This window comes from Sprattus sprattus (assembly GCF_963457725.1).
Source record: "Sprattus sprattus genome assembly, chromosome: 2".
Taxonomy (NCBI): domain Eukaryota; kingdom Metazoa; phylum Chordata; class Actinopteri; order Clupeiformes; family Clupeidae; genus Sprattus; species Sprattus sprattus.
The window spans coordinates 70,726,308-70,798,396 of record NC_137921.1 but is presented as its reverse complement, the minus strand read 5'-3'; the positions used below and the strand labels follow the sequence as shown (position 1 = coordinate 70,798,396).

At 40.5% G+C, this 72,089-nt stretch overlaps 3 protein-coding genes across 3 annotated transcripts; 1 reads left to right on the top strand and 2 right to left on the bottom strand.

Moving 5' to 3' along the window:
* Positions 1-20,038: 20,038 nt before the first annotated feature.
* Positions 20,039-22,096, bottom strand: vrtn (vertebrae development associated; the record flags this gene model as incomplete). The annotated part of the gene is made up of 1 exon (XM_080833414.1): positions 20,039-22,096. The coding sequence occupies one exon, from the start codon at positions 22,094-22,096 to the stop codon at positions 20,039-20,041; it is 2,058 nt and encodes a 685-aa protein (XP_080689540.1).
* Positions 22,097-32,535: 10,439 nt separating this feature from the next.
* Positions 32,536-41,863, top strand: LOC308382871 (cholesterol 24-hydroxylase-like; the record flags this gene model as incomplete). The annotated part of the gene is made up of 15 exons (XM_080860392.1): positions 32,536-32,684; positions 32,839-32,919; positions 33,391-33,472; positions 33,571-33,644; positions 36,243-36,329; positions 36,539-36,677; positions 38,844-38,957; positions 39,409-39,565; positions 40,193-40,258; positions 40,357-40,429; positions 40,582-40,666; positions 40,804-40,914; positions 41,270-41,358; positions 41,477-41,543; positions 41,717-41,863. 15 exons carry the CDS (start codon positions 32,536-32,538, stop codon positions 41,861-41,863), a joined length of 1,521 nt encoding a protein of 506 aa, XP_080716518.1.
* A 14,080-nt stretch (positions 41,864-55,943) lies between these two features.
* LOC308382870 (cholesterol 24-hydroxylase-like) lies at positions 55,944-63,765 on the bottom strand (the record flags this gene model as incomplete). The annotated part of the gene is made up of 14 exons (XM_080860391.1): positions 55,944-56,090; positions 56,300-56,366; positions 56,493-56,581; positions 56,938-57,048; positions 57,186-57,270; positions 57,489-57,561; positions 57,660-57,725; positions 58,258-58,414; positions 58,871-58,984; positions 59,370-59,508; positions 59,718-59,804; positions 62,990-63,063; positions 63,162-63,243; positions 63,701-63,765. 14 exons carry the CDS (start codon positions 63,763-63,765, stop codon positions 55,944-55,946), a joined length of 1,356 nt encoding a protein of 451 aa, XP_080716517.1.
* Between the last annotated feature and the right edge of the window lie 8,324 nt (positions 63,766-72,089).

Sequence of the window (72,089 nt, the reverse complement as noted above, 5' to 3'; positions counted from 1 at the left end):
TTGGATTGTCTTTACTTTATTTAAGTATTTATATCACTTTACAGTAACCCCACTCACACAAGCACAGGACTCTTTGCACTATCCACACATGCATATGAGCACTCTTGCACTACTTTCCACTACTTGCAGCTCTGTCACAAGCAATGCACAATGTTATATGTATATGTTATATGTAAACACCCCACCCCCTGTGTACATGTTCTCCCTATGTGTATTGTTTTTGTATTTATTGTGATTTTTGTATTTATTGTGATTCATGTTTTTTTGTAGGTGTAAGCTACTGGATGACCTTAATTTCCCTCGGGATCAATAAAGTATGCAACTATCTATCTATCTATCTATCTATCTAAGTCCAGCCAGTCTAGTTGCTGGCCATAATAGACTACTAAGTCGGTTGCAAACATTGAAACTAATGTTAAATTCACATTCTGCTGTCAATGTCAATTGAATTGAAATAACATTGAACTCTGATGTTGATTCATCAACAGTTTTGTATAAATATTGAAGCAACATTGAAATCATCACTAAATATCAACAGGACTTCAGCCCAGCGTCCACCCCACTCACCACCCATTTTATGGAAATAAAAGGAGAATCCCTGCTAATTTGTGACACCACAGTATAACACAGTAACATCAGATGCCCAGAAGATACCATGATGTGGACCTAAATGCCTAAACAATGTGCCTCTTAGATGTTTAGAGCTGAAGAGCAAGACGTTCTTCCTACCTGGCCATAATTACACATTAATCTAAGACTAAGTGGAGGAGACAGGCAAAATCTCTGTCTTGAGAGGAACTGTGAAAATACTAATAACTAATGGAAGTATCACTTTTGCTTAAGGCGCACGCACAAGCGCGAACCACATGACTGAAGAAGGTTTAAATCGACTTTTCATTATTTGACAGGCAGCTGGTCAGGTAGTCACTGACTTACATGAATCCTCAGCTGAAGTGCTAGACTATCTGTTCAGTCAAACTGCAGACTGAGACAAAATGATAACAAATTGAGCTGAGACAGAGCCAGCAGCATCCACTCCATGGGGACCTGGCAGTCCAATTAGCCTGGGTTCACAGGAAGTTTATCATCAGCTCAGCTCATTCAGACCGGTCGAACAGCAGAGATGATTTTCATTACATTCCTATGATCAAGAGCGTCCGTCTATGTGTCCATGTCCGCCTGTCTGTCTGTCTATGTCAGTTCAGGAGTTTCTATAACTGGATTGCTTGTTGGATTTCTGCCCTTTTCTATTGCCAGTTTTATTTTTCTTATTTTTATTTATTTCTATGAGATGATTGTAATTCGAACAACCTGTTTGTGAAGTGACCTTGGGTGTCATGAAAGGCGCTTTAAATAAAATGTATTATTATTATTTATTATTTTAAGTTCCACCAGAATGGTATGTATAACATAGTCAGCTGTTGGCCACATCCATTCATCCATTCATCGTTTCCATTGGATCCTACAGTAGCCTAAGATATTGTTATGGTTGAATATTATAAGATAGTACACTACAGTTGTCACTGAAGTACTTCTATCCAATATGTTGCTCAATAAGAAATTAATTACATTATGCATCTGACATTTGTAAAGCCGAACAGACAAGATATCACCAAATATGGTCTCTGAGGTGTTAGAAATAGGCACTTGAATTGTTTTTTTCTTCTCTCAGTCACTGAACAGACTGAAATATGTTCGAATACATAATATCATATGTTACTTGACTGAAATCATTATGATCGACCAATATAACGTTCCTGACGACATCAAAGGTTGGTGCAGAGACATCTTTAGATGCATTATTATCCTGAAATACACAAAGGGGAAGCTTGACTGACATCTTTGCTTTTAAGTCTTCTGAGAAAAGAGGGGACCTAAAGTACTGAGTGTTATTGAGAGTAGAGATGTAGCCATCTCTACTCACTACTTCATAGTGTGTAGTTATTTTATGTGCCAGGTTTAATTGCCTATTATTTCACAGAGGATCATCTATTGATCAGCTATTGAGAGGAGTCTTTCAGAACGTACAAGCAACTGTCTCATTTATATAAACATTCTTATTTGTATTCTCTGGCTTGCAGCCTCTCATATTGTCTTTTGTGCTCCCTTTTGCTCTGGGATATATATATATTTTAAAGCAGCTTTATTATAAGGTCTGCTAGACAAATAGTATCCAACCAATGATTGCAAGCTTATTTAAAATGCATGTTGAGTAATTGTGGCTAAATCCAGGATTACTGGTCTTCTTCCAGACACTTGGGTTGTTTATTAAAGACGAAGCCAAAGCTCTGGGGACAATTACCACCACACTATCATTAACGCATAATTATAGCGGAAATAAATTATGATTAACTGCTGACAGCTGGTATCCTCAGAGGCCCCTAAAACTTCACAGGATGCACAGTGCATTCGGGGGTCCAACACGCCTGCCGACTGCATCATAATGGAGATGGAGAACAGGAAAAGTCAGCCTAGTGCTTGTCGTCAACAGGAAGCATGTTAGCGTGTTAGCATGTAGCAGACCTACACACACTAAGTGAGGATATAGTACTAGTCCTGTCACTGACTGAATGAACCAAAAATACTTGATGGACTTTTTAGGCTTGGTTGATCTGTGCCTGACAACTGGACAGCTGGATTGCATTAATGGTGATATTAAATTAATATGATGTGACAGCGACAATGCATTTTTTTTCTCTCCTTTTCAGAGGGCTCCACTCCTCAGTCCACATTCACAAGTGGGGGAGCTCTTGCAGCTTTTGCAGCTCGCCCTGTGGTGAGGAAGTATAAAGCTTCAGAGTTTGAAATGAAGACATGGACTGCAATCTGCTTTCCAGCAGGAGAGTCAAGCTATGTTATCCCTCCGCCTCTCTATTGATCTCTCTTGGCTGCTGTTCCAAAGCTCACCCAGTCTGGCTGCAGGAGGAAGAGAGCTGCTGTGTCAGAAGAGAATCAGAGACTGAAAAGAAGTAAAAAAAAATAAATAAAAAAAATTCACAACAGGATCGTTCATCCTCCCTTTGTCCTCCTCTCTCCTCCACAGTGCCAAACACAGAGAGCGATAGATTAAGCAGCCTACCTCTCTGTCAAGCGGGCGAGATGACGGTTATAATCCTCAGATCAGACATGTATACCGCCCCTGTAGGACAACATGCCACCAGGAAAAACATCTTCAGACAGAGCGAAGCCATGTCCTCAGCAGCACCCACTCACCCTCCCACCAATGGCCTGCAGTTACTGCACTCAAGGCCAGAGCAAATCTAAAATGGTACTTCTGCCAAATGGAATTAGTTAGTCTCTAGTTTTGCAACATTCCCCATTTACTGGGGTGTGTGGGGGGGGGGGGGGGGGGGGTGGGAGTCTTTTCTTCCAAAGTTGCAGAAAATAACTACTGACAGAACATCTGAGGATATTTAGTAGGAACATATTTTACATGGATATAGCATTCGTTTAGGCCTTTAAACATCTGTCCCTTCTTACATACCGAACCATATTTGATTAGTGGAAAAAAGTGTCATCATTACTGCACTGAGCACTGAATTCTAATTTAATTTGTGTGGCTGTAGCAATGATTCAATGGCTTTAGCTCACTGACTAATTACACCTGACTGCTAATTCATTTGGCAGAGGTAGGGCTGACCTTGCTGGATGCAAAAACATTTCTGCACTTTGAATTTTTATCAGCACAGGTGCAGTAAGTGTAGTTCTGTTTTAGTCATCCCGTAACTCTAAAAAAAATAACTCTTGTTTTGTGTTACTGTGCTGCGTAACCTGTTCTGGCTTAAGTCCACCAGTTGGAGAGACAGGATCTTTGAAATTGAAAATATTACATACAACAAGTACCCACAGGGTGCCATTATTAGCTGAATGCACAGCTTGTTTACCATCTAGGGTTAGGGTTAGGGTTAGGGTTAGCCATCTAGCAAAAGGCTGTTGGACACGTTATTGTTTTGTTCATGAGTCTAAAAAAGCACAGCAGGGACAAACCCCATTTCCTTTACGTGGTTGATTTAATGACCCAACTACAGCTCATTGTAGACGCTGAGCCTCAGCCTCTAGAAACATGTTTTTGGCCCCAATATGACAGCAAAATACAGCACATCTTTACATCAGTAATGATGACTCATCCAAGAGGGCTGCGAGTCCAGCATACCACAGTGACAGCCCATTAACTACATAACCAAATCAGGAGCTGTTTAATTAAGAGCACTGGTTGGGACAAGTTAATCTAAAGGTAACACATTAAGCGTTTTGAGTAAACTAAACGTGGTCCTTACCTCCTTTTATATCAGCAGAGCCACAGGATTGCACGATTCACAGGTCTGGCCTAAAGAACATTTCATACGCAAAACACAGGGACGTCTCAATGTGTAACTTTGCAAACATGGCAAAGCAAAGAGCCAGTTGGCATGGGTCACATTAGAGACGGATTATACTTCTTCATCACTGCATGGCATTCAGTGGTCTGTTGCTTGCCAACAATTGTGATGAGGGGTTTGGGGTCATCAAGATGTTAAAGGAAGTGTACCACAGTATTTATTTTTCCTTGCTCTTACAACACTTTTTTACCGTATACTATTTTGTTCTCCTATTTTGCCTCGAGGAAAGCTGTCATTGATTAACTGAATACCATGATGAAGCCACAAATTCAGAGGTAAAACACACGAAATGGATATGATGCCCACACAGTCACAGTAGGTGACTGACTGGATTTCCATGTAGGGACAAGATAAGCTCGACCATGTCAGAAAATGAAAGGAAAAGTGCTCAATATGTGTGCTGTTGAAACACCCCACACGCAACCTTCCACATCTGTTTGAATTTGTGTTGTGTGTGTCAGAACACGCCACCACCAATCAAACGACACACCAATGAATCAAACATGCCCATCTCCATGCTCCATTTACGGATATTAATTTCCGCCGTGCAAATGACTAGATTGACATCTATTGGCACAAACCTTGGCTTTCTATTTGACATCTGCCAATAACACAGGGCCAATTACATCGACATGAGTTGCTTGCCCAACTGCTCATCTACATAAAGAGACTGTGACTAATTGCTAGGCGAATGCAGGGTCACATTTTCACACTACCCATCCCTGTGTAGCACTGTACCAGCAGTGAAGAGGCAGCATCCCAGCAACATTCACTCCTCATCCTGTTTGTTTAGGAGCTGCCTTATTTACTTATGTATGCATTCATGTATGCACGGATGGTTGTGTGCTTTAATGTACAGTGCCACTTTAAAGTATGTGAACCCCTTGACCACTTAGGAGTTTTCTGTTGTTTTACCATGATTTTTCATTTTTTTCATCACCAATTTTCCATAGAAGGAATGTCAGGTTTATGTTTATCATTTGCATGTACTTTTTTTGGAGGGAATTGTTTGAGTAGCCAAAAGACTACATGAAACATGGAATTAGTCCATTTCAAAAGTAAGTGAACCCCCAGCTGAATTGGTAAAGTCAAGCAGGTAACAGATTCAGTGAAACTTATTTGGGTGCTTAATTAGTCAATTAAGCAAACCGATCATCTGAGACATCCTTAGGGAAAGGTTTGGGCAACACAGATTAAAAGAGAGAGGAAACCACCCAAACTACTGTAGTGCCAAGGTGTACCCACACAGATCAACAATGTCGAAAGGAAACGAGATATCTGAGAACTTCAGGAAAAAGGTTCTGACAGCCCATCAGTCTTGGGAAAGCTATAAGACCATCTCCAAAAGATTCCAGCTCCATCCATCCATCCAAGACAAATCATTTAGAAATGGAGGGCATTCAACATGACCGCATCGCTGCCTAGAAGTGGACGCCCATCAAGACCATCACCAAGAAGCACCAGAAGAAGAATAAATCAGGTAAAAGTCAACCCACACATCACCTCTAAAGAGTTTCGGACCTCTCTGGCAGCATCTGGGGTAAATGTACATGGGTCTACAATCAGACGAAAATTGAATAGACATGATATTCATGATCGGGTTGCTAGAAGGAAGCCTCTGCTCTCAAGAAAGAACAAAACTGCCCGTTTCAACTTTGCCCGAGAGCACTTGGATAAAACAAAGGCCTTCTGGAAGTCCCTTCTTTAAACAGATGAGTCCGAGATAGAATTATTTTGTCACGATAAAAAACAACAATTTTCGTCTGATTGTAGACCCATGTACATTTACCCCAGATGCTGCCAGAGAGGTCCGAAACTCTTTAGAGGTGATGTGTGGGTTGACTTTTACCTGATTTATTCTTCTTCTGGTGCTTCTTGGTGATGGTCTTGATGGGCGTCCACTTCTAGGCAGAGATGCGGTCATGTTGAATGCCCTCCATTTCTAAATTATTTGTCTTGGATGGATGGATGGAGCTGGAATCTTTTGGAGATGGTCTTATAGCTTTCCCAAGACTGATGGGCTGTCAGAACCTTCTTCCTGAAGTTCTCGGATATCTCGTTTCCTTTCGGCATTGTTGATCTGTGTGGGTACACCTTGGCACTACAGTAGTTTGGTTGGTTTCCTCTCTCTTTTAATCTGTGTTGCCCAAACCTTTCCCTAAGGATGTCTCAGATGATCGGTTTGCTCAATTGACTAATTAATCACCCAAATAAGTTTCACTGAATCTGTTACCTGCTTGACTTTATCAATTCAGCTGGGGGTTCACTTACTTTTGAAATGGACTAATTCCATGTTTCATGTAGTTTTTCGGCTACTCAAACAATTTCCTCTAAACAAGTACATGCAAATGATAGACATAAACCTGACATTTCATCTATGGAAAATTGGTGATAAAAAAATTAAAAATCATGGTAAAACAACAGAAAACGCTTAAGTGCTCAAGGGGTTCACATACTTTCAAGTGGCACTGTATATATAAGCAAGTTTTTCTTCCGGGACAACGTTGTACTTTGCCTGGCTGAGGTTTGTAAAAGACCATAAGGATTGAAAAAGCGGACTGGAGGTTCTTCTAAGTTCGTCTTCTCTGATGAGTCCGATTTCACAGTAGGTGCAAGACTCTCTGGCTTGTAGGCCTCTCCAGGTCTCCGTCTAACCATCAGACGACCATGTGTTGGGCAAAGCTGAAAATTGGACTCATCAGAGAAGACGAACTAGAAGACTCTCCAGTCCGCTTTTTTCAATCCATATGGTCTTTTACAAACCTCAGCCAGGCAAAGTACAACGTTGTCCCTCTGACAATGTTCCCCAACTCTGAGAAATGTTTTTTCCAGCAGGGCAATGCTCCATGCCACACAGCCAGGCCAGTAAAGGTGTGGATGGAGTACCACCAGATCAGGACCCTGTCATGGCCAGCCCAATTTCGAGACCTGAATCCCATAAAACAAACTCTGAAATGTGATCAAGAGGAAGATGGATGGTCACAAGCCATGAAAAGAAGCCGAGCTGCTTGAATTCTTGCGCCAGGAGTAGCATAAAGTCACCCAACGGCAATGTGAAAGACCCGTGGAGAGCATGCCAAGACACATGAAAGTTGTGATTTTAAATCAAGGTTATTCCACCAAATATTGATTTCTGAACTCTTCCTAAGTGTAAGCATTAGTATTGTGTAGTTTAAAAATGAATATGAGCTTGTTTTCTTTGCATTATTCGAGATCTGAAGACACTGCATCTTTTTTGCTATTTTGACCAATTGTCATTTTTCTGCAAATAAATGATCTAAATGACAATATTTTTATTTGAAATTTGGTAGGAATGTTGCCAGTAGGTTATAGAATAAAACAAAAATGTACATTTTACTTTAACACATACCAATAAATAGTAAAACCAGAGAAACTGATCATTTTGAAGTGGTCTCTTAATTTTTTCCGCGGCTGTATATATATATGCACTGGTCTACATAATTAAAGGGCCCAGAACTAAGGGTGTTCAGGGCCCCTGCTTCCTTCACGGTCTTGCACTGCTATTACTGTTGTTGTTTTTCCCATCGTATGTATGAGCCATCAGCTAATTCCTTGCCAACCCTCATCCCATGCAGTGGGTCAGCATTTGGGTCAGGTACCGGCGCTGGAGCCCGCGAGCTTGCAGTCTCCACCGAACCTCCACAGTCATGGCAGTCTCTGTTGCTGGCGCCATGGGAACGTGCTGATGGACTGGACTCATTTGCAGCCGCTTTCCAGCAGCTTGCCTCTGCTGCATACAAACCAGGGAGCTCCCGTGTCTGAGGTGTCAGCCTGGGCCGCATGGGGACAGGCCTCTCTCTCTTCCTCTCTCTCTCTCTCTCTCTCTCTCTCTCTCTCTCTCTCTCTCTCTCTCTCTCTCTCTCCCTCTCTCTCTTTCTTGCTCTACTTCTTTCCACTGCTCTTTTCCGGCTCAAACTCTCTGCAGTTTCTTTCTCTAGGTCTTTCTTTTTACTTTTCTTTCAGTCTCTCCCATTCCCTCTCTTCCTCTTCTCTTTCCTCTCTCTCGCTCTCCCTCTCTGACGCCTACTCCATGTCTCTGGTAATGTAAGAATCCAAAGATACTCTCTCGGCCTCCACTGAAGCAGCAAATGCCAGCAGCGAAGCACGACTGACTGTGAAATTGTAACAATACGCAGCGCTGTTGATCTGCCCGTCAGGAGGGACCTGAAAACAAGCATGGAGCTGTGGTTCTGAAAAACAGAAGGGGAAAAAACCCTTTTCTTGCCATCCACTCTCTTTTCTTGCCACTTCTTGCTCATTCTTACAATTGCACCTTCGCTCTTTTTTTGCCCCATCCTCCACTCTTGTCTCCCTTGCTTTTCCTGACATTTTGGAGGGCCATGCTTTAATGTCATTGGATGATGCTGTGGTGCCAGCTCATGTACAGGCTTTGAAGTTGTCACGCTCCACCTCCAACTGCACTGCTCTCATTCATCTGAATTAATAATCCAACTCCTTTGCAATCCTCATACGGTCTAGTTGTTTTTCATTCAGCCAGAAACCTACTGTTCGTAATGGGACTAATGGTGTTTCCCAGGGTAAACAGAAGCTGTGTGTCCATCTGAGTTTCAAGTGTAAATGGAACATAACGAGGCTTAACATGCATTTCTGTTGAGTTGAATGTGTTTGTCGAACGAATGGCCATCTTTTGCTTTTGTTCAGTACATTTTACCTTTATGCTCACACCATTAACAACATTGATGTGATAAAAAACGGCCAGATTGCACTGTGTAATATTACTTAATGTGATAATATGTTTGCAGAGGTGAAATGCCAGTGAAATGTGTTTTATTTTCATAACTAAGGTAATGAACAGACAAACACCTAATTTGCCTAATTTTATTTGTATTCACAGATAGATTGAAGCATGTGACAGTCAGGACACACTAGGGTGACGTCCAGATGAACACAGTGAAAACAGAGTTTTGATGAACACTGAGAAGTTTTGTTGCTTTGTGGCCTTTCGTCCACGCAAGGCCTGAAAACGCAAAGACCTGAAAATGTTTTTTGTATATTTTTGATTCTGTGAGATCACAATAATGGGTTATGAGAGAAATCTGATTTTAAAACGACCTAGCCAGCAACAGTGTTTACATTCATGTTTGCATTTCTGTTTGGACATAGATCAATCATTGTCATGTGTAGGCAAACCTTGCTAAACGCAGAGGGAAAACACAATTTTCAAATCACTCTGTTGTCATGTGGACGCATCTAATATTCAGCGTCTCAGCTTCCTTAAATGTACAAGCATGCATGAATACATACAAACGAGAACATGCTGACCTCTTATACATCGCAGCATTCTACCTGTCTGGCCTTTTTTTATTGCAAATGCACACACGCAATTAAAAGGTCAAATAATAGGGAGACCCCCTACAATATATTTTTCCATCTTTATGATTGTTCTGTGTTATTGATACAAGAGAAATGATTGCTCTGGAACAGAAAGGCCCAAGGTGAGACGCTTCATCTCAGTCCTGTAGCCCGGAGCCATGGGCGAGGAGATAGAAGGAGCAATGGAAGTTGATTAAAATGCTGCAAACCCGCGGAGAGTCGTGCAGCTGTGCTTTGACCCTTGAGCTGCAATACGGCAAATTGAAAGCCGATAACCCAAAGCACCACTGGCCCCCACTCCCCTCCTCTCAGTGGCCGCCAGCGACCGCAGGGCGAGGGGGAGAAGGAGATGCAGCATGGGGTGGAATTAACTCAGAGACCATGGGGCATACTCTAGCACCATACACAGGAGATAGCTGTCGCACTTCACTTCACTCGCTGCACTTCATTTCATAGGCAACCCATGATCTCTGATGAGGTCAGGCAGTTTCAGCTTTTGAGAGAAGAGAAAGAAAGAGAGAGCAAGACATAGTGACCATCATAGTAATGCAAGTCGGCATGTTTTGTGATATCAGATGCCCCTCTGTCCGAAAGCAATCCCCCTCCGATAAGCTATATTCTGATTGAAAAATGCTAAAAGCCTTTACTTTGTGGGAAATATCTAAATATGTCTGCATTCCACGCAGCCTGGAAGAGATAAGAGTGAGTCATGGTCAGCAAACCCAACAAACTCATTGCAGAAACCACAGGCAGAGGTTGTGTCTGCAGTCGGATTTATGCAGTCATCCATGGCAGTGTTACAGGCTGTTACCTAACTCAGACCTGTGAGTACAGGTACACACACATCAGACCTGTGAGTACAGGTACACACACTTACTCAGACCTGTGAGTACAGGTACACACACTAACTCAGACCTGTGAGTACAGGTACACACACTTACTCAGACCTGTGAGTACAGGTACACACACTTACTCAGACCTGTGAGTACAGGTACACACACTAACTCAGACCTGTGAGTACAGGTACACACACTAACTCAGACCTGTGAGTACAGGTACACACACACTTGACAATACTCTAGAGGAAAAGTGGCATACAGAAAGCAAACAAAAAGTGCATGAAGAGTGTCTCTCAGTTTGTCACTGTTTTGCATCCATAAAAACATTAGGACATTTTGGAAAAGAAGATAAAAAGAGAACCCTTCAATATTTTGTGGTATAATGAGATTACTTCCATTGATTCAAACGTTATAAAAGTAATATGAAAGGTTTTTTTCAAATAATAAGATTGTTGTAGTGACAGACAAGATATCCATGCATAGAACAGCGACCAGTATCGAACCTCACACTTGTGTCACCCTTCAACACACCATACATACAGTACCTCAAACATAATATGTCAACAAAGGATTGCCAGGTTGCTGTCATTTCTTTCCAGGAAGTACACAATGGCTGCTTGACTTAACGTCTTTGTGTTGTCACAACAGAACACCAAGGCTTTGATGCCACTCAATATATCAGTCTATCCACAACCTGCCGTCCCAGAGGCAGTCAATGGCTCAACAAGAACACTTTGTCAAGGCGCTAGCTGAATCTCAATACCTATACACTGTACTCTCTGCAAAGCAAAGCACACCGAGAGAAGATGAAGGTTAAAAATGAATCATCATGGAAAAGGTGCAACTGCATTATACAGGTTTTATGTGAACCACAGTAGGCTTCCATTTTGACCAACCACAGAGCTCAAATGATCAGCAATAGTCTGCACCCTAATTACCACAGGCACTCAGCCTCCCTCAGTTTAAAGCAGGTGGTGCCAATTATATTCAACACATAGTTCATCAGATTCCCAAAGTCGAATCAAGGCTTACATGAACTAAGTGCTTACACAGCCAGGACATTTTGGTTACACTCCAAAAACACATTTATCAATGTTTATGTATATTAAATAAACATAATGCATCAAAGAGACTGACATAAACCTAAATAAATATTCATTAGTAACCATGACTGCACTCATTAAGCTTCATAGTATAGTATAAGTGTTGTAGTATAAGCCCTACACAACTATTATTATGAAAGCTTGTATGGGATCACACACGGCTCCATAAGATCATTCTGATACGTCAAGCCCTAAGGGCTTATACTATAACATTGTAAGGCTTATGAGTGCAGACATTACTATAAGTAGTTATATAGACTTATGTCATTCATTTTGAGACATTGAACACTTACAGTAATAACTCTTTATGAAAGTCTGGTAATGCTTTTTGGATACGGGGTCTAAGTAAAGTGTTACCGACTATTTTCTTCAAAATGTTTCTTAAAAAGAATGGGTTGCATGAAAACTTAATTTACTTCTACATGTCAGGTTTGATCTTTTGTATTGATCATATTGGCATGAAGTGACATTTGATCAAATGTGTTTGTTGAATGAATCTAGTGTTTTTTTTTAAAAACATTTTTTACTTCAGGTGAGTTACAAGTGCTTTTCAGAACAAACAGCATGGACGTTTGTGTGCAGTCACACAAACCTTTGCTGCTGATATCAATGTCTTTGAGACGCTTCAAAGAAGAAAAGCAGAGTGAAAGTTCAACCTAAAGTCTTCAGACACCAAGGAGAGGACGTAGCACACCGTGTCAGAGAGAGCTTTCCGAACACAAAGCATGCCAATTGTTTCTACCTCAGAAGAGGGATTTCAGCGGCAGCCGCATGTGGAGAAAAATATGACAGGCTGAATTGGAAGTGACAGGCACATAATTCAGCATGGACACAGGGGCGATCCCTCGCACCCACACACGACACGTGCTGCATGCTGCAGGAACACTCCCAAGGGGACAATGTGAAATAAGCCGTTACTGCCCTAACCGCAGAGCCATAGTCAGCCGCGTGGCCAGTATGAGGAGGACATAAATAGCGGCTTCAGAGATGTTTTGTAAGACATATTGTATGTAAACATTTTAACCCTAACCCTAGACATACTGTATGTAAACATGTTAACCCTAACCCTAGACATACTGTATGTAAACATTTTAACCCTAACCCTAGACATACTGTATGTAAACATTTTAACCCTAACCCTAGACATACTGTATGTAAACATTTTGTATTGGCAAAGCAGTCATTATTGTGCAACTATGGTTGCAATTGTTGTCAGTCGGATGACTTGAAAAGAGAACATGACTCTCAGTCCAGGGCCTGTCAGGTCAAACAGCCATGGGTCCAATCTCAGGAAATGACCCAAACACATTCCCACTCTCTTGCTACAAGGGCTATTGTGTAGCTACACTGGACAAGACCCTTAGAAGGCTGCATCTTTATTAAAAGCAGAGCACAATGAATGATTCTGCATGTGGCCTCCTCAGGTAATTCAACTTCCTGGGCTGTAGGGAGCACAGAAGTGGTTGTGTACCTATAGGGTGTGGGGACTTTCCATCCTATGCTTCAGAATGCCACTTAGTACCGTGTGTGGCGGAGCGTGGAATCGATAGTCTGGAGGAAACGGACATCAATCAGAGGGGTGGCTCACTCGAGCAAAGCTCCCCGAGAGAGGGTGGAAGTGAGGTTCTTTTTCTCGGCTGAAAGGAAAGCCCAATCTTGGTTAAAGCCATTCATTTAAAGGCGAGTAGGCAACAAGTCCCTCAGCTGCTTTACACAAGGCAGCCTGCTTCCAGGAGAAAGCCTTGAACCGCAGGTCATCTTTCTATTTAAAAGCGTTGAAGCAGCTGCTTGTGTATCATCCCATTAAAATCTGCCTATTGAGGGTCTAATGTGTTATTTGCCCCTTTATCTCCTGGGAAAACATCCCAAAGAAGATTCGTAATCGAGCCGCATCAAACAGTTTACACCCATTTGGTAGGAAGACATTAGGCACACATTTTATAACATTGTGTTGTTGCCCAAATGTGGCTGCAGCCATGACCTCCTGTCCAGTCAAATGCTATAGTGCTACCGTGGTCAGATTAATCACCAATGTAAATCAAACAAAGAGGGGGTTAGGCAGAAAGGTACAATTTCACCCCTCTAATCACTGCTGTTATTTAAGTAATGTTGGAATGAAGGAATCCAGGTCTATTTAGAGCCAAGCTGAGGTGTAGGCTGGATGTTATCCTGCCTGTGCTCTATATAGGTCACCTCTTCTGCTGTTCAGTAGCTGGTTGGATGCAGTGTCTGACAAGGAAGGTTTCCCAAGGACAACAGATGAGAAAAGCTGTGCTAGTCAGTTGACAAAAATGACATGTCTCATTATCTGCATCGTTAGCTGTGAAGTGTTTTTTAGCAGCCAAATACCAGTGGCCATTTTCTTCCCCTTTGTTGGTGGTTTTCTCTTTTTCAGAGACTCTCATTAAGGAATTAATTTGGTATATAGCGCCAAAGGTACCTAGTCATTTCCGAGGAAAAAAGAGACATTAGCCCAAAATGTGAGCTAGTAATGAAACACCATTAAAAAGGTTTCATAGAAATGATTACCAGAAACAGGCCACCATGATGTGTGTGTTAGCTTCTTCTTCTTCTTCCTTTCTCCTCTACTCCCCTACAGTGCAGCTCCGTGACATGCACTGAAACCAAATCCACCAATTAGCCTTTATCCTCTCCCTGCCATGGACAATAGCTGACTAGGAATGAGTTCATGGTTTGTGGTGCCCCTACGTCTAATCACAAACTGGAGCTACACATTCAGGATTGAGACAGAAGAATAAAGTCCCACAGTAATTTGGTCATTATCGGATATGAGGTTCAATTGGAAAGGTGGAGTTGTTAATAAGGTCTCTCTGATTAGGGGCCAGGCTAAAGTGGGTCATTATCATGCGGGAGAATAGTGAACGTGTCTGTTACTGGATTGAGCTCGATCCCCAGGCTCTGGCTCTGGCTCCATAGCCCAATGTGGTGTGCACTCAGCTGTGCATCACTGGTCAAACTCTCTGAGGGATCCTATTGTTTTTAATAGATGAGAAGGCTTTGAATGAAAACAGGCAATATTTACACACTGTGACTCCGTCCAGGGAGGTTTGTAATTAATGCGAGACAATGGGGAGAGCTCTGTGAAATTGTGTAACAAAATGCCCGTGTGAGAGAGCTCTTTCGACTGCAAGCACCAGTGCTGTGTTGTGTTGGTACTTACACAGGAAGCCACAGAATTACAGCGCCATCTTGCTGTTGGCTGGTGATATAGCGGCAGTCCCTCAACAGGGAAGTGTCTGCTTTAAATGTTGAAGATTGTGGTCTAGATGTTTCTCTAACTGTGTTGGAATGATGAAGAATCTTGATAAAGATAATGACATTCCTTTTTGTGGCGCAATGGCTAGCCATCTTTTAAATTTTTACTCAAGATCATTTTTTCAAAGGTTTGTGTTTCAAAACAACATTGCCTATCATTTACTTCTCATTTTGATACTTCTCTCTCTCTCTCTCTCTTTCTCTCTCTCTCTCTCTATCTCTCTCTCTCTCTCTCTCTTTCTCTCTCTCTCTCTTGGATACGCAAGATATGTGATTTGGAGTAGAAAATAAGATTTTGCAGCGCTGGTATCTGAAAACCTTTACAAACAACACCAGGCTATTACAGGACACTTTTGTGCCTCAGATAAAAAAAAATCACCTCATGGAAGGCATTACTATGACACTCGAATAAACAACCTTCCGCAATTATCTGGTTCAGGTCAGGGAGATAACAACTCCCTCTCACAAACTGTATCTGTGCTCTTCAATGTCAGCCAAATCATCCATACACAAACTAGGACCACCTTAAACCTCTGTTTGTTTTGAATGAAGAAACCTTTCAGACCAGTTTCAAAATAGTAAAATGTTAGACATCACTGAGTCCCAGATTATCCCCACTACTGCATCAGTTCATGCAACTCCTTCACTGCATTTACCATCAAGCACCGGGATTAGAAGGAGGGTGGTTTCATCAGTGCGAGCAAAGAACTTGAGTGTTGCAGGCTGAGCGATGAGAAAACGGTCTTCGCTGCGTCATTGATCTGGCAATCATGGCACTTGCTAGCATGGGCTCTCAATCTATCAAGCGGACAAAAGCAAGACAAGGGGAGTCATCTGGCTGAAAATGAAGTGCTTTTGGCCCAAGGCTGTGGAGTGGGAAATGTCTCTATCGATAGATGTCCATGGAAGAGAGGTGGGACAAGCAGAGTGTTTATTGCTGGACTCAGAACACAAAGGCCAAGACATTAAACAAAAGAGCACTATTATATTGGTATGTGTTTCAGTAAAAAAAACATATATGCATATTTTATTTTAAAAACAGTTTAACCAAATAGAAATATTGTCATTTAGAGCACTTACTTGCCAAAAAATGACAACTGGTCAAAATAACAAAAAAGATGCAGCGTTTTCAGATCTCGAAAAAATGAAAAAGAAAACAAGTTCATTTTCATTTTTTAACAACACAATACTAATATTTTATCTTAGAAAGAGTTCAGAAATCAATATTTGGTGGAATAACCTTTATTTACAATCACAGCTTTCATGTGTCTTGGCATGCTCGCCACCAGTCTTTCACATTGTCGTTGGGTGACTTTAAGCCTCTCCTGGCGCACAAATTCAAGCAGCTCATCTTTGTTTGATGGCTTGACCATCCATCTTGTTCTTGATCACATTCCAACGGTTTTTAATAGGATTCAGGTCTGGAAATTGGGCTGGCCATGACAGGGTCCTGATCTGGTGGTCCTTCATCCACACCTTCAGTGACCTGGCTGTGTGGCATGGAACATTGCCCTGCTGTAAAACCACTTCTCAGAGTTGGGGAACATTGTCAGAGCAAAAGGAAGTAAGTTTTCCTCTAGTGTCTTTTATTCCTCAAACACATACCAATAAATAGTAAAACCAACTGATCATTTTTAAGTGATCTCTTACTTTTTTTCCGGAGCTGTATATACACACACACACACACAAACACACACACACACAGACAGACAGACACACACACACACACACACACACACGCACACACACACACACACACACACACACACACTAAATTCAATTCAATTCAATTCAAATGTATTTGTATAGTGCCATAACAATACAATTGCCTCTAGGCGCTTACATACACACACACACACACACAACCCCCCTAACCCCCACCCCCCCCCCCCCCCCCACACACACACACACACACATACTCAGGAGCACTAAGGGGGAAGAGTATCTCTTCAAAGGAGATTTCCACTGCACCAGCCTATTTGCATAACCCACTGCCTGAACAGTCAGCTTCAGTCTGCTGAAAACGTTCTCATTGTAACTTTTTATGACATTTCAGAGCATTTCATCATATGTGGTGCACCTCGCAGGTACAGGGTGGATGCAGTGCCTCAGGATTGATTGAAGATGATAACAAATGAGACATTTTAGTGTTTGTGTTTTAACAGTGTTTTAAAAGTCTGTATATTTGGGTCACTCGCCTCCTCATTTCATTTAGTTACAAAGTGACAACTAATGACTGAGGCTGATAGCTAAATTGTGGATTATACACTTTCTGAGGCCGCCCAGAATTAAAGCAGTGGTATGGCGTTGTACCATAACTTGCACTGTAAAAGAAAAAGCTTATTGGTGCCATCTAGTGTTCACAATTTACACTACATCAAGTTAGAATTTGACAGGGACATTGCTCTAGCATCAGGTTACATCAGAACTGGGCCCAGCTGAAACAAAGATAATGGTGTGAGGTCATGCAGGTAAGAACTGTTTTGTTCTAGAAGAATGTAATACTGTAGGAACACTGCCTGCCATCTCACTGAATTTGTCTCACTCAAAAGGACCTGCAAGTAGGGCAGTCAGGGGTGGGTGTTGGGGCAGAATGTGTGGGTGATTCAGGGGTCCATGGACATGCAAATCACCTTTTTAAGGTGAAAACATTTCGTCAGACGGCCCAGGGGTTTGCTTCAGCTCAAAATCTGTTAACATTCGTTTACTCAAGAAATTATAAGAATTGAATTGATAGGAGAGAGGTACTGAAGCAACTTCTACTTTACCTCTCATCATTTCTGGAAAGAATGCAAGCCTCACTAGATGTTACTCAACATTCAAAACTGCCCATCATTTCAGAGCAATCCATTTTTAAAATAAAAATAAAAACCCAGAAACAATTTCCCCCAATGCATCTTTGTTTACAGAATAGTACGGCATCCTGAAAGCTCTGCTGTGCTTAACTGCTCTTCTTGCCGTCTCATGACTGCAGAGTGATAATCCTACCAGGCTTTACTCCCCACCTGCCACCGCTCATTATTTTCATGCTATTTTTGGGATAAACAGCATCCAGTATGAAGGATGCTTGGTAGTCGCGAGCTCTGACTGCCTATATGGAGAAAGTAAAGGTAATGTAAATTACTGACTAAACAGACAGTTAAGGGAGCATTTCCCCTGGCTGCCATTATGTCAATGTCCATTACATTTCTAGGGCAAGACACCCTGGACACTTTTTTACCATCTCAGCTGATTAACATTTCCAATAATCCATGGGGCTACCTGTGTCATTGCAGTTCATTAAAATGAGTATAAATTCATAGTATTCTGCACATATTGAGGTTCTTATATCCTCTGGGGTTAATGGTAGATACTGTAGATGAATTCATGGTTATTCCAGGGCCTCAATCAGTGACAGAGAAAGTATTATAACGTTTAGGGACTGCATCAGCGAACTGGATCACTTTTCAGCAATATAATTATGGAAATACGCAATATGTTAACAAATAGAAATATGCAATATGTTAACAAATAGAAATATTAAGATACAGGTAAAGCTATGGATTGCTTTCGTCTTCACACCATTGCATTTAGTCCACCAAAGGAAAAACATTGGGCTGAACCACAACTCCTCTTCATTTTCTTTAGAACAAGGCAATTTCATGCCTATGTGTCATCCTTGTAGGTGCAATTGATCTGAAAATGACAAGCCAAACAGGACTGGGTTTTCGTTGAAAATAAGACAATTGCATGCCTCTGTGGATTTAAACAAGATGTTATGAGTGCAAAAGTGCAAACATTAATGATGAGCCACTTGGAAGTGTGACAAGTAGTGATAGACATGACAAGCATTCAGGCACAACAAAACATTTTGAGGATTGTTTATTGATTTCTTGCTTCAGAGCAAATATTGCTGTGCGAGTTACTACATGCACAATCCCACACAGTCCACTGACCTATGAAGATCCAGAGCACATCATCTGAAACAGCCGCTACTTGAGATGGCGTTAAACAGTCTACACAAATCTTAGAATTTTACTACACCACAATGGTGACATCATAAATTTATATTTTGAACATTACAAATTAACAAAAGTAGGAAAAAGGAATATATTTGTGAGGCATTATGGTCCCGACCTTGAGGTCAAAAGACAAAAAAAAAAAAGTTAGGTAGTTTAAACAAAAAGGTGAAGCAAAACAGATTTACATCTCAAACAGCAACAAATCAAAAAACATGGACATCAGTAAACTTTTCACAAGACATTTTCAAAATAATGTGTGCAAAATAAAATATAGACCCTGATATTCCTTTCATAAAATGTTGCATTGTAAACATTTACACTGAGCATTCTACAACATTTCATTGCTTAATTTAGTAAATTTACAGCCTGAACAAAACAAAAATAACCTCTATCTAAATTTAAGAGTGGCAAAAACAAATAAGTGGTGCCACAGTAATTTCATTTCTAGAAACAGATAACATTCAGTCGTCGATACAAAAATATATATTTGTGAATTAAAAAATGAAACGGAAAATGGTCAAACAAAGAAATGTACAATGCTTTCATTTCTCATCATCACAATTCTAAAATATATATGGTAACCATGGGAAACTACAGATGCTAGGTCATGTCGACTTACCAAATTAAAAGAAACTTTGAAAGCGTGAGCACAACTAAAATAAAATAGGAAAATAAAGGGCCACCCAGCCACAATGGTTCAAGGCGATTAAGAGACACTCAAACAAAGAGCCATTTGAAGCCTCACTATCTCTGGCTTTGAACTACCCTTTTGCCCAAGGGCCATCAAGGCTTAAGTGGTGCACAGCTTAAGGATAGTCTCATTTCACACACATGCTAATGTCCTGGACCTGAGATGAGAGCAGAGTGAAGTAAGGAAAAGGAAAGAGGGACATTTTCAAGTTGCAATTTAGAGATCTTGATGATTAGCCTTTTTAGCTGCCAATTTTTTTAAAAAAAACCTTAATGCGAGAGGATTTTCTTCCCATGAGTCCAAGCTGATGGAAAACCACATAGCCTTCACGATTGGTGTGATGTTAAAGCTTTGAACACAGAGAGCTGTGGGGGCATTCAGGAAATGGCAGTCATCAACCGTGAACTAATGGAACACCATGATGCAAAGCTCTTTTCCACATATAGTAAGTGGAACGTGGCGTGAGGGGAAAATAGGATCTAAACTCCTTGAAAGTGGGGAAAGACTTTTCCTCAAAGCGTTGCTGCAGGAATAACTTTGCCTTAGCCTTAAAGTTGGCCAGCGCCACCACATCCATGACAAACACGTGGTCCTCTGGGCTTTTGTTGAGGGCAGGGAATGCAGGCAGAGTGACTTGATAAGGGGAAACAGTCTCACCATTCAATAGCTTGGTGTCACCATCCAAAGGAGACACTGTAGGACTGGTAATCTCTTCTTTTATGTCGTCATCTCTTATAAAACTCATGCTCATTTCTGCTTCTTCTACCTGCGGGTTGTCCACAATTTCTGCTAGTCGGTGGCTTCTCTTCCTCCAGAACCAGTAGAAGCTAGTGGAAATGGAGGGGAACATGACTTTGAACTTGGAGTGTGGCATTCTGGTCTTCTGGGCGCAGGACTTCGCCTGCTCTCTGAGCTTCTTGTTGCGGAGGTGCACCACCTGGACACTCTTGGCCTTGCGCCTGCAGATCTTGGCTCTTGGGGCGGCTTGCCTTTGGCTCGCTGGCTGACTGGGGAACAGCTCGCCATTTAGACTCTGAGACTTGTCACCATCTGAGCTGTCCTCACTGCTTCCTGTGGCGTCTTTGTAGCCTGGATTGAACAGCATGGCTTCTCTCCTCCAGTTGTAGTATGTTGACCTTGATATGCCTGGGAAGGTCCTTTTGAAGATTCTGTATGGCCATGAAGTGTTCATCGCGATGCAGTTCTGAAGGCACTTCTTGGCCTCTTGCATCATGGTCAGATTGTGGGTGCGCTCTCCCTCGAGCTTGTCAGCGTTGAACGTGAAGTAGTTTGTGATGTCCTGATGATCGCTGTGCCTCCCCTCTGGTGAGGACCAGGACTCTGGTTCCGTGCTCTCTCCTGGACTCACCTCTCCTGTGGATCCCCCAGAGAGGTTCCCTCCAGATGACAGCAGCTCATGTTTCCAGGCGTAGTAGGTTGACCGGGAAATCTCAGGGAAGAACTCCTTGAACTGGTGGAGAGGTATGAGTTTACCCTCCAAGTAGCAAGCCTGAAAAAAGTGTTTGGCCTCGTACCTGGCAGCCGACTTCTGGCGGTGCTCCTGGGTTTGCCTTCTCCAGCGGTAGAAGGTGCTCTTTGTGATGTTGAACTTATCTTTGAGGTTAGAGTAGGACAGCTGTGAGTCCTGATTCAGCAGTTCAAGTGTCTTAAGTGGTAGAGGTCTTTGTTCGCTGTTGGGGGTGCCTATGTTCAGATCGCAGGCTTTCACAAGGGCAATGAAGTTGTGAGGCTTAAAAACAGAGGCATTCTCCAACTCCCCGGACCACATGATGTGGAGGGTCGGTAACCCTGTCTCCTTCGGCCAAACCCTGGGTCGTATGAGCCGGTTGAAGTAGGGACGGATCTTCAGGTTGTACATGGGGTAGACGGAGTATATATTGCACCGTAGCACAGAGGACAGGGCATAGACGTGCCACATGTTGGCAAACGAGCCAGGGAAACAGGACGCCTTGACGTCGGCATCAAAGATGGCCTCCAGCACAGCCATGGGTAGGTTGAGCATGTCCTCGGACTCCTCCGCGGAGAGGGAGAACCTGGCAGCCTGCAGCATCACCTTGGAGTCGATCATGCCAGACAGGTAGTACCGCTTCCACAGGAGCATCTCCACCACGGTCCTCACCTGGAGCTCCAGGCTGAGGCTGGTGCTGCCCACCAACAGCATGCTGGCCGCATCGAATAGCAGGTTCCCCTCCCCCTTGCAGGCCAGAGGCAGAAGGCCAACGGGTGCGTCTGCAGGGTAAAGAGTGTGGGCCACGCTGTCGATACCCGTCCAAGACATGAGCTCCTTGCAGGTCTCCGCGGGGAGGAGGAAGGGGAACAGGATTCGCTCCACCTCCATGGCCACTTTGGAGAGGGCCTCCAAGCCTGTGCACTCTGTGGCATCCTGGAGCTTGCCCAGGACAGAGAGCACAACCTCTTCCCTCTGAATCATTCCTGCTGGAAAGAAAAGTAAGCCAAATTCAGGAAAGGTGTGGGGGAACATTTTGTTTTACTACTGCCTAAATGTAAACATGAACTCTAATGCTTACCTGGAGGCAACATGTACACGCATTGTATTTATAACAGCAATTCATATTTCATGAAGCAATAGTAATTAAAGCTTTCTTTATCAAATAGTTAAATTTCTGGTAACTTCTACAAAACATTTATCATTATTATACTTCTTGCTGTAGTATTCATGGTACACAATTTTACTATTCAACACTTTTGTACCAGTGTTTCCTAAAAATCGGAAACATTGAACATAAAGGGAAGCATATAGGCCTACTGGGCGAATTTAAACTTACTAGGACAGTCAGCTTGGATGTATGCGAGGGCTGAAGAGCCTGTTGCTTTCCGATAATTAGCTAGAAGACAATGCGTCTCAAAAAAACATTCCGTACCATGTTAAATATTGGGATACGCTCGTTTACCTAAATTTCCCTTGGGATTTATAAAGTATCCCTCTATGCATTTCTCGTTGTGTCAACATTGATTATCCTCAGGCAGTATTCGTCTTTACATGGTAGGCCTATTAGGTGGGTTCGTTACTTAGTTACATAAACTCAGTTGGGTCAATTTAAAAATCTCAATTAGCTAGTTTGGTTACGCTGGTTAGTTACGCTCGTAAAACAATCATAAACAGGAAGGGAATATTTACCTTAGGTCAGTTACAATAACTGTATCTCAAATAACCGTCCGTCCTTAGCAGCAGAGAGTGTGTGTTGAATTGCTGTTGTTCTACGCTCCCAGATTAGTCCATTGTGAGTTTACTGACGAGTGTGCTCTGCGCTTGTAGTTGGCTTCTTTGAGGCCAACCTGAGTCCAAGGCAATTTGGAGATTCGAAACGATAAGGAGTACCTCCCTCCAGGAAATTGTCAATCACAAGATTGTGTTTTGTTCTAGGCATGAAAACACACCCTCTAACGCAGCGCCGTCGTCAATTTCAATGTGAAGTGTTAACAAAAGCCTCCGTGTCAAGAGGCTATTTAGTTTGATGAGCGTAGGTATCGATACGTTTGGCACATGTGATACCTGTCTGAGTCGAACAGCTATTTTAGATTTATAAGTCTGCTAAAATGTCCACTCCAAACCGCAGACTGATGGCTTTAAGAAAATACGTTTAATTCGTTTGAAAAAGGATTTTCTTGACCAGAAAAAACGTATGACTTCTTAAACATTCCAAGGCATTCTGGAGCCTTATCAATTTCTAATGTAATAGTAGGATGTTTTTGTTCTCTTATTTTTACTCATGGTAATGACAACAATTGTCGAATCTGAGTCAGTGCCCACAGTCGAATTAAAATAAGGTTGACACAATGTCAAATGTTTGCCACATTTAAACGATTTTATATGTACATGTTTTACAGGCTTGAGTTGTTTTATTCATACTCCAGAGAGATAGCAGGTCAGACAAGGCAGTGCTTGAAAGGTAGCTACATGGGGTGGAGGAAGTTTCCATTTCCATTTCTCCAGGTGAATGCTTCAGTGGACCAACAGTACTGACCAGGCATTTCACCAAAGTTAGTTTGAATTAAGTAATTTAGATAGGATACAGGCATGTACGGATATTTTAGGTTGCCTTTAATGGGATGTGCCTCCAAAAGGCCTACATGCCTTTAAGTCAGTTAGGCATTAACATGTGTTAACAGTGGTTAAATATAACAGGCGTACGCATTGCAGTGATTTTATATTAACAGGATGGCTTATACTTAACAGTAATAGCTGAGGTTTCTTACCTAAAGATACAAAAATACGTCTTGTTTATTAGGTTCATGCACAGCAGACACACTGTGTGTGTGTGTGTGTGTGCCTGTGTGTGTGTGTGTGTGTGTGTGTGTGTGTGTGTGTGTGTGTGTGTGTGTGTGTGTGTGTGTGTGTGTGTGTATGTGTGTGTGTGTGTGTGTATGCCTGTTTGTGTCTGTGTGTGTGTGTGTGTGTGTGTGTATACACGTCTGCCAAAAGACACACCCCTGGTGTCCATAGCTGCTCGTTTGTGTCAGGTATCGCTTTTAACACTTCTCCCTGTCTGCCTTTTGCAAAGCATTCAGGATCTGTGGCCTTTTGTCCCACAGCCACCCTTGCCTCCACCTACTAACGCAGCCACACCTCTCCCTTGCTTGGTCTATGCATGGCCCTCCACTGTGCACTCTTCAGGGGGCTTGCCAGACTACTTGGTGCCAATGCAGCTGTTTTGCAAAGAGGTATTTGGGGAGGGGAGAGCTTACCCACCTCCACAGAAAGGTAGCCTAATGTTGAGATGCACCTTTCTTCCTAATACACTGAGATGGGAGACCGTAGATACATCAGATGAATGTCTGGATGTTGATGAGTCTCTGTACAGTAGGAAAGATCACTGTCTTCTGTCAGGAAACTGGACTCAATATCGTGTTAATAAAACATTAAAGCGTTAAATTGTTTTAATGGTATATTTTGAAATTATATTAAAACATGTGTACCCATTGTATATAATGTAATGGAACAAGTTAATGTTAGAGCCCTTATGTACATGAACGAAGCCTCCTGACAGACATGCAAGATAATAAACCAAAGACCATTGCTTCTCGTGTCATATTTAGTTCAAGGGATATTTCTGGATTTCATTGGTTTATGTTGTGATACAACGGGATAGGTGCTATTGTAGTTTGCATTGTAAAAAACTTATTTAGTTTTCCTTGTGAACTGATGTACACTGAAATGATTTAGGATTGCCACTGTCAACATTACTATAACTATTAGGGGAAAGTGCATTAGAGAGTGAAGTCTGTCACATTCCACGGGTAGACTGACTGAGGTTTATACTACACATATATACCCAGTCTTCTGAAAGGATTCCTTTGCTACTACGTATTTGAATCAGACGCCATGTTAACATTTAACCAGATGTGGAACAGTGGAGTTCAAACTCTCAGATGAAATGGTTTTATGTAGGGATAGTTGTCTTATAGTCACCAGAGAAACTTTGTGTGTGTGTGTATTTTTTTAAGTTGACCTCCGTGAAATTTCAGGCCTTGGCTCACTTTTTTTGTCCTTTGTTTTTCTGCTAATAAGACCAGATACTGTATAACTTTGTGCTGAGATAAACAGCAAAAACTGTGTTTTAGTGTCACACATGGATTTTGCTCTACTTTTCTCTTAGGTACTTTTATCTTCTTTCATCTAAAACCATCACCACCTTTAGAGTCAAGGATTGTGACCTACATGGTGCATTGACTGATCTTCTTGTTTAGGTTCCCTCTTTTTATTTTTCATGAGTTATATGCCGACTGGTCAGTCCCCCTTTCCTCTGCTTAATCCCTCTCTGGCCTCAAGTGTGCAGTCAACTACACTACCTATAGTCTATTGAGGCAAAGCAAGTCCAGGCTGTTTAAAATGCTAATGACAAACATTGGTGTCGGCTCCGGTAGTCTGACACACACTGTGTTTGTGTGTGTGTGTGTGTGTGTGTGTGTGCAAGTGAGACATCAGGTGAGGAGGACTGGGGGTTGGGGTTGTCTTCAAAGGAGCACAGTACAACCAGAGAAGAGAGCAAGGGAGAAGGGGGGATGGGAAGAATGGTCTCAACATTTTGTTCTTGAGCTTGACCGTTCAGAGGCACACTGTCAAGAGCAAGGCACTCAACACCTATTGCATCCTCACTGCAGGGGGTCTGCGCTGGCCAAAAGCCCTGACTCCTTGTGTGCTGTTCTACACCACGTTATCTCCTCTGCCACCCCCCTCCCCCCCCCCCCATCTCACCCCATCTCACCCCTGTCAAAGCCAACACAAAGCACAAAATAGAATTCAGATTTATTTTCTTAAACCCGATATTAGGTCATAAAATAAATGAATACCGTTTAGTTTTGATTTAGATAGTTATGTCCATAGATGGATAGATGCATACATCAAAAGTCGAAAGGCAAAGTTTAATCATATGGCCACCAATGCCCTTAAACAAGGCTGACTTCAGTCAAACAAACAAGGCTGACTTCAGTCAGTTTCTTTCTTGAGTTATTTCTTGAAATGTACTTTATAAAACTTGTGGAATAAAAGTATTGCCACACATACTACTTCATGTCACAAATTCAGGATGCATGGATGCATTTTACAGATTAAGTCATTTCATCACTGGTTAACATTTTTATGTGATCGCAAAAGTGTGGGAGAAAAAAACACATTTCCCCACTGAATCTAGTTAGATTGTCTGGCACTCTTACGAACAGAACTGAATTCTGAGCAACAGGCTGAACCAAATGACCTTCTGAACAAATCAATGAGGTTTTCATTTCAGAGACAAGTCAAAGCTTCAAAATGGAAAAATTCCCCTCACAACAAAACTGATATTCCTCATAGACTTGCAGACCTATTGCTGTCAGCAGGTCTATAAAATAGGCCGCTCATCTTCTGAGTGCATTAGGGCCAACACTCGTCTTAATAGCATCAATAAAACAGTTAACACACGGCACCTCTTACAGTTTTACAGACAGGGATGTAATGGCCAAGAGGACCCACCAAGAAGCCACATATACACCAAGATTCTTCAGAGAGAGTCTGGACATGAATGATAAGTAATATGACAGAGAGAAATGTAATACATTTCCACTACTAATTGCAGTTTGGGGTGGTGTGTTCAGCACATAGTCTTGATGCTGGCAAACTTAGTTTCCTGATGGGCCGTCGGTTTGTCAGGGATTCTCTTTGTGTTTGCTGTGATGTTAATTTATCGGCTGCACAGGCGACTCCCTAGTCTGCCTTTGAGTCCAAAACCCTTAAGTCAGTATATCCTCCATTAAAGTTAGTCTGCTATGTTAACATGCATGTTCAGAGGCCGTATTGGACGATTGGGAATTTTTAGGTTCAGCATGTAAAGTTCTGCTCTCCTAGTCATCTGAACCATATAATTTGACTCGTTGTCTCCATCTTGTGGTTAAACAGGAGTGCTAATTAGATTTCAACTTCATAATCTAACATAGAAGTTTATTTTATGCAGTTAAATTTGATTTGAACATTTGACGTGAATATAATATGAGGCAACATTGTGTATATAAGCACTAGATATTAACACCATGTATTAATGAACACAGGGACACAGATTTCCATGCAGATCTCTCACATACTCGTACACACACACTCGCACACACATAATCAAATGTATATATAAAGGTTTAGTTCTGGATTTTCAGTTTGCTCTGGAAATTCTTTTTTTACTTTTCATTTTCACAGTTTTGTCTAACAATCATGGATACATGTCAAAGGACTGAGGGAAACTCTAGTGAAAAAAAACAGTTTTGATTGTTTTCTACTCTTTCCTTTGTTTCATGTGTCACTACTGATACCATTCTTGTATTGGTCACAGTCACATGTAAAGGTTCTCAGTGCAGTAGAAGTTCTCAGTGCTGTCAGACTACAGCTAGGAGCGCGAGAACAATGAATGACGTGTAATGCCAGGGTATTGATGACGTGTAATGCCAGGGTATTGATGACGTGTAATGCCAGGGTATTGTCACTGTGGGTGGGAAGACCACTAGCAGGCTACTTCTGATTTTTGCTGACCTTCCTCCAAGGCACTGAACAGCTTCACCCTCCTTTTCATCCTTCAAGCTGTTCAGCTGCAAAATTCTCACATTGTGCCTCAGGTCATTTTCCACATGTGCCGTCTAATGGTCTTTAGAGGTTTGTATATTTATATGTGCGTAGATTATCTGTGACAAGAGCAATTTTCAAAATTTGACGAAAAATGTATAGGTTTAATATAATGAACCTTTAAATCACACACTGGCAGAAACACTGAGAGAATAGGGACACTATCTGCAAACAGCAACTTCCAACGACTTGGTCCACAACATCAAAAACACTGCAATAGAGATTACACAGAGCCAGAACTTTACAAGAATATCACTCTGAAGCGTACAGCACACATACAGATGTACACACAGCAAAAACTAAAAGTGAAAGTGTTGGCCCTAATGCACTCAGAAGATGAGCTGCCTATTTTATAGACCTGCTGACAGCAATAGGTCTATGCAAGTCTATGAGGAATATCAGTTTTGTTGTGAGGGGAATTTTTCCATTTTGAAACTTTGACTTGTCTCTGAAATGAAAACCTCATTGATTTGTTCAGAAGGTCATTTGGTTCAGCCTGTTGCTCAGAATTCAGTTCTGTTCGTAAGAGTGCCAGACAATCTAACTAGATTCAGTGGGGAAATGTGTTTTTTTCCCCCACACTTTTGCGATCACATACAAATGTTAACCAGTGATGAAATGACTTACAGTTTTTCACTATTGTTAAGAAGTATAAAGCGAAAATTCGGCACAATCTGCACAACCTTCACGTCATGTATCAATCGCTCTCCCCAAGTGGGAAATACTTAAGATTCCCTTATCTACATTAGAGTCCGATTTTCCTTGTGAACACACTGATGTCAATTACACATCACGTTGTTGTCAAAACAGTGTACACAAAGTTCTGTTGTTGCACACAATTTTCAAGTAAAATCTCAAAGCATCAACCTGCAAGCCACAAATAGTCAAATCTCTAAACTTTCAGGTCTTTTGACCAATTTGCAGTGAGGACTGCACCATAAAAGTGTCTTGAGCCTCTGTTTTGTTGGATAAACTATTGAAAACTTTGAAAGATCGACAACCGAAGAAGGAGAGGGGTAAGAGTGAGAGGAGGAGGAAGAGGAGGACAAGAGGAGGAGGAGTAGGAGGTTGAAGAGTAGGAGGACAGAGATAAGGGAGAGGAGGACAAGGAGGAGGAAGAGAATGAGGACAAGGTTAAGAAGGAGGAGGATCAGGAGAAAGAAGAAGGAGAATGGTCATCTCTAATGAGATTTGGGCCGCTGTGGTAGACCATGTTTTCATGGTTTTTCATTAGAACCTTCAGGATGGAGAACAAGTACGAAATCTGTTTTCCTTGTGTACTGTAATACTGCATATCAATATAATATACGTAGTGTGCTCACAGTATTTGTATTTTGCAGGACTGAAAGAGAACCACACTGTGGAGGAAGAAAACACACTTTCAATATTTTTTGAAAGCAAAGTAGCATTTTCCAGGAGATATAAAGGGTTTTGCATTTTCAGTTAGTTGCTTTGGGATTTGTGTTTAGAGTTTTGAGAACGAGGCATGCTTTCAAAAAATGTTTGTAAGCAATTGAGAAAAACTATAAGCATTTTGTTTACAATTTTATGTCAATACAATCTGGTGGAACAGGAGACTGAAATTGTAAATATTTTGTGAGAACAACGGTATTGCTGTTTTATGTTTGACTATGAAAAATGTAGGCCTACACTGATACATTTTACAAAAGGAGAAAGGGCTCAATGAGTCATTGTCATTCATATGGTGTGTTTCGATGATTGTGTTTTCAATTTTGCACTTCTGTGTGCTGTAAATGCTTGGTAGTGTGCAGCTAATGCTTAGTTGTGTGTACTAAATGAATGTATGTGTGTCTGTTTTGAAAATATGGCTGTGTGTACCAAATGAAAACACGAGTTCCATTTTGTGAACAGTTAAGAGATTTGATAGATAGATAGATAGATAGATGGATACTTTATTGATCTCGAGGGAAATTTACAGCACACATCTTGCAAAGGGAGTGTCAGGTTTAGCATTTTGTGTGTCAGGTTTTCAATTTTCTGTGTGCAGTTTTGAGAAAGACGTTACTGTTTTGAAAAACGGGTTTTAGCAACAGTGAAAAACTGTAATCTGTAAAATGCATCCATGCATCCTGAATTTGTAACATGAAGTATGTGTGGCAATACTTTTATTCCATAAGTTTTATAAAGTACATTTCAAGAAATAACTCAAGAAAGAAACTGACTGAAGTCAGCCTTGTTTGTTTGACTGAAGTCAGCCTTGTTTAAGGGCATTGGTGGCCATATAATTAAACTTTGCCTTTCGACTTTTGATGTATGCATCTATCCATCTATGGACATAACTATCTCAACCCAAACTAAACTGTATTAATTTCTTTTATGACCTAATATCGGGTTTAAGAAAATAAATGTAAATTCTATTTTGTGCTTTGTGTTGGCTTGGACAGGGGTGAGATGGGGGGGTGATGGGGTGGCAGAGGAGATAACGTGGTGGAGAACAGAACACACTGAATTTAGACGGAGCCTAGTTTCACTGAATCGGGTTCATTTTTCACACAAATCGAATCTTTTAATTCCGTAAGGATGGAGCCTGATAACGAGAGATTTGCGTAATGACGGAGCCACCAGATTGGGTTGAACGGGCTGTAGTACATAACCCACGCCTGTTGGTGGCGCTTTAGCGCTGCTACAGACAACTGAAAAACGTGAAAAACGTAGAAGAAAGGACTACACAGCACACGGTAAAGGAGCACAGCACACGGATAAAAACATTACACAAGACATTCATGCTCCAATTAGCAACATTACACTATGGTGGTTAATAAAATCAGTGGTCAGACTAAAGGTTATGCGAAAATAAATTATATTTTCTATTGATAATAAAGAGTTTGGAACAGTACAACATGACATGTCTGTCATCCCATTTCCCATGAGGCTTTGCTCCGACCATTTTACATCAATTTATGAATAAAAAAGCAAATTAAATCGCTTGCTAATTTATATTTGTGGTCATGAAAGTTATGTAACGTCTGAATAAAAAGAATTAGATCAAGATAGAAGCTAAACAAAAATCAGTGGGCTGGATTAATGAGAGTGAGTTCGAGACAGACCATAAGTGAGATGTAAAGCGACAACAAGTGTTATATATATATTGGTTGGAGATCGCGTGTGGATCACGTGGGACAATGACGTCATCAGGTTGTGTGAATCCGTGCACACGAACACCAGCACCCGTACCGATTCAAATCTACTCACTTTCTACCCCCGATTCGGATCGTTGCGGATACCGTGTGCGGATAGAGAGTGTTTGTCTAAATTAAAGGACTATCTGTATTATGAACAGCTCGGACGCAGACAAACTAGACTTCGTATAAACAGCACTTCAGTGTCCCGGGAATCATTGACAGAAAATCGGCAAACAGAAGAAAAAAAAAAAACAGAAAACCAGAAAAAAAAAACTCCGACCATACCTATATGACCGCCTAATTATGAGCAACACGATAACTATCCTTATCCTTAGTCGTCTCGACGTACAGTATCACCCATAAAACCATATAACCACTATATAAACCTCAGCTAAATGATACAACAAACGGGTGGAGATATTTTACGCAAAAATGATACTTAGGGCAGTGGTGGACAAGACGCTAAAACACTACACTTGGGCATCACAAATAAAACACAGACACAAAAAGGAACTTGAATACATTATAATTTCGAACATTAAAAACATAATTACTCTTAACATAGAGCAGACATAATTCTGGGAACTACATACATCCAAGAAGCGTCTATAGTCTTTGTGATGTGCATATTTTGCAATACTCTCCAGGACCAAGACTGCCCCCTATTGTTTAACATTAGTAAGATCTCACAAACACATTTTTTTATCGTCAAATACCAAATAAATATTGTCTCATGGACAGCCAATCTCAATTTCTCCAAACAAATCAAATATAAAAAAAGACAAAAATATCCTATTAGAAATAAGCCTAATAGCACACATAGGCTACCTCTTGTACAAAATATTTAATGTCAATTCAAATTATGTTCATACTGTCGATCTATTTGCAAACTGTCATTTTAGCCCCATAAAATCCCATAAAACCATATAACCACCATATAAACCTCAGCTAAATGATACAGCAAACGGGTGGAGATATTTTACGCAAACATGATACTTAGGGCAGTGGTGGACAAGACGCTAAAACACTACACTTGGGCATCACAAATAAAACACCGACACAAAAAGTAACTCGAATACATTATAAATTCTAACATTAAAAACATAATTACTCTTAACATAATTCTGGGAACTACATACATCCAACAAGCGTCTATAGTCTTTGTGCTGTGCATATTTTGCAATACTGTCCAGGACCAAGACTGCCCCCTATTGTTTAACATTATTTAGATCTCACATACACATTTTTTTTTTTTTTCAAAAATATTATATTAGAAATAAGCCTAATAGCACACATAGGCTACCTCATGTACAAAATATTTAATGTCGATTCAAATTATGTTCACACTGTCGATCTATTTGCAAACTGTCATTTTAGCCCCAGTGGTAGCGATTTTATCTAAAAAAAATCCAACTTTGATCAATTTCCCTCTTTACTAGTTTGTGTTGGGTGGCTCCAAGCTTCAGGGAAACTCGGGACAAACTTTCTTTGGAGTAATCAATGATCTTTATAGTAGATTGCTGTCCCAGCCTCACTTATGCTGTTATGCAACTGATACAAGGGTGAGTGTTTGTCTGTAATGCGTTCTCGCTCAGACTTGACAGCTCAGAAGAACACCGACAGAAAATGGCATTTATTCAGATTATTACAGGATGGGCTGGATATTTGTTATTAATACTGATTACGGTGGCATTTATAGCGTTTGTTTGCTACTTACTTTACATTAAACATATTCATCGAAAGTTCGGTCATATTCCAGGACCGCCAAGAAACAAGTAAGTGACACATCCTTATTTTGCGGGGAAAAACACCAATTTAGCTTATGTTACGAATACCTAATTGTGTTATTATTAACGTGAAAGACATCTGGACCACAGACTTTTTTTTATGGTTCTTGTGTTCATACTTTTGTTCCTTGCTGATCTACAGCTTCCTACTTGGACATATGCCAACTATTTTGGCAGACACTAAAACACCTGGCCGACATATCAACCAAAGATTTCTTGAATGGTAAGCGCAACCTTGCGTAAAACTATGCATTTAGTATGTTCAAGTGGGTTCAAGCCCAGATCTCCCTTCAGTTAATATGTTAACTGCCGGCTTACCTAATATGTCAAACGATTCGCTCTGATGTAAGGCATAGGAACAAAGTTGACGTGCAACGAGTAGGCCTACACCTGTGGGGCTAAGTCTCTCCACTGTTTCTGCAGGTTAAGAAGTCTGCGAATTTGTAACTGTTACTGTTATATGTTGTCTGCAAAAAGGTTACATATCCTACTTTAACACGGGTTAAGCATCATACAGGAAAGCAGTTGTAGTACACCCAGATGGGGATTAGTTGGACAGAACAGTTGATCTAAACTAAACTGTCATAATCTTAAACTACATTTATTTCACATTAAACTTTGGATAGTTTAAGCATGAACAATCTGTGAATATAGCTTAAACCTGATCCCATGTTTTTATATGTTATTGTTGTAGGGCTGAGAAGTATGGTCCTGTTTGTAGAGTGAACAGCCTGCATTCTGTATTTCTCATTGTTACTTGTCCTGAGGCAACCAAGGTAACACATTTTGATTCCTAAAATTACATTTAAAAATACCTCCTCATAGCAAATATCTCTCCAGTAAACACCATAACTTTTATACTCTATGCACACAGGAGTTCTTAATGTCACCAAAGTATTCCAAAGACCCTTTTGTGTACAAGCGCCTGTTCAGCTTATTTGGTACCAGGTAATGTCTTGAAAAGTCTCCTCACTCCGTCATTTACATCCATGTAGAGGCACAATGATTATAATCCATTACACTTTTCATCAAACTCAGCGGAATCCTCTCTCATTCCTCTAGCTGGCCATATGTCTACTCAGGTATTTGTACACAGTCCTGGCTCTGTATGGGAAACAAACAAAGAGGCTCAGACCGGGCCATACACTACTCCATCCAATCAGCACATTGCTTCAGGAGCATGGAAGTGAGGGGTGTATTTTGATTGGCTGTTGAGCCTAAATATCAACAACCTTTCGCCAGCAACAAGGAATGCACATTTAGCATATGACTTATCGACGGACAATAGAAAGCCCAAATCCAATAATGCTTCAGTTACGAGTTTAGTGCTCTTTTTCGTTGTCGTCAGTACATGGTTGATCACAAAATCACACAGTTAACTTTCTACCAGAGCCTCTGGAGTAGGAGCACTTAAACTACCTTGACATTGTTAGAGACATAGAACTCAACTCCCACTCACATTTGCCATACAGACTATACACAGCTCATTGTTTTCAGTTCCCTGCTTGCTCACATTCAATCCATCACCATCTCTTCGATTAACCATGTTCACGCATGATACTGATTTTACAGAGCGAAATCAGGGTCTTATTTTAAACCTCTGACTGGTTCAATATATCCTGACTCATAACCTAGGAAGATATTTCATTGTTATTCAACTGTGTAGAGAGAAGGCCTGCAGAAAGGTCAGACTGCGATGTTATTACAGTTTTTCACTATTGTTAAAAAGTATAAAGCGAAAATTCGGCACAATCTGCACAACCTTCACGTCATGTATCAATCGCTCGCCCCAAGTGGGAAATACTTAAGATTCCCTTATCTACATTAGAGTCCGATTTTCCTTGTGAACACACTGATGTCAATTACACATCACGTTGTTGTCAAAACAGTGTACACAAAGTTCTGTTGTTGCACACAATTTTCAAGTAAAATCTCAAAGCATCAACCTGCAAACCACAAATAGTCAAATCTCGAAACGTTCAGGTCTTTTGACCAATTTGCAGTGAGGACTGCACCATTAAAGTGTCTTGAGCCTCTGTTTTGTTGGATAAACTATTGAAAACTTTGAAAAGATCCACAACCAGAGAAGGAGAGGGGTAAGAGTGAGAGGAGGAAGAAGAGGAGGACAAGAAGGAGGAGGAGTAGGAGGTTGAAGAGTAGGAGGACAGAGAGAAGGAAGAGGAGGACAAGGAGGAGGAACAGAATGAGGACAAGGTGAAGAAGGAGGAGGAGGATCAGGAGAAAGAAGAAGGAGAATGGTAATCTCTAATGAGATTTGGGCCGCTGTGGTAGACCATGTTTTCATGGTTTTTCATTAGAACCTTCAGGATGGAGAACAAGTACGAAATCTGTTTGCCTTGTGTACTGTAATACTGCATATCAATATAATATACGTAGTGTGCTCACAGTATTTGTATTTTGCAGGACTGAAAGAGAACCACACTGTGGAGGAAGAAAACACACTTTCAATATTTTTTGAAAGCAAAGTAGCATTTTCCAGGAGATATAAAGGGTTTTGCATTTTCAGTTAGTTGCTTTGGAATTTGTGTTTAGAGTTTTGAGAACGAGGCATGCTTTCAAAAAATGTGTGTAAGCAATTGAGAAAAACTATAAGCATTTTGTATACAATTTTATGTCAATACAATCTGGTGGAACAGGAGACTAAAATTGTAAATATGGTTTGTGAGAACAACGGTATTGCTGTTTTATGTTTGACTATGAAAAATGTAGGCCTACACTGATACATTTTACAAAAGGAGAAAGGGCTCAATGAGTCATTGTCATTCATATGGTGTGTTTCGATGATTGTGTTTTCAATTTTGCACTTCTGTGTGCTGTAAATGCTTGGTAGTGTGCAGCTAATGCTTAGTTGTGTGTACTAAATGAATGTATGTGTGTGTGTTTTGAAAATATGGCTGTGTGCACCAAATGAAAACAAGAGTTCCATTTTGTGAACAGTTAAGAGATTTGATAGCAAAGAGTCATCTTGCAAAGGGAGTGTCAGGTTTAGCATTTTGTGTGTGAGGTTTTCAATTTTCTGTGTGCAGTTTTGAGAAAGACGTTACTGTTTTGAAAAACGGGTTTTAGCAACAGTGAAAAACTGTATTTGCACTACCTATGCGCTTCTATGTTTGACAAACCAATCGAGGCTATTTTCGTGTTGGAGAGGAATTGGGTTTGCCCTTATGGCTGAATCTTACAAATGCAAAGCAAGATCAAACTCCACACACATAACTCGATCTCAAGGCTAACTCCACACACACAACTCCATTTCAAGGCTAACTGCAGCAGCATTCGATTCACTTGAACAGTGTGGTGCAAACAAGTGCAATGATGTCATGCAATTCATTTGCATTGTCTTTTCTCATGTATATGCATAACTAACAGTCAGTCCGATGTTTTTGCTTGAATCTTGTTCAAACTTCTCTTTTGCTTGATGAACAAAAGCTATAATCTGCATGGAAGAAGACTTTTAGAGTTGTTTTTTTTAGCCTCATAGGACCCTTTTCACTGCTCTAGTAAACAATCTTGACTGTTACCCTTCAGATTCCTTGGAAATGGCTTGGTGACTGCCATGGACCATGATTTCTGGTACAAGCAGCGCAGAATCATGGATCCTGCATTTAGTAGTGTGTGAGTAATACAATCTTAATCACTTACTAATTTAAACAACTACTGTATCTACAGCAATTTATAGTACAGGTATGCTTTACAAATAGTATGTGTAATCCTAACAGTCTATCAGCTTTATTCAGATGAGTTGTAGAATCACTGTACTTTCTATAAAGTATCCTTGAAGGGTGTGTTGAGCTGTTTCAAGTCTCTGATGCATTAATATACAGATACTTACGGGGTCTGATGACTACCTTCAATGAGAGAGCAGAGAACCTGATGACCAAACTGGATGAGTATGCTGATAACCAGACACCGGTTCACATGCACAAGCTGGTCACCACCTTCACCCTAGATGTGATTGCAAAGGTCACTGCCTCTTTGAGCCCTATGTGAACAAGTTAGTGCCAACTGTTTATTATTGAATTAATTAATTGTTATACTCCTAATAACGTCCTATGGCAGTGGTCTTCAACGTTTTTCAGGTCAGGGACCCCCAAACTGATGGCGAGATGAGCAGGGACCCCCCTACTATATAAATTGCATAACATTTTGTTTATAATATACTGGGCCTAGTGCCAAATAAACATACAGCCGCGGAAAAAATTAAGAGACCACTTCAAAATTATCAGTTTCTCTGGTTTTACTATTTATTGGTATGTGTTAAAGTAAAATGTACATTTTAGTTTTATTCTATAACCTACTGGCAACATTCCTACCAAATTTCAAATAAAAATATTGTCATTTAGATCATTTATTTGCAGAAACATGACAATTGGTCAAAATAGCAAAAAAGATGCAGTGTCTTCAGATCTCGAATAATGCAAAGAAAACAAGCTCATATTCATTTTTAAACTACACAATACTAATGCTTTAACTTAGGAAGAGTTCAGAAATCAATATTTGGTGGAATAACCTTGATTTAAAATCACAACTTTCATGTGTCTTGGCATGCTCTGCACCAGTCTTTCACATTGCCGTTGGGTGACTTTATGCTACTCCTGGCGCAAGAATTCAAGCAGCTCGGCTTCTTTTCATGGCTTGTGACCATCCATCTTCCTCTTGATCACATTTCAGAGTTTTTTTTATGGGATTCAGGTCTCGAAATTGGGCTGGCCATGACAGGGTCCTGATCTGGTGATACTCCATCCACACCTTTACTGGCCTGGCTGTGTGGCCTGGAGCATTGCCCTGCTGGAAAAAACACTTCTCAGAGTTGGGGAACATTGTCAGAGCAAAAGGAAGCAAGTTTTTCTTCCGGGACAACGTTGTACTTTGCCTGGCTGAGGTTTGTAAAAGACCATAAGGATTGAACCAAAGCCGACTGGAGGGTCTCCTAGTTCGTCTTCTCTGATGAGTCCAATTTCACAGTAGGTGCAAGACTCTGTGGCTTGTAGACCTCTCCAGGTCTCCGTCTAACCATCAGACGATCATGTGTTGGGCAAAGCTGAAAATTGGACTCATAGTGAGATGTATCTTCTTTTCAATACCTCCTGACTGACACAATCCAACGGATGACGGAGGAGGAGTCTGGCGCATGGAGTTGTGTTGACAACATAGATGTTATAGTGAGATTGACAGGTCAACAAACCAATCACACCGCTAGCAAGTTGTTAAGATTGTTGGTAGTAGCATGCTAACATTAGCTAGGGGGCTCATACACCTCGACCTCGCTCATTTTTCAGTTACAATTAAGGTTTTTTGACCTTGTACAGCGTCTATTTCTCTTTATTTATTTTTTTTAATCTAAGCAAAATAAATGTCAAACTAACAATTTATAGGTACAAACAAGACCAGCTATTGAGTTTGGTCCGCCATCTTTTATTTTTGATCTTCGCGCTCTTTAGACTTGAGCATAAAAGCGATTTGATTGGCTAGTGCCTGTGCTGTCGTATATGCATGAAAGGTGCTGTGACTGAACCGGTGCCCAGCTTGAGAGAGCTCCTGTGGGTAGCTGAATGTGTCGATTGGACTGAAAGACAACATCTTCTCGATCAATTTATACGTTCGCTACAATATTTGGGATTTATGTAAATGTGAATTTAAAGGGAATAAATACAGTTCTGGTTCGGAAGACATTTTAATTTGTAAAAAAAAAAAATTGGTTGAATTTATTTTTGATTTTTTTTTTAGAAATATTTTAAAAAATTGTCTTATCAACCAAAGATTTCGCGACCCCCCTGCAGTACCCCCGCGGAAGCCCTGGGGGTCGCGGACCCCCTGTTGAAAACTCCTGTCCTATGGCATATGTTTCAATGTCAGGGAGTTTAAAATAGCAGAGCAAATATACCCAAAGATTAGGCACAGAATGTCCTCCAAAACTATGTGTTTACTAAACAGCAAGTTTACTTCATCTTACTTAACCAACCTTCATAACTACATAAAATAGATAAGGGTCCTTTCCCACAGATTTGTAGTAATGTTCTTAAAAAGAGACATGTTTCATATACGTTACAGTGTTATGCTATGCTATGCTATGCTATGCTATGCTATGCTATGTTGATTGTCATGAAGTGTTTGTGATATTCCATGTAGGTGGCGTTTGGCGTTGATTTAGATTTACTGAACATCGCTGACTCCCCTTTCTTTCGAGCCATAGAGTTATGTCTGAAAGGCATGGTCTTCTACATACGAGATCCATTCTTTGAGGTAAGGTGTCCCAGCAGTACTGGAGAAATCAAGCTAGTGATATTTCCTGACGTCTTACCTGCTGAGACTGATACTGATAACCTGATAGCTAATGGGATCAGCTAACACAGAGGTCTGATACTATTCCACTGCACATTACATTCATGTTGAAGATTTATAAGATTGCGTTGTTACAACTTTATGACAGTGACAATGTAACAGTATCCAGTGTGGAACACAAAGATCCAGTTAATGATGCCAATATTGGTGCTAATTCAAATCAAATCAAATCAAATCAAACTTTATTTGTAGGCCTACAGCACATTTCTACACAGAGGTTACACAATGCGCCTCAGTAGGGAAGAACAAAAAGGGGGGGTTGGGGGGGGGGGGGGGGGTTACAGACCCAGTGTATTGGATCAGAGCGTGACCAGCTGAGATAGATGAGTGTTGACCTCATACTTTTATTCAGTATTTGAGGAAGAACAAAAAGATGGTGCAGGAAATAAAGGCAGCTGCCCAGTTTCTTCGTGAAACAGGAGCCGCCTGGATAAAGGAGAGGAAGAAAGCTGTTCAGAATGGTGAGGATGTGCCTATGGACATTCTTACACAGATTCTCAAAAGTGCAGGTAATTTCAATTTGTGTACACTCACACACACACACACACACACACACACACACACACACACATTAATATATGTATGTATGTATGTATGTATGTATGTATGTATGTATGTATGTATGTATGTATGTATGTATGTATGTATGTATGTATGTATGTATGTATGTATGTATGTATATGTATGTATATCCATAAATACAGGATTCAGACACTGTGTTCAGTATGTTGCATAGTCCATTTAGAAGGGTTAGTATCCTTGTGTATTTGTTTATTTTTTTTGTGCCACTTTGTTCACCAAAGGTTTCAGGTAGGTAACATATGTGTAGTTTTTTAACCGACTTTTCCTTTTTAGAGTTAAAGTTTAACACTTGCCGGGATAATCACTTGTCTTAGTTTACTTGCATCCTTAGGTTTAATATTTAATCTTGTGACCCAGAGTCCATTAAAAATGTCTGGCCTAATTAACAGGTCCTGCCACTGAAAATACTGTGCAAGCTTTCTCATTTCACGGGGCCAAATAACTCTGATCTGCGTATTTTTTTATTCTGAGTGTGAGGAATATAAAAATCATATTATGTTGCTTTAAGGGCTGTCTATGCAACAACTTATCTTCACGTTGCTTTATGTTCACAGAGGAAAACAAAGATGACAATGACGAGGAAACCATGCTTGACAACTTTGTCACATTTTTCATAGCAGGTTGCTATCTCATTACCCTAAAGAATAAATCCAGTTGAACAATCCAATAACTGATATTGTTGTTCTGCATTGATCACCTTATCATTGTATGAATTAAGGTCAAGAAACAACTGCTAATCAGATTTCATTTGCCATTATGGAACTGGGAAGACATCCTGAGATACTACTGAGGTATGAAGAGTTATAAGTGATAATATGCCTGACCCTAACACACTGTGTATATAAACATAAAACAAAAAGTAAGGACATTTGTGTTGGGTAGATTATTTCTTTGTTGTAACAATGCTTCTTGACTAGACTAATGCTTTTGCTTATTAACCCAGGCTAAAGGAGGAGGTGGATGAGGTCCTTGGGGTGAAACAGGAGATCAGCTATGAGGATTTAGGAAATCTGACCTACCTAACCCAGGTAATTTACACTATCCTATATCACTGTTCTAAAAATCAGCCAAAGGAGAATACTGACCAGAGTCTTCCCATCTTTTATAACTTTTGTTTTAAGATGTCTACATTTTGAAAACATGTCTTTAAATGATGATTGTGCAGGTGCTGAAAGAGACTCTACGGTTATACCCAACTGCTCCTGGTACCTCTCGCTGGCTGGCAGAGGAAACGGTCATCAATGGCATCAAGGTCCCTGGTGGATGTGGCATTATGGTGAGTGTCAAGTTCTTCTATTATGACATCCTGAAACCTTGTCCAATCCTGATCAGACATGGATCCTTCAGACCCTTTGCCCAAACAGGGCCCTGTTTGTTAAGGCGTCAATCTGCAATCTGGGTGATTGTCTTACTTAAAGTCTCAGTGAAGGTCTCAATGAAAGCCAGAGTTGGTTGTGCCATAATGATTTAACTGAACACCATCCTGATTAATTCTATATGAGAGGTCTGTGTTGGTCATACCTTGGCACGATCCTGATTTACATATTGAAGTCATCTCAGTACTGTGGCAGTACAGAATGGATGTTTTGAATGGATAGATGTGTTGTAACATTTGTATCATCTTTTTGTAGCTCAGTTCATATGTGAGTTCAAGGATGGACAAATTCTTCAAAGATCCACTGACATTTGATCCAGAGAGATTTCATTTGAATGCTCCTAAGTAAGACATCAATTTGGGCTCCTTAGATTGAGTTTGTTTAAAAGAATGATATTGTATATAATGCCCAATAGCCCAACTTTAAAAACGCAACAAATCTTTTTGTGCTTTATCCATCAAGGCCTTATTTTAGCTACTATCCCTTTGCCTTGGGCCCACGGTCCTGTCTTGGGCAAAACTTCTCTCAGGTAAAACACACACATCTAAAGTCACTAAAATTGTGTTTTGACTAGACCTGTAGGCTATTTTAGTATGCTACATTACTGACCACTTCCACATGTGTACCTTGACCCCTAAACGTTTTCCTGTCCTGTCCTTCTGAGAAACCACCAGTATCAATAAATGCCATGTTTGTTTGCAGATGGAGGCAAAGGTTGGACTGGCTAAACTGCTGCAGAGATTTGACTTCACCCTTGTGCCAGGGCAGTCTTTTGACATCCTAGACACGGGGACACTGCGGCCGGAGAGCGGGGTGATATGCACGATCAAACAGCGCAGTAGTGCATGACCCTCAGAGCCCTTGACAAACAGTGTTTCCTTTTATAAGAAGACAGGCTGGCTTTGAATCCTAAAAATACATTATACAGTAACACTTCTGAATGCATTTATCTTATTGTTTATATAATTTATCATACATTTTTCTTTCCTAGAGTTTTTTAGGTGAGGTATTATATCTGCTTGTATCTAGTCTTTTCATGACTTGATTTTAGACTTCATAATAGGCTTTCACCCAAAGGTAGGCTATTACTCTGCACTGCTTCAGAGGCTTGACTGGAGACGTGGCTGTAGGTTGACTTTTGTTCACCTTAAAGAGCTTGATGGAGATAAGTTGTCTGTTTACGGTGTGTAGGTTTGAACAATATGCCGTCCTTTCTGTCCCGGAAGACTTGACTTTAACTGAAATATGCATTTTGGTCATTAAAAAATTCCTTTTTCCTAACGTGGACCATGAGTAACATATTAACAGGACCCTGTTGACCTCCTTCAGGCAGACATAAGCCACAATGTAACGTACATGCCAGGAAAGGATACTGACATACATAATTGACACCATGGGATGGAGCATGTGATGGCAACAAGTAGAATACTGAAGGATAGTGCATTGTGAAACCCTCTAGAGTTACCAACATGTCCTAGTCTTGATAGAAATCAACCAAAACTAGTTTGGTCATGTCTGTTAGCCATGTGTCTTTCACTGAAATAATGCAAGTGTATGTGTGACATGAGTTGAGTTTGTAATAAGAAGGGGCTATGCCCCAGAGCTTTGGATTTGTAACTTTCCCTGGTGCTGATGCCTTGAATAAAGCTTTAGTCTCACACCTGTGTTGCCTGACAGTTTTTACCACGTGGCAGACATTTCATATCCTGGACACTGAGGTCCTGATTTACTAACAGGATTGCGCCCATTTCAGGCGTAAAATAGCGGGTGTAAACATATTTAACGGTATTTACAAAGGAGGCGCATTTGAGTAGAAGCGCATATTAATGCTTTGTGTGTGTGTGTGTGTGCCCCAAACAGGTGGGAGCAGTGCTGTCGTGGTAAAATTAGAGGTGGGTAAACTATGAATGTTGTGATCATACAGACCTCGACCGATGCAACGCTACACAAAGTGTCGCAACTCTGTAATGCTGTCCTGGCTATGTTGCATTATGTTATCAGTTAAAATCATATACAAATCAATGACAATGAATAAATGTGTTTGTATTTTGAAGTTTATTAAAATTCAAGTAACAGTAAAGAAAAGTATGTCAACACAACAAGAGAATTGCTAGATTAAGAACTATCTAGATATGGAGTCTCCTTTTTACAGTAGTGCCCAGAGGGCGTCCTTGTCCTCCACCTTGCAGGGGCGTGTTCTGGGGTTAACGGCTCCCCTGTGCTTCACCAGCCAGGACTTCACGATGCAAATAGTTCGTCTCATCAATGTGTCTGCTCTTGTGAGGGTCATTGCTCTTTCTTTCAAGTTTAGAGAGAGGTGGGAGATCTCCTCTCATGTGTCATACATTAGGGCTTAATCACATAGGAATTCCTCCTGCTCCATTTTGGTCATAAGACCCCTGTACATGGCCTTGTCATTTTGATCTCTTGTGACATCCACTGAAGCAGCACTGAAGTGGTGATACAGGGCCTTGTAGGAATTCCATACAGCTTTCACAGTTCTGAAACTGCTGGCTGCCCATCTGATATCAAGGACCCCTCCCAATCTTTTGCAGATTTACTTCAAGTTGTTGCGCATGCTCAGCCAGTTCCCGGCAGTTTTATGGTGATCTGTGGTACAGAGTGTACATTTTGTCTAAAAAAGACTTGAAATGATTGATATTATTAGTGGGCTTGCCTGTGTCTCCACCAGCCAATTCCAGCCTATGGTTTAGGCAGTGCCACACAATGAGATGTAGACGTGCAGCTACCCCTGACTTCCTGCCCAGCAAGGCACTTGCTCCATAACTGGCAAACGCGATGAAATTCAGAAAGCTATATTTCTTAAATACTATATTTCAGATCCAAAGTGATTGTTCCCAATGATGCACCACATCCTGAAATATATGTACATATTTTAGTTGGAAGCATTACTGTCATGGCCTCGCTTAAAAGTCACTTTAAGTAAAAACTGGCACAACTCACCCCACTCTCCCCCACTGTGAATTCGCACAAGTGACTGCTTCTGAAACCCTGTGGGCAATTACCATGTTCTCTTCCATTTACCAAAGTAAGTGGATTGATAATGAATTAGCTTTGGTTCAAAACAACAGGGTTGCTTGATGCTTTGTAAAGGCACTTGAGGTAATGGTGTGAAACTGAACCTTAACAGAAAAGTGTATTACGCACCCTTCGATATATTTAAGTTTGTGTGCATCTGTATATTCACCATGATGTCCATGTGGCATTGGCTGTGTCTATTTTGCCAAGTATTTTAACAGGTTGTGTGTTACTTGACAACCCCTTTCTTAGAATATCTACTGGGTTAAAAGGGGTACATACATACGTTAAATATTTGTATATTTAGGCAAAAAAAAATCTTATTTGTTAAATAATCAAATAGTTAATATATAGATCTGTAATACTTGAGGTGCAAACGCTGGCTGAGAGAATGAATGTGTTTTTTAAAAACGCGCATTTAAAGTATCGCTTCGGAGTAAGATCAGCCCTGGAGCGCCATCTGGCGGTGCATGTGCGTGGAGCAGGAATCTGCATCACATTTTGTGAAGTACGTTGATCAATCTGAAGTACCAGAAAATGTATCGAATTGAAGTAGTCATTAGCGTGTAAGACAACCGAAAGAAAAAGTTTCATGGGGTATTTAGAAAACTGAAGAAATTAAGCGGTGATCGTAGACAGACGAAGTGGCTGAGATGACTTGTAAACCGGAGAAACTAAATGCAAACTTTAAACGCACTTTAAATGTAAGAGTATGTATACATTCACTAGGCTCCTTCTGTATTCTAAGTCTTACACAGATGAAATACACGGTTGTCTACTACACTGACTGAAATGTCATGTGAAAATATGTTTGTTGGTGTGCCTGTATTCTTCCAGCCTGGATGGTGTCATGTCTGGGTTGTCGACTAGGTGGAGCTGGTCTATTCTATGAACCAATGACTGGACAGGAAAGCAATATTTGTGTGTTACCCAAAATGCAATGTACCACTCTTCTAGACCGTATTCTTCCATTTTAAAGTGCATGAGCATTTTAAAAGTTGAATTCAAACCGTACCTAGATTAACGTGTTCATTGGCTTATTAGTATTTTTTTTTTGCTCGAGCGAACTTACGACAGAGAACAATGCGTTAAAATAAGACACCAGATGTCCTGAAACCACGTCAGGGTACGGTATAAATTGACCTCGAACAAAATCGATAGGCAAATCCGTGAAGCTTTCCGTGCCTTGAATGATTTTCAAATCTGAGGTGAAAGAGCATTTTTCGTGCTTGCGGTACACAGACTAGACGGCAGTGAAATTACATTATTCGTGGATGTAATACACAGACTAGCGGCCAGAGGGCGCCTTTGACTTCGGTCGTCGTTAGTCACTGTAGTGAGGGCAATCTTGACCATGGTTATATCGCCAGTTTGTCCGGTCGGTTGAACATTTTAATTAGATATTCGTGCTACTACATGAATGCTTTGTCATCAAAGTGATAATGAAGCCATAATTGACCCTATATCAAATCATGAAACTCCATATTTGTCTGCAGCCGTCTTTTAAAGTATACTCTCTGAGGCAGGAATCCCCGGTGGGCCGACGGTGTTGGGGTGGTCCAAAATAACAGCCCACTTCCATCGCCAACCGGCCCTCCCTCTTACATCGCCGGCACCGGCAATATTCTATGTCACATAACACGCAAAATAAGGATTCCCACGGTACCTAGAAACCATGGAATGTTTGGAAAAGTCATGGAAACTGAGCAAAAGTGAACTTTTACATTTACTTAGCTACATTTTGCAAAGAAACCTGATACGTTCACTCCGATACATTTTCCCTGAAACTTTCGTTACTCGAGTTACAAAATCGAATCATCTTTTAAAAAAAAAAAAAAAAAAAATCTGGGGTAGAACTGGACTCTGGTAGAACACAGACTCCAAGCTCCAAGCAGGTTTGGCGAATCAGTGGTCCTAGCGCACGTTAATGCGCTTTTGACCGTTCGCAAAAGCCCCCTTCAGGCCGAGATATACTCAGTTAAGCATAGACATGTATAGATAGACACCGCCTCCACTGCTTCAGCCCGTTGCCTCGGCGAAACGCGTCGCCGCCATTTTGGGAAAGGTGCTCTCTGCCGTCAGAGGTCTGTCAGACGTGTGTCAAACAAGCGCAAGTTGCCAGGAGCTGCGGTTTTTCTGGATAAAAATCAGATAACCTTTTACATTTCGCAACCAATTTCATGGAGTATTCAAAGGTTTATGCTCTACGTGAAGTGTGTGAAAAAGATTTGCCTCTACGTTACTTTGAATCTCGCTAGTCAAATCGCCAGTCATACATGTGCATGGGTCTATGATAAACGCTCACTTTTCTTTCAAAACTCGTGCATTTTGAAAATACTGAGAAGATCTATAAACTATCGAAATAGTGCTTCTTTAGTTACTAGTAGTGACCATCATTAAGAGAAAGAGCATAGGCTACATCAAATAGTGAGAAACTGGCAGTCAGTGTGTTTTTCATAGTTTAATTCCTTTTCAAGTATGTGCATTAAGAAACCTTGAACAGTGCAATTGGCAATACACAGTTATTTCACAATTATATATTGTGTCAATTGCACTGCATAGATCTGAAAATGTTAAGAGCATGATTGTATATTATGTCAAATTGTACAAATGTACATATATATATATATTTATAATATGAATATATACTTATACTTAAAATATATTATATTGTATCACATATTATATATATCATATGTTATTCCATTGCACATTATACTGAGTCATTATATTATATTGTATTATATATATGCTATGTTATTTATATTACAGTTCAACTATTGAGATGTGTAGGCTATGTATATATTGAGATGTGTATATTTTTACTGCTATAGAAATATATAGATTTTTTTTGTAGCCTAATGTTGATTTGTGAAATAACTGTGTATTGCCAATTGCACTGTTCAAGGTTTCTTAATGCACATACTTGAAAAGGAACTATTAAACTATGAAAAACACACTGAATGCCAGTTTCTCACTATTTGATGTATGCTCTTTCTCTTAATGATGGTCAATACGTAGTAACTAAAGAAGCACTATTTCGATAGTTTATAGATCTTCTCAGTATTTTCAAAATGCACGAGCGTTTATTATAGACCCATGCACATGTATGACTGGCGATTTGACTAGCGAGATTCAAAGTAAGTAGAGGCAAATCTTTTTCACACACTTCACGTAGAGCATAAACCCTTGAATACTCCATGAAATTGGTTGCGAAATGTAAAAGGTTATCGTGATTTTTATCCAGATAAACCGCAGCTCCTGGCAACTTGCGCTAGTTTGACACGTCTGACAGACCTCTGACGGCAGAGAGCACCTTTCCCAAAATGGCGGCGACGCGTTTCACCGTGAAGCAGTGGAGGCGGTGTCTACCTATACATGTCTATGCAGTTAAGGAGCATGAATTGCTACGTGCTTACGCGTTGCGTTGGGGGTGTTGCCAAGCAATTCACTTGCTTGCAGGGCCTCTTGCACTTGCGCTTATGCCTCTTACCATAAATCGGCCTTTAGATACCGTTGCTACGTCAGACAAAACTCCTAGGACTGTCAATATACAACCTAAAGCATGGCTAGGACAAGCGCTATATCTGTCAGTGTCAGTGATTCTTTTTGAAGTAATATATCCGCGATATCCTCCATATCAAGGCAAAATGGACTGCAATATGCAGTGGAAGGACAAATCCAATACATTAATATCAACAACCAAGGGGACACAACAATAATCGAAGCAAAAGCATACAGGTCTCAATAAAATGAAAATAAACATTTTGTTCAATATTGATAAAGTATGCTAAGCTCCTGGCAACTTGCTGGCGTTTGCCAGGGAATAGCTCAGCGTGCAATTCCAGACGGTAACATTAACATTTTGACGTCAACATTACCATATTGATTTTAACATTAACACATTTGTTGATTAGGTACTAGAAGTGGTAATAACACTAGTTGACATTAACCATAACTGTTTGGGGATGTTATCTTAACTAGATTGTTAGTTACCTAGCTAGCTAGCAAAAGTGTAGATCGCTATCTAGATATCTAGCTGCAAGCAGCTTCATTTGCAGTGTGTTTGTGTTTGTCGATGTATTGAGTAGGGAGTGGGGTTCAAATAAAGATCAGATACTTTTACTTAAGTAGTATTCTAAAAGGTGACTTTTTCTTTTACTTGAGTAATTTTCCAGTAAGATATCTGTACTTTTGAGTACAACTTTATACACCAATGGAAATAATGGATCGTTTTTGTAATTTCTCGGAACTAAAGCTCCACTTCGGACACCACTGATGGCGGTTCATTTAATATACCTTCAGAGGATGCCAACAACACCCCTTCCATGAACAGCCAAAAGCACAAACGGGAGAAGACACATACATATTCAGAGAATTATCTGAAGTTTGGCTTCACCTACAAAGCAAGTGTGCATGGTTTGCTCTTCCGTGCTATAAAACAAAACTATAAAACCATCAAAGCTGCAACGACACTTAAAGACAACCCATGCTCACTTGAAAGAAAAGACATTTCATATTTCCTGTTTAAAATCTTTTGAGGGCAAGCAGACCTTAATGAGACAATCAGCCAAAGTGTGCGAGCTAGCTTTAAAAGCCTCTTATCAAGTTGCATTACGTGTCACTCAGACCTAAAAGGCCATAGGCCTACATAATGCGGAAAGTTTAATATTGCCAGCAGCCAGTGATATGTGCAAAACGGTTTGGGAAGGATGAATGTGTAAAAAAAAACTGAAAAGCATCCCATTGCCCGCCCTATTGATGAATTGGCAGCTGATTATTTTGCACTACAATTAGATGAATCCACCAATGTGTCAAACGACGCTCAGCTTTTAGTTTTTTTTCCCCTGAACATGCTATAGCCTGGCCAAAATGTGTCGCTTTGTGCACAGACGGTGCAAGAGCCATGTATGACCCACTGCATGCTCCAGGGAGAATGTTGTTGCCAAAGACCTGAGCGATGATTTCCCGAATGTCAGGTCTCTCACTAGGTATGAGATATTTCATCCATAGGCTACTTACAGTTTTTTACGATTGCTAAAACACTAAAACAAATTGGCTGAACAAAGTTCTCAGTTGCCTGAACTCATGTAGCTAATTGTGCAGTCTGTTGTCAATACCTTAAACTATTTCACACGGTAAAACACAATTTGCTAGCCTGAACCCCGCCCACAACATTTTTGGTCAGGGAGATTCGGTCTGGGTTTGAGCAGTTGGGGAGAGAGTATCAGAAGTCAGGATTCTGTCGTACCAATCAAATTGTCAGGGCAGGCTTTATACGATGATGGACAGATGACCAACCAACGCTTGAGTTGATTAGATAAATAGATTAGAAATCGAACCAAGATGGCGGCGTCTCTGGAGCTTAGTGCGACATATTTTATGTGATTTAAGCTATCTACACGACTTTTATATGTCTACATTGACTCTGTTAGTTGTGTATGTGCAACCCGAATGTTGCCGAGGATTGTAGGTCTTAACTGAAGCGCTCTAGACCATTATTGATAGGTTATTGCTAACACTTAGACAAAAAATCCATTGAAACACATAGTAGCTAGCTAGCCTTGCTGCTAATAAGTACGTGAGCAGGCATATCTCACAGATTTTGACAGCACATTCATTTTGAAAGAGGAACAGAGACACGCGATCAATGCATTTGTCGATCGAAAATATGTTTTTGTCGTCCTTCCTACGTCCTTCCTACGGGATCCGGTAAAAGTTTTAATGTATCAGATGGTCATACTATGTTGCTCTGATTGGCTATAGGTAATTGAGCGAAGAGAAGTTTTTTTTCCTGGTTCGTTGAAACACGCCTCATAATCACAGCCCAATGGGTCAGTATCAGACTCATATTCTGACTAGAATTACGAGTATGACATCTGCACTCCAATGCACATGTCATCCATACTGGTAAACACAAGTGGCAACAATCAAATACAAATAGAGAACAAATGTCATTGATTAAACTCAACCACTCAAAATGTATTTAACTTGTATCAAATTATGTGACACAACCAATATAAGCCAGTTTAGAGAGCAAACAGGTTGTTGAAGGTGGGAAGGAGAAAGTCTGAGAATTGATAGAAGAAACAATGTGAGAGGACGAGGACAAGTGAACACCACATTGACTCCTTTGATTTTTGTCCCTTTTACTGTAGTAGTGTTTATTGTAGTAGGCCTACAGTGCATTGTAGGCTGTATAATGTACAATAAACAAGTTGTATGGCCCTGAACATTGTGCTTTCTATTTGGTACAGTAACAGTTCTGACTGCTCAATAGATTTTGACTGGTTGCAGGTTCATATCAACTAAGAACAAGAGTGAGTTGTAGGGTACAGTTCTATAGGGGTACAAGAAGGAGAAAGAACCAGCACAAATTAGAAGCAGAGTAGTCATTTCTGATACATTTGTATAGCTACTATGAGAGAACATGTTTTCATTCATCAAAAGACAATGATAGATAAATATGAAATTTGTTTTGAGGTAAAACATTTTTTACTTCTACCTGAGAACTATGTTTTGAACAACATGTTGTCTATTTTTTGGTGTATTGTTTACTGACTCCTTGAAAGTGTATATCATTTTGATCACTTTGCTTATGATTTGAGAGCAGTGTTTGATTTTGAGCGCAGGCAAAACTGTTTTGAGGCGAAAGTTTCATTTTGCAAGAGGATTCAGAGGTTTTGTAAATAGTGCTTGAAGATGAGGTTTTGTGTTTAGAGTTTAGAGAAAATGAGTGTTTCAAGAAATGTGTTTTAGCAATTGTAAAAAACTGTAAGCAAACCCACACGCCATTCAGCAGGGAGCTCTAGTGGCCCGTAAATGACACCCCTGATATAACCCCTTACTCCAGACACACACCCACACACTATACTGTATATATTAGGAAAAGATCATCTTGAAAATGGCATAATCTAAAGCATGTATCACAGCGATGCTTTTAAGAGCAGAGGCTGGAATGAGCACTTCCACTGCTGACCAATCAGAGCCTTCTTACACTGAACACACAAACGCATATCTGAATCAGGTCACTTCTACAACTGGTTATACTGGTTCTCCATACTTCTAAAGACAGGTGGTTACTCCATGACCACTTTTAGAAAAGAATAGAAAACCATAACCAAAACCATAACCCCACTCCCAGTAAGGGCCCAGGCTTTTTTGTTTATTTACTGAATTCATCTGGAGAACCACCTGCAAGAAGAGGCTTGTATTTTTCAACACTGAGCCCTGTTACATCAGCAAAACATAAACAAGAATTGAAAAACTCACACTTCAGTTAGTAAGGTACCTTACCTCAGGAATCAACTACGTAGTGTTGACATTTTCTTTTAGGTACTCTTGAACTCCCTGTTTGAAAGGGCATATAAGAGAGATAAAAGGCTTAGCAAGCTTTCAACTATCTAAAGAATGTTCCCCCTGTTCACTGCTGTCAGTATGAACATGAGACCATACAGTATTTTACCAGAAGGAAGTGCACGTAGCACCATCTCTGTTCCTGGCAATGAGAGGCAAGAGCTGGTAATACTGCATTTCTGTGAAGAGAGCGATTAGTTCTCTTCATATCATGACTGGTATTGAGGACAAATTCCCTTTGAACCTGCATGAACTGATTCATCTTTGGTGAAGTGCTTTACCAGTTTTTTTACAATTGCTAAAACACATTTCTTGAAACAGTCACTAATTTTCTCTAAACTCTAAACACAAAACCTCATCTTCAAGCACTATTTACAAAACCTCTGAATCCTCTTGCAAAATGAAACTTTCGCCTCAAAACAGTTTTACCTGTGCTCAAAATCAAACACTGCTCTCAAATCATTAACAAAGTGATCAAAATGATATACACCTTTAAGGAGTCAGTAAACAATACACCAAAAAATAGACAACACATTGTTCAAAACATATAGTTCTCAGGGAAAGGTAAAAAATGTTTTATCTCAAAACAAATTTCATATTTATCTATCAATGTCTTTTGATGAATGAAAACATGTTCTCTCATAGTAGCTATACAAATGTATCAGAAATTACTAGCAGAGTGCTTTGCTCTAATTTGTGCTGGTTCTTTCTCCTTCTTGTACCCCTATAGTACTGTACCCTGCATCTCACTACTCACAACTCACTCTTGTTCTTTGTTGATATGAACCTGCAACCAGTCAAAATCTATTGAGCAGTCAGTACTGTTACTGTACCAAATAGAAAGCACAATGTTCAGGGCCATACAACTTGTTTATATTGTACATTATAGGCCTACTACAGTACACACTACTACAGTAAAAGGGACAAAAATCAAAGGAGTCAACGGGGTGTTCACTTGTCCTCGTCCTCTCACATTGTTTCTTCTATCCATTCTCAGACTTTCTCCTTCCCACCTTCAACAACCTGTTTGCTCTCTAAACTGGCTTATTGGTTGTGTCACATCATTTGATACAAGTTAAATCAATTTTGAGTGGTTGAGTTTAATCAATGACATTTGTTCTCTATTTGTTTTTGATTGTTGCCACTTGTGTTTACCAATATGGGTGACATGTGCATGGGAATGCAGAATGTGTTTTGAGACTGAGAATGTGTTTAGAGTTTTGCTGAAAAGTCTAAGTGAGATCTCCAAATTGTGTTTTACCCTGTGAAATAGTTTAAGGTATTGACAACAGACTGCCCAATTAACTACATGAGTTCAGGCAAATGAGAACTTTGTTCAGCCAATGGGTTTTAGTGTTTTAGCAATCGTATAAAACTGTAAAGGTCTGCCACGTGGTAAAAACTGTCAGGCAACACAGGTGTGACACTAAGGCCCAATCTCAATACTTCCCCTTACCCCTTATCTTTCCCCTTACCCTTGAAGTTGCGAGTTCATGTGAGAGCTAGTGGTGTCTCAATACCCAACTTGATCAAGATTAAGGGGTAAGATAAAGGGGTGTATGGCCCTCGTTTTTAAGCTGATCGGAGAGCTACCTTGGTCCTCCAAGGGCTATCCCAGAGCACACAGCGAAACCAGCTCGGGAATTTTTTTTTTTTAAAAATGGCTGCTTGAAGCGAGGAATATTTTACATGAATAAAGCTATCAACACAACTTTTTATATGTTTATAATGACTCGGTTTGATCTGAAATGTGCTACATGAACTATGCAGACATAAGCCACAATGTAACATACATGGCAGGAAAGGATACTGACATACATAATTGACACCATGGGATGGAGCATGTGATGGCAACAAGTAGAAGACAGAAGGATGTGTATAGTGCATTGTGAAATTTGTCCTAGTCTTGATAGAAACCAACCAAAACTAGTAGGTCTTAACTGAAGCTTTCAAACGGTAGTTTTAGGTTACAATTAGCGCGTATGCCACCACTTCATTGATTTATATGGTAGCTTGCTAGGACTAGCCTGACTCCATGCATGTGTACAGATAACTTTATTATCCACGAATTACGTTTGATATCTGTGAATGACAGCACTTGCTTCGGAGACATCGATCCGTGCTTTACATGTACCGTCCACAAAACAATTACGACAGTCTAGTTTTGTGCTCTATACAGTCGTATATATATTTGCAACCATAATTGAAACTTTTTTTAAATCGCTAGTTTCATAGCTCATACAGTCACGCATGTCTACAGATAACTTATCCGCGAACTCCGTTTGATATCTGTGAATGACAGCACTTGTTTGAAGACATCGACCTGTGCTTTACATGTACCATCCTGTATTATCCAGCGACGCCAAGTGACGTACCCGAAACCGAGTGGCGTCTCATTTCATAGGGGAAAGTTTTCAGCCCTTGGCCCTTACACTTGCAAGTGCTAGGGTTAAGACAAAGACAAAGACAAAGCAAAAGGGGCAAGGGGAATAATCGAGATTCGGCCTAAAGCTTTATTCAAGGCATCGGCACCAGGGAAAGTTACAAGCACCACAAGAGTCAAGCAACAAATCCAAAGCAAATCCAAAGCTCTGGGGCATAGCCCCTTCTTATTACAAACTCAACTCATGTCACACATACACTTGCATTATTTCAGTGAAAGACACATGGCTAACAGACATGACCAAACTAGTTTTGGTTGGTTTCTATTAGGGATGCAAATTATCGATTAATTCATTAATCATTAGTTGATAATCTTATCGATCGACTTTCGATTAATTGATAAGCGGCGTTTTTCACCTGAGTTTCAGTGTTTCAATAGGGCCTTTACAAATATCAGCTAAATAGTTGAGTTATTATATTACATTACATTCTGATAATTCTATTCTATTCTATTCTATTCTATTATCCATTCCTCAAGTAATTATGCATTAGGAAAAGAAAGCAGAAAAGTTTTTTTATGGTATAACAAAATACATTCTTTAATTTAAAACAAAGAAATAAATGATGGACTGGCTCAGTTCTTGCATTTGAAACAGACATAAAAAAAAAAGAATAGAAGAAATTAAATAGAGCGCCAAACAGAATATTATTGAGCCTATAGATTATGAAGAAACTGCATCTAGGCTATTACAAGCTAACTAGCCAACACAACTCTCTGAAGTTTAACTCGCGCTCACGGTAGTGAGGGATAGAGTAGTTACATTCTTAATGGCAAGCCATCAGGCAAAGGTAAGCTAGCCCGCTAACTAGCTAGGTATATAATATCATTAAGCCTGAGTGAGCTAGTCCGCTATCAAGCTAAATAGCCAACTCAACTCTTACTTACTTACTCTCATGAGCCAAACTCGCGGGCACACGTTAGCACGGGAGTAGACAGAGATATTCATATTCATAGCAAGGTGAGCTAGCCCGCTAACGAGCTAGGTAGCTAACTCTATGAAGTCTCAGTGAGCTAGCCCGCTAACGAACTAATAGCTAACCTCGCGGCAGTAAGTGAGAGAAGGTATAATACAGTGTAGCTGTGATTTTAGGTTGATCAGGTGAACTGGTGGTGCCATGCAGGACAGCAGCATGCACGGTGTTCAAATGATAACTGAGCGAGCTAGTGGAACTATTGTATTTCAATACCGCATTAAACAGAGAACATTTGACTTCTTTGCCTGAATTAACAATGTTGAAGTGGTCCCACACCGCACTTCTTTTCGCTCGCTTCATTTTGTTTTCAACCGGTCTCTCGCGCTAGCGCCCTCTAGCGATTAATCGTGATTAATACATTTTGATCGAGCAACCTCTTAATCGACAATTAATCTAAAGTCGATTAATCATTTGCATCCCTAGTTTCTATCAAGACTAGGACAAATTGATAACTCTAAAGGGTTTCACAATGCACTATATACATCCTTCTGTCTTCTACTTGTTGCCATCACATGCTCAGTCCCATGGTGTCAATTATGTATGTCAGCATCCTTTCCTGCCATGTACGTTACATTGTGGCTTATGTCTGCCTGAAGGAGGTCCACAGGGTCCTGTTAATATGTTATTCTGGTCCACGTTAGGAAAAGGAATTTTTTAATGACCATAATGCATATTTCATTCATAGTCAACTCCTCAGGGACAGAAAGGACGGCATATTGTTCAAACCTACAGACAGTAAACAGACAACTTATCTCCATCAAGCTCTTTAAGGTGAACAAAAATCAACCTACAGCCACGTCTCCAGTCAAGCCTCTGAAGCAGTGCAGAGTAATAGTCTACCTTTGGGTGAAAGCCTATTATGAAGTCTCAAATGGTTACTGGTTTGGATAAAGTCAATCAGATGTCATACGTCATAAAAAGACTAGATACAAGCAGATATAATACCTCACCTAAATAACTCTAGGAAAGAAAAAGCAATGGTTAATTAGTCTTTTAGGTCAAACAATAAGATAAATGCATTCAGAAGTGTTACTGTATAAATATGATATATTTTTAGGATTCAAAGCCAGCCTGTCTTCATACAAAAGGAAACACTGTTTGTCAAGGGCTCTGAGGGTCATGCACTACTGCGCTGTTTGATCGTGCATATCACCCCGCTCTCCGGCCGCAGTGAGCCCGTTTCTAGGATGCCAAAAGACTGCCCTGGCACCAGGGTGAAGTCAAACCTCTGCAGCAGTTTAGCCAGTCCAACCTTTGCCTCCATCTGCAAACAAACATGGCATTTATTGACAATACGCCCATTGAAAACGCTGATCATTATCTCATTACGAAATGGGTGGTTTCTCAGGAGGACAGGAAAACTTTTAGGGGTCAAGGTACACATGTGGAAGTGGTCAGTAATGTAGCATACTAAAATAGCCTACAGGTCTAGTCAAAACACAATTTTAGTGACTTTAGATGTGTGTGTTTTACCTGAGAGAAGTTTTGCCCAAGACAGGACCGTGGGCCCAAGGCAAAGGGATAGTAGCAGAAATAAGGCCTTGATGTATAAAGCACAAAAAGATTTGTTGCATTTTAAAGTTGGGCTATTGGGCATTGTGTGGATTTTCATTATATACAATATCATAAACAAACTCAATCTAAGGAGCCCAAATTGATGTCTTACTTAGGAGCATTCAAATGAAATCTCTCTGGATCAAATGTCAGTGGATCTTTGAAGAATTTGTCCATCCTTTGACTCACATATGAACTGAGCTACAAAAAGATGATAAAAATGTTACAACACATCTATCCATTCAAAACATCCATTCTGTACTGCCACAGTACTGAGATGACTTCAATATGTAAATCAGGATCGTGCCAAGGTATGACCAACACAGACCTCTCATATAGAATTAATCAGGATGGTGTTCAGTTAAATCATTATGGCACAACCAACTCTGACTTTCATTGAGACCTTCACTGAGACTTTAAGTAAGACAATCACCCAGATTGCAGATTGACGCTTTAACAAACAGGGCCCTGTTTGGGCAAAGGGTCTGAAGGATCCATGTCTGATCAGGATTGGACAAGGTTTCAGGATGTCATAATATAAGAACTTGTAACTCAACCTGAATGCCACATCCACCAGGGACCTTGATGCCATTGATGACCGTTTCCTCTGCCAGCCAGCGAGAGGTACCAGGAGCAGTTGGGTATAACCGTAGAGTCTCTTTCAGCACCTGCACATCATCATTTAAAGACATTTTTTTCAAAATGTAGACATCTTAAAACAACAGTTATAAAAGATGGGAAGACTCTGGTCAGTATTCTCCTTTGGCTGATTTTTAGAACAGTGATATAGGAAAGTGTAAATGACCTGGGTTAGGTAGGTCAGATTTCCTAAATCCTCATAGCTGATCTCCTGTTTCACCCCAAGGACCTCATCCACCTCCTCCTTTAGCCTGGGTTAATAGGCAAAAGCATTAGTCTTTTAAACTCTCATTATTACTCTTATTATAACTATACAGCATATATATATATATATATACTGTATATATATATATATATAGAGAGAGAGAGAGAGAGAGAGAGAGAGAGAGAGAGAGACACACACACACACACACACACACACACACAGTATGTTGGGGTCAGGTATATTATCACTTATAACTCTTCATACCTCAGTAGTATCTCAGGATGTCTTCCCAGTTCCATAATGGCAAATGAAATCTGATTAGCAGTTGTTTCTTGACCTTAATTCATACAATGATAAGGTGATCAATGCAGAACAACAATATCAGTTATTGGATTGTTCAACTGGATTTATTTTTTAGGGTAATTAGATAGCAACCTGCTATGAAAAATGTGACAAAGTTGTCAAGCATGGTTTCCTCGTCATTGTCATCTTTGTTTTCCTCTGTGAACATAAAGCAACGTGAAGATAAGTTGTTGCATAGACAGCCCTTAAAGCAACACAATATGATTTTTATATTCCTCACACTCAGAATAAAAAAATACGCAGATCAGAGTTATTTGGCCCCGTGAAGTGAGAAAGCTTGCACAGTATTTTCAGTGGCAGGACCTGTTAATAAGGCCAGACATATTTATTGGACTCTGGGTCACAAGATTAAATATCAAACCTAAGGATGCAAGTAAACTAAGACAAGTGATTATCCCGGCAAGTGTTAAACTTTAACTCTAAAAAGGAAAAGTCGGTTGACAAACTACACATAGGTTACCTACCTGAAACCTTTGGTGAACAAAGTGGCACAAAAAAATTCAAAATATACAAGTAGAGGAGACTAACCCTTCTAAATGGTGTATGCAACATACTGAACACAGTGTCTGAATCCTGTATTTATGGATATACATACATATACATACATACATATACATACATATATTAATGTGTGTGTGTGTGTGTGTGAGTGTACACAAATTCAAATTACCTGCACTTTTGAGAATCTGTGTAAGAATGTCCATAGGCACATCCTCACCATTCTGAACAGCTTTCTTCCTCTCCTTTATCCAGGCGGCTCCTGTTTCACGAAGGAACTGGGCAGCTGCCTTTATTTCCTGCACCATCTTTTTGTTCTTCCTCAAATACTGAATAAAAGTATGAGGTCAACACTCATCTATCTCAGCTGGTCACGCTCTGATCCAATACACTGGGTCTGTAACCCCCCCCCCCCCCGTTTGTTTTCTTCCCTACTGCGAAGAGCATTGTGTAACCTCTGTGTATGAAATGTGCTGTAGGCCTACAAATAAAGTTTGATTTTATTTGATTTTATTTGAATTGGCACCAATATTGGCATCATTAACTGGATCTTTTACTGTCCAGACTGTGTTCCACACTGGATACTGTTACATTGTCACTGTCATGAAGTTGTAACAACGCAATCTTATAAATCTTCAACATGAATGTAATGTGCAGTGGAATAGGGTCAGACCTCTGTGTTAGCTGATCCCATTAGCTATCAGGTTATCAGTATCAGTCTCAGGAGATAAGACGTCAGGAAATATCACTAGCTTGATTTCTCCAGTACTGCTGTGACACCTTACCTCAAAGAATGGATCTCGTATGTGGAGGATCATGCCCTTCAGACATAACTCTATGGCGCGGGGGAAAGGGGAGTCAGCGATGTTCAGTAAATCTAAATCAACGCCAAACGCCACCTACATGGAATATCACAAACACTTCATGACAATCAACATAGCATAGCATAGCACAGAAAAGCATAGCATAGCATAACACTGTAACGTATATGAAACATGTCTCTTTTTAAGAACATTACTACAAATCTGTGGGAAAGGACCCTTATCTATTTTATGTAGTTCTGAAGGTTGGTTAAGTAAGATGCAGTAAACTTGCTGTATACTAAACACATAGTTTTGGAGGACATTCTGTGCCTAGTCTTTGGGTAAATTTGCTCTGCTATTTTAAACTCCTTGACATTGAAACATTTGCCATAGGATGTTATTAAGAGTATAACAATTCATGAATTCAATAATAAACAGTTGGCCACTAACTTGTTCACATAGGGCTCAAAGAGGCAGTGACCTTTGCAATCACATCTAGGGTGAAGGTGGTGACCAGCTTGTGCATGTGAACCGGTGTCTGGTTATCAGCATACTCATCCAGTTTGGTCATCAGGTTCTCTGCTCTCTCATTGAAGGTAGTCATCAGACCCCGTAAGTATCTGTATATTAATGCATCACAGACTTGAAACAGCTCAACACACCCTTCAAGGATACTTTATAGAAAGTACAGTGATTCTACAACTCATCTGAAAAAAGCTGATAGACTGTTAGGATTACACATACTATTTGTAAAGCATACCTGTACTATAAATTGCTGTAGATACAGTAGTTGTTTAAATTAGTAAGTGATTAAAATTGTTTTACTCACACACTACTAAATGCAGGATCCATGATTCTGCGCTGCTTGTACCAGAAATCATGGTCCATGGCAGTCACCAAGCCATTTCCAAGGAATCTGAAGGGTAACAGTCAAGATTGTTTCCTAGAGCAGTGAAAAGGGTCCTATGAGGCTAAAAAAACAACTCTAAAAGTCTTCTTCCATGCAGATTATAGCTTTTGTTCATCAAGCAAAAGATAAGTTTGAACAAGATTCAAGCAAAAACATCGGACTGACTGTTAGTTATGCATATACATGAGAAAAGACAATCCAAATGAATTGCATGACATCATTGCACTTGTTTACACCACACTGTTCAAGTGAATCGAATGCTACTGCAGTTAGCCTTAAAATCGAGTTATGTGTGTTCGATTTTGCTTTGCATTTGTAAGAGGTCGTTTACATGGAGCCTAGTTTGTCAATCTGAGAGATCGTTTACATGGAGCCTAGTTTGTCAATCTGATACGGATAGCTAACACAGATAGCCCTATCATACATATCGAACACTCTCTATCCGCACCTTGTTTCCGCAACGATCGCAGTCCGGGGTAGAAAGTGAGTAGATTTGAATCGGTACGGGGGCTGGTGTTCGTCTGCACGGTTTCACGCAACCTGATGACGTCACTGCCCCACGTGATCAATTTGTGATCTCCAACCACTATTTATATCCCTTGTTCTCCCTCAAAATCTCACTCGTGGTAGGCCTCGTATTCACTCTCATTAACCCAGCCTACTGATTTTTAATTAGCCTCCTATCTTGATCTAATTCTTCTTATTCAGACGTAACATAACTTTCATGACCACAAATATAAATTGGCCAGCGATTTAATTGCTTTTTTATTCATAAATGTATGTAAAATGGCCGAAGCAAAGGCTCATGGGAAATGGGATGACAGACATGTCATGTTGTACTGTTCCAAACTCTTTATTATCAATAGAAAATATAATTCATTTTCGCATATCCTTTAGTCTGACCACTGATTTTATTAACCACCATAATGTAATGTTGCTAATTGGAGCTTGAATGTCTTGTGTAATGTGTTTATCCGTTTGCTGCTTCCTTTACCTCGTGCTTTTGAGTCTCTTCTTCTAGGTTTTTCACGTTTTTTCAGTTGTGTAAATAAAGCGCTAAAGCGCCACCCACAGGCGTGGGGTATGTACTACAGTCGGTTCACCACAATCTGCTGCCTCTGTGTTTACGCAAATCTCTCGTTGCCAGCCTCCGTATTTACGAAATTAAAAGATTCGATTGGTGTGAAAAGTAAATCCGATTCGGAGGCCCTAGACTTCGTGTGCATAGCACCTGATACGGATAGCTAATACAGATAGCCCTATCATACATACGAACACTCTCTATCCGCACCTTGTTTCCGCAACGATCGCAGTTCGGGGTAGAAAGTGAGTAGATTTGAATCGGTACGGGGGCTGGTGTTCGTCTGCACGGTTTCACGCAACCTGATGACGTCACTGCCCCACGTGATCTTTTCGCCATCTCCAACCAATATATATATAACTTGTTCTCCCTCAAAATCTCACTCGTGGTGGGCCTCGAATTCACTAACATTAACCCAGTCTTCTGATTTTTGATTAGCCCCCTATCTTGATCTAATTCTTCTTATTCAGACGTAACATAACTTTCATGACCACAAATATAAATTGGCCAGCGATTTAATTTGCTTTTTTATTCATAAATGTATGTAAAATGCTCGGAGCAATGCATCATGGGAAATGGGATGACAGACATGTCATGTTACTGTTCCAAACTCTTTATTATCAATAGAAAAAAGAATTCATTTTCGCATATCCTTTAGTCTGACCACTGATATTAACTATCATAATGTAATGTTGTTAATTGGAGCTTGAATGTCTTGTGTAATGTGTTTATCCTCGTGCTGTGAAGTACCTTCTTCTAGGTTTTTCACGTTTTTTCAGTTGTGTAAATAAAGCGCTAAAGCGCCACCCACAGGCGTGAGGTATGTACTACAGTCGGTTCACCACAATCTGCTGCCTCCGTGTTTACGCAAATCTCTCGTTGCCAGCCTCCGTATTTACGAAATTAAAAGATTCGATTGGTGTGAAAAGTAAATCCGATTCGGAGGCCCTAGACTTCGTGTGCATAGCACCTAAGATTCAGCCAGAGGGACAAACCCAATTCCTCTCCAACACTAAAATAGCCTCAATTGGTACCTATGTGAAGTTGGCCCCCCGTCTCATTCAAAATATTAAAATAACACTGCTGTTCGTTTGTGCTAGGTTTGTGCTGGTTTGTGCTGGTTTGTGCCGTAAACATTATCGTTTGTGCTGGTAAGGATTTTGAGTAATTCAAAATTGCATTTTCTGGCATGTGACGTCACCCAGCCCCCTGTTCACGCCCTAATCTCATCAAAATAGTCCCAATCGTTAGTGCTACGTTTGTGCTGGTTTGTGCCGTCAAAAGAAATTGTTTTGCTATTATGGTTTCATAGATATTCAATACGTTGGTCAAGCATAGAAACGCAGAGGTAGTGCAAATAATCGCAGTCTGCCCTTTCTGCAGGCCTTCTCTCTACACAGTTGAATAACAATGAAATATCTTCCTAGGTTATGAGTCAGGATATATTGAACCAGTCAGAGGTTTAAAATAAGACCCTGATTGCGCTCTGTAAAATCAGTATCATGCGTGAACATGGTTAATCGAAGAGATGGTGATGGATTGAATGTGAGCAAGCAGGGAACTGAAAACAATGAGCTGTGTATAGTCTGTATGGCAAATGTGAGTGGGAGTTGAGTTCTATGTCTCTAACAATGTCAAGGTAGTTTAAGTGCTCATACTCCAGAGGCTCTGGTAGAAAGTTAACTGTGTGATTTTGTGATCAACCATGTACTGACGACAACGAAAAAGAGCACTAAACTCGTAACTGAAGCATGATTGGATTTGGCCTTTCTATTGTCCGTCAATAAGTCATATGCTAAATGTGCATTCCTTGTTGCTGGCGAAAGGTTGTTGATATTTAGGCTCAACAGCCAATCAAAATACACCCCTCACTTCCATGCTCCTGAAGCAATGTGCTGATTGGATGGAGTAGTGTATGGCCCGGTCTGAGCCTCTTTGTTTGTTTCCCATACAGAGCCAGGACTGTGTACAAATACCTGAGTAGACATATGGCCAGCTAGAGGAATGAGAGAGGATTCCGCTGAGTTTGATGAAAAGTGTAATGGATTATAATCATTGTGCCTCTACATGGATGTAAATGACGGAGTGAGGAGACTTTTCAAGACATTACCTGGTACCAAATAAGCTGAACAGGCGCTTGTACACAAAAGGGTCTTTGGAATACTTTGGTGACATTAAGAACTCCTGTGTGCATAGAGTATAAAAGTTATGGTGTTTACTGGAGAGATATTTGCTATGAGGAAGTATTTTTAAATTTAATTTTAGAAATGAAAATGTGTTACCTTGGTTGCCTCAGGACAAGTAACAATGAGAAATACAGAATGCAGGCTGTTCACTCTACAAACAGGACCATACTTCTCAGCCCTACAACATTAAGATATTAAAACATGGGATCAGGTTTAAGCTATATTCACAGATTGTTCATGCTTAAACTATCCAAATTGTGCTATGAAATAAATGTAGTTTAAGACCATGACAACTGTTCTGTCCAACTAATCCCCATCTGGGTGTACTACAACTGCTTTCGTGTATGATGCTTAACCTGTGTTAAAGTAGGATATGTAACCTTTTTGCAGAAAACATATTACAGTAACAGTTACAAATTCGCAGACTTCTTAACCTGCAGTAACAGTGGAGAGACTTAGCCCCACAGGTGTAGGCCTACTCGTTGCACGTCAACTTTGTTCCTATGCCTTACATCAGAGCGAATCGTTTGACATATTAGGTAAGCCTGCAGTTAACATATTAACTGAAGGGAGAAACTGGGCTTGAACCCACTTGAACATACTAAATGCATAGTTTTACGCAAGGTTGCGCTCACCATTCAAGAAATCTTTGGTTGATATTGCCGCCAGGTGTTTTAGTGTCTGCCAAAAGAGTTGGCATATGTCCAAGTAGGAAGCTGTAGATCAGCAAGGAACAAAAGTACGAACACAAGAACCATCAAAAAAAGTCTGTGGTCCCGATGTCTTTCACGTTAATAATAACACAATTAGGTATTCGTAACATTTAGATAAATTGCTGTTTTTCCCCGCAAAAAAAGGACGCGTCACTTACTTGTTTATTGGCGGTCCTGGAATATGACCGAACTTTCGATGAATATGTTTAATGTAAAGTAAGTAGCAAACAAATGCTATAATTGCCACCGTAATCAGTATTAATACTAGATACCCAGCCCATCCTGTAATAATCTGAATAAATGCCATTTTCTGTCGGTGTTCTTCTGAGCTGTCAAGTCTGAGCGAGAACGCATTACAGACAAACACTCACCCTGGTATCAGTTGCATAACAGCATAAGTGAGCCTGGGACAGCAATCTACTTCAAAGATCATTGATTACTCCAAAGAAAGTTTGTCCCGAGTTCCCCTGAAGCTTGGAGCCACCCAATACAAACTAGTAAAGAGGGAAATTGATTCAAGTTGGATTTTTTTTTAGATAAAATCGTTACCACTGGGGCTAAAATGACAGTTTGCAAATAGATCGACAGTATGAACATAATTTGAATTGACATTAAATATTTTGTACAAGAGGTAGCCTATGTGTGCTATTAGGCTTATTTCTAATATGATATTTTTGTCTTTTTTTCTATTTGATTTGTTTGCAGAAATTGAGATTGGCCGTCCATGAGACAATATTAATTTGGTATTTGACGATAATAAATGTGTTTGTGAGATCTAAATAATGTTAAACAATAGGGGGCAGTCTTGGTCCTGGACAGTATTGCAAAAAATGCACAGCACAAAGACTATAGACGCTTCTTGGATGGATGTAGTTCCCAGAATTATGTCTGCTCTATGTTAAGAGTAATTATGTTTTTAATGTTCGAATTTATAATGTATTCGAGTTCCTTTTTGTGTCGGTGTTTTTTTTTTATGCCCAAGTGTAGTGTTTTAGCGTCTTGTCCACCACTGCCCTAAGTATCATGTTTGCGTAAAATACCTCCACCCGTTTGCTGTATCATTTAGCTGAGTTTTATATGGTGGTTATATGGTTTTATGGGTGATACTGTACGTCGAGACGACTAAGGATAAGGATAGTTATCGTGTTGCTCATAATTAAAATATGGATTGTAGCGACCCCTTTGGTATCGACCACGTTGTAATGTCTTTAGGCTGGAGAAAGTCTTTCCTTGGTGGGAAAATGCACCTTGATAATTTAGGTGACAACTGAGTCACAATGTTTTTTTTTTTTTTTTAACTAGAATAAATACATTTTAAAAAAAACTTTTGCACGCCTGTTAAGAGTTTGAATGCCACCTAATAACTATATAAAATACACATCCAAAACCTACCAAAATATCTTTCTGAAATCAAATCACATCTTAGATAAAGTTTTCTCAAATGACAAACTGTTCTACATGAGTGCAAAAACAAAATGTATTATTGATAACGGTATAAAATAAGGGTCCAGGGAAAAGATGGTCTCCAAAGACCCCCCAACCCCATCAACAGACCACTGACTGGCCATAACCCACACGCAATATATGTTCCATTTGTACAAGGCAATGCACAAACAACACATGTTCCATTTGCTCATGGCAAAAACAGCTCTCCTCTCCCACACACTATTTAAGCACAGACCTTTGCGTGAGGCCTTCTAGGCCTTAGGCTGGGGTCATCTTAACCCCCCCCCCCCCCCCCCCCCCCGATAGCTAGCCTGCTCCCCATCGCTTCTCTCATGTGTATTTGTCTCGCAAAACAAAGCAATCATATTCTGGGAATGTGGCTGGGCTTGGAGTCCCCGGCCGAGGTCATTTGCTGTTTGATGTTGTTTTTCCTGGCTCCCTGCCCTGCAGTAGCACTGGTGCCTCTGCTATCATGTTTCCTGCTTTGAAATGGCTTTTGTTATGATTGCATCTCAGAGAATGACGGAAAAAAATTAAAGACTCCTGTTGACATAGCCACAAAAAAAAACCTATTACCCTTACCTATAAACTCTGGGGTATAAGAATGGCTTAATGAATATACATTTCACATCCTTAAACACTAAATAGTTGGTGCAAATGATATATTGTGATGTATTAATCTTCCATGTCAAAGGTTTTACATATAAATGGAATGTGGAATGGAATGTAGTAATCTTTCTGATGAAGATCTGTTAGCATTTAGTGTCCCTTTATAGTATGCATTAACATTCCATGTGCATGCCATGCAGTGACCAATCAACAGTTTAATCATTGTGACATACGTATATTGGGATGAACTGCACCAAGACATGGCACCACACGCGCATGAGGAAGAGAGAGAGAGACAGAGAGAGAGAGAGAGAGAGGGTGAACGAAAAAGAAAGGGAGTCAGAAGGAGAGAGAGAAAGAGAAAAAGTCTCCCAAATCATCCGTTTAGTATCCGAGCCAGTTAGATAGCATTGGATCTGTTCTCCCAAGATGGCTCCATTAGTGAGCAATGTCCACTCTGCTGCGCTGGTCTACACGTGTGGTCGTCTTTCATCTGTCCACGGCAGGGGACCTCTGGCTCAGGGGGTGACTTAGTAGGGGTTCCCAACCTTTTTGACTCCGAGGCCCAACTTTTCGTATTTGTAACAGGTCAGGGCCCAACTTATTTTAGCAAATCTATATTCCATTAGGCTAATTTAATCTATAATCTATTAATTCTAATAAAATAAGCGATTGTTTTGTGTCACAAAAAGCAACATCAGCACCTGCCACAGGTGGAAGCCTAGAAGCAGTAGTTTGAGTTGGTAGCTCCCCACAGAAAAGCATGTCCACTCCAATGATAACGCACAAAAACAGCACTAATGCAACTTTACTGACGTCCGTCGAATCCTATAAACTTAGAAGTAATCACTTCAGACAGCGTGTATTTTAGACACTGTTGTTTAATGGTATTTTTTCTCGCCATCAAGCAAGGAATATATGCGAAACACACTCAATGGTAAATCGCAGTGGTGGTCCGTCGAGGCCAGCAAGGCCTTCTCTGCTGGCCTAAACATCATCAGAAAATAAATTTAATAAAACAAATTTAATTTTAATAATAAATAATTATTCCCCATAGTCCATTCTCTTCATTACATAGCTTCCACCGTTGTTAATTTATGTTAGAGCTTTCATCCAATCATATTTCAGCTATCATGTGTTGCCAGGCTCCGAGAAATCTTCCCCGAGGCCTTCAGAATTAACAGTGAGGGCGCCTGTAGTGTTGCCATGCTCCAAGCAATCTTCCCTGAGGCCTTCAGAATTAACAGTGAAGGTGCCTGTACATCTGATTGGTTATCACAACTGGCTGTTTCAGTTCTTTTAAGTTGAATGAACTGAAACAGACAGTTGTGATAACCAATCAGATTTCGAGTTGGCGACATTGGGGCCAGCTAGCAGGCATTGCGTTAAACGTGACACGTACACGTCCTTTGATTGGACACGAGGCAGACTGAAGCAGTGCCTCAGGAAGTGCTCATTTTAGTTGGCGAATGGTGGTGGTGAATAAGCGAAAACGTAAATTTCAGTTTATTTTCAACCCACAATGGCTGAAGAAGGAGGAGATATCGATCTGGTCGCTAATATAATAGAAACGCCATTTTCAAGACTAACTTTCCCAAAAAAATTGGATATCGTGAGGATAGGTCGTCCAGCCCCCACGCTAGCTAGCCTGTCCCAGCCGGGAAAAGGGTTTGTCCGCCACTCAAATTACCAACTACGAGCGGTATACCTGGCTGACAGCTTCAGAGAAAAACTGGATATCATGAGGATCGGGTCAGTTTACTGAAACTGCTTTGCAGGTGGGACAATGCGATGTTAAGTGGACAAACTTGTTAAACCTCACATAGGCTACTTTCGGTGGACTTAATAAAACTAATCCCTGAAAATCGCCTTTGATTTTGAAGTTGTGACCGTATCCAAGCGATAATATAACTGAGAGTTTACTACTCTTGATTTATTGTTAATACGGGTGTATTGATTTTAAATGCTCCGGAAAATATTAATAAAGTCTGTTGTACTCGACTATGTTAAGGTGATGCAATGCTCACTTATACTGCCTTTCTGTATAGATATATGGTTCGAGAGCCATGGCGTCATAATGATGGTATTAAGAGGTGGATTCACTCTTTTAACTCGTCGTGTAGGACATCGCTGAAGGCCTAGTCGTGAAATGCACAGACCGCCACTGGTAAATCGTAAGAATTATCCCCTGAAGCAATTCGAAACACCTCAGTCTGCCCACCGTCTTCAACTATGTTGAAGGGCCGACAGTCACCCAACTGCAACCCAAACTGTTACAGAGTTGGTAACCTTTTCACGGACTGGTCTAGTTATTTACCTAGAAACGTCGTGGAGTGTGGGTTGGCGACCATCTAACCAGGGGTTGCTTTCTGTCGGGTTCTTTGCATTAAGGTGATAGCTCAAAGACGAGTTGCTTCTGTGATAGCTAAACTCAGCTTGACAAATGCTACATACAACTTTAGATCTGTCGATTGTTCAGTCATTTTGCTAGCCTGACGATGTCATGCTCATAATTCTACTGCTCCATTGGGCTGTGATAACTCTGATCATTTCTCCCCAACGAAGCAGTGCCAGACCGAACTTCCAGACCTCAAATGTTGTGGGCGGGGCTAAATTCGTTCTGGTATCCAGGCTATAATTTTGCCTCTTAAACAGAAACTTTCCGCCAAACAATCCCTCAGCTCTCTCCATCTTTCACTACCGTCTCGGTGGCTCCTATCTAACTGACTGCAGGCGGTTTCATGTCAGTGGTCAACGCATACCGGAATTAAACAAGGTTGCGTTAACTGCATTAAAGTATATATGTATCACATTAATCTCGGCCACAATAATCTCATAGATTTACGCGTGAACTTTGACGTCCCTCATTAATATTGTTCTCAATTTAAAATAAGTTCTTTGGAGAAAATTCGTGGGGGGGATCTGAAACATTTTCGCAGCCCAATGGATAGTGCTGCACCGCGGCCCATGGGTTGGGAAACCCTGGCATAGTGGGTGGCACAGTAGGGTGGTGACTGAGAAGGGGTCTGGGGGAAGGCTTAGCGGTTGCAGACACACAAACACACATGCGCACCCACAGTAGAAATCTCATATTTCTGTCAGCTTGGACGAGAAAGCAGTCGTAACCACCAGGAGCTGGCAGAGGGCCTGGCCAGACCTCATCACCAACACTACCACCACCACTTCCACTGCCACTGCATCACCAACAGACAGCTCTTCAGTAAAGGTGCATACGGCAATTCTACAACAATACACAGTCAAATTCTACAACCATACACAGTCAAATTCGGTGGATTTTTCCTCAACGCTCACAAATCAGTGTACTCAGTCCTGGCTCTGTAAGTGTCTCGGACCGAGCCATCTACCACACCAGTTAATCAACGATGTTGCGTCATGCTGACAGCACCTGCTCATTACAGGTGTGGCTAGCTGTATCTGTAACGAATAAGAATGACGGGAGTTTCCCGTTCCAGTTTTCCAACACTCTCTCAAACAACCATCAAAGGGGATAAAGTGCATCCCAAACACTGAGCAACCAGCAGGAACCGATGGACCACTGAGATACACAGATGTGCCAGCAGTACGTCATCTTACTACAGCAGGGACCAAACATCAGATTTAAACAGCGTTTGAGCCTGGTCTGGTGATTGCCCTGGAGTTAAGAACTTCTTCAAACATGCTTATTTATTTCTTAACTGCATCTGTATAGTATTTGCTGATAGATCTGTGGAAACATATGTGGTTCTTTTTTGATGTTTGTGAGATAAAAATAGCAGGCTTTCAATTTCCTGTGTTCCCATAACATATAGTTTGTTTTGTGTGCTATCCTTTATCCTTGTGTGCTTTCCTCAAACATGCCCTTCCTCCTCTGTCTTCACATGTGCAGCTATTTATCTGTTTTTCTTCAGCCCAGATGTGGTCAACATCTGTCTGGCATTATTTCAAAGAATGCTCATCTGCAGTCAGCATCTGTCTCCTCTCGGCCAATTCCATGCATTCATGAACCAGTGACACTGCCTCGAGAAACATTCACACGCATGAAGCTGCCACCGCAAGCAACTAACCCCACTGGGTTTACTGAAGCTTTTAGCCTGTGCAAAGTGTTTGCAGCCAAGAATATTAGCAATAGCATCAATAACAGCAACGACAACTAGCTGCCAAAATGTCTTACGACAACTAGCTGCCAGTAAATTTGCAACTGATATTCAATGAGAGAAAGGCCATGCTTTAGTGTGCTCTTTACGATGAAAGAGCAGGAGTATCTTCAGGAGTATTGAGGATTACCTTCTGTGGATTCACATTACCATGCCCTTTGACCGCCTAATCCCTGCCATTTAATCCAAGTCTAAGACTCCTCTGACTCTTATGATTAGCTGCAGGGGGGATTGCTATCTGTGCCCCTGATGCCAGGAGCCTATGGACACGGTCCACTGAACGTATAAGCACTGAGCAACGACTATGTTACAGAATAGGTGAAACATTTTCATACACCTAAAAATAAAGTTGGATGTACTTGTGTTTTGTCCCCCTGCGTTTCAATAGACTGTTAGAATGCTACCTCCAAATATATGATTAAACATACCAAGGCATTGGTAAGGTAGGTTGCAATGTCAAATCCATCCCTATTACAGGGACACATCCCGCAAAGTGTGGAAGCCAAGGTGATCTGAGCAACAGACCAATCTGATGAGTCATGTGCTTTTCCTCTCAGTGAAGGGACGAGCATCATCAAACCTTATTGCATGTCTGTTATCTATAATCTCTCTTGATTCTCTGGAGAGAATCAAAGGGTGGAAAATCTGCTTGCCCAAATAGTAACGGGGGTGATTGTTTCAAAGCTCTCTCTCCCCGAGGAGTAACAAGGTTCCTCTGTGTTCATGTGCCCCAGTTCATCTTACGTTAATATCTATCATTCGCAAGCGCTGTAATACAAAAGACCCTTTGATCCGACGTCTCTGTTTGCCTCCTGACTCCTCAGAAGATAGAGCAGGTCTGACGGAGGATAAACAAAACGCCAAATGGAACATTACGCCTGTCTCTGTGTACGGGGGCTGCTAGATTGGAAACAGATTGCTTTGGGAGCACCAGGGAGATCAGAAGCCCCTGAATGGTCTTGGTTAAGGCTGCGAACGGCAGGAACAAAAACAAATGCATCAAAACCAGTTCGTACCTACAGCTTTCACATATGAGACACACTGACCTTGTAGGATCTTTTATATCTTCTGAGATATGGCACCTAGAGGCTCTTTGGGTTCATTTGTTTGAGTTAATTCTGTTGTGTTGGCAGATGAGTGACGTGTTACTACAGAATTAAAACAAAAAAAAACAAATACACAAGAGAATAGATTATCTTTATACACATCTTTGTTTTTATCATGACATGTTTCTTTAAATTGCATAATGCAGTGAAAGTCACAGGACATTGATGCACATTGATGTACATTGTTTCTTTTTTTTCCCAATACAGTCACTGCTATTGAAGTGGTATGAGGCATGTGAATTCCCTTTTGACCTGTGTGTCTCAGTCTGAGTAGTGCACCGTCTGGACAGAAGCATCAGTTCAAAGCTTAAAACGTTACAAAATAGACAATAAATACTGTACAGGCACAAACCTACCACTAGTCAATGAACTGACATGGAGTGGAGCATTTCATAAGAAAGAACAATGCAGCATTTCTGGCAAGTTATCCCTTCACAATAACAGAACTGCTGTATAAACATAGACCAATTCATACTCATATACATGTTCATTTGTATATATATACTTTAAATAAAGTGCCATTCATAGCAAGTGAATATGATGCACATATGCACACACCGTTAAATCATATATTCCTGATGAGAGGCCTGAAGCTATCAGTCCACAAGTTTTATACAGGCCTCAAGCGATGCGTCACAACATATTTGAATAGTAATAATAATATAATATAAAATATACATCGATTACAATGAATGAAAGGTTAATTTGCTTGCCAAAACCGCACACAGATCGTTATGTAAATACACAAACAACTGTATGTCATTCATTCTGAGACCTTCACATATACCAACTATGTCATGTACTTTACTCTCTTACATTCATCCTTCCCCATAATGCTACGCACCAACAGTGCTCCGTTGTAGAGGTACATTGACTCTAACTCTAACTGTAACAATATGCTCCCCCTGAGTTAACAGTGAAAAACAGCTCTTTCATGTGTCCGGGTCCCCTTGTGCACTGAAGTTGAGAGACTAACAATCTGTTGCTCGATCTCAA